This window comes from Periplaneta americana, chromosome 2 (assembly GCF_040183065.1).
Source record: "Periplaneta americana isolate PAMFEO1 chromosome 2, P.americana_PAMFEO1_priV1, whole genome shotgun sequence".
NCBI classification, from domain to species: Eukaryota; Metazoa; Arthropoda; class Insecta; order Blattodea; family Blattidae; genus Periplaneta; species Periplaneta americana.
In genome coordinates, this window is record NC_091118.1 from 59,583,300 (window position 1) to 59,655,388 (window position 72,089).

The 72,089-nt window shown below is 35.3% G+C and overlaps 1 protein-coding gene across 1 annotated transcript; it reads left to right on the top strand.

Annotated features, from left to right (window-relative positions):
• Positions 1 to 42,364: 42,364 nt before the first annotated feature.
• Positions 42,365 to 57,063, top strand: LOC138694083 (lysozyme c-1-like). The gene is made up of 5 exons (XM_069817730.1): positions 42,365 to 42,508; positions 45,112 to 45,261; positions 51,223 to 51,314; positions 56,077 to 56,140; positions 56,741 to 57,063. The coding sequence occupies exons 2-5, from the start codon at positions 45,126 to 45,128 to the stop codon at positions 56,872 to 56,874; spliced, it is 426 nt and encodes a 141-aa protein (XP_069673831.1). The 5' UTR covers positions 42,365 to 42,508; positions 45,112 to 45,125; the 3' UTR covers positions 56,875 to 57,063.
• The last annotated feature ends 15,026 nt before the right edge of the window (positions 57,064 to 72,089 follow it).

The following is a 72,089-nucleotide window of genomic DNA, read 5'->3' on the forward strand; positions in this document are numbered from 1 at the left end:
ATATTTGAGACTGTTTTAAATGATCTAGACATATAATCAAGTGTGGCCAAACATACGGTGCGTGAGTTGAAAGAAATGTTTTTCTTCTTTTAATGATGTTTTCACCACTTTAAAATTTTAAACAGTTTACTGCATAAAAAAGTCTCCTTGAACAATTATCATATTGGTCTAAAACTTCCCACAGAGGTCAATTAAATGTTAATAAAATTTAATTATCACTTGTATGAAATAATATTCAGTTTCTTTGGGGAATATTCGTATTGCACTTAGATTAAATTTAATATATTGTAATGGTAAATTCATAAAGTTTGAACATTTGTTGTGACTCTCTACGAGTATTTATACTGAGCTCAAAACGTAACTAATTTTTATTAGCTAAAATTTTGACGCAAGGAGCCTTTTTAGTGACGTCAATTTAAGATATATTAAAAAATATATAGAATTTTAAAACTATTACACCTAAGACCACAAAATTTTGTACAGATGATAGTAATGTAGATTTGTTTATGTAGTTTAAATTTCACAAATATTGGATAAAAATTGTGGAAGTTTTAAAAGTCATAGTTTTCTCTTAAATGGTTGACTCCAAAAATTACGATGGCTCTTCAATAGCATAAGTTAATGACATAATTTAGCATCTCACAAACCACTCTAAGAAAGCTCATTATATAATCATGACTGGAGAGTATGGACTACATTTTCAAATCAGGATCAATATACTTTATTTCAAACAATATTGTCATTACTTTTTAAACAAATGCTCAAAAGTAACTTACAGATCACACACGTGAAGCAGGTATTTACAGAATAAACAGCTGATTTTCACATGAAAACTGTTTACAAACAGTTAGGAGTGGAATGTAATTTAACTGAGGGGGGGGGCACGGATCGCCCAGCACTGCGACCTCGCTAACCCTCGATATGGAATGAGTTGCATGCCACAGATCCCCTACGCGCACCGCACTGACAGAATCCATATACCATTCCTGAATCGGCAAATTCCTCCAAGGCCCCCCTGTCGGTCCGAGGCGAAACTCCTCTTCCGTGTAGGTCCGTCTCGGGTGCCATCCAACTACATTCCACGGAGGCAGGACGAGAGAGTCAGCAGCTTCGGGAGGCCGCCGGTAGAGTGATCTGAAAAACCAGAAATGGGATGATGAGGAAAGGATGATGGAGGAGGAAAGGAAGTGGAGAAGATGAGTGGAGTTTCAATCCCCTAATAAAGTTACCTGATATTCATCCATAGTATGTGAGGGAAAACCCCGATAAAACCTCGCCCACTCTATTCATCCTGATCGGGAATCGAACCCGGGACCGCTGGGTTCGGAGTTAGACTCGCTAACCCCTCAGCCACAACGGTGGACTTACGTACAAGCAATTAACTTTTTCTCTTTCTCTTTTTGTTCTCCCTCGCCTTTGAGATTTGTTCATATTTACATATATATTAATAATTATTACAAGCTAGAAATTTAGTAATGCACGTTATTGTAATGATTACTTCTTTATTCGATGTATGTGCATGTACATATCTGATGTCTTCGTTGAGACGCTATGTAGTGCATGTGCTATGCGCTCGTGATCAATGTCGAGCTCTTCTACAGTGTTGGCGAGCTAATATCTTCTCATCCCTGTCATACACAATGGTGTTAAGCATTAATCAGCTGCTCGCCTTTAGGACATTGTCCAAGCACGTGTCAAAGTGTTTCAAGCTCACTACAATCTGGATGACGGAAGCGGGTTGTGCCCGGTAATGCGCGAACCGCCGAAATTTTGCTGGACATTTTTAAGGCGTTGATCCATTCTGAATAAAATAGGCCCCTTCGTTCGATTACTCGTGAGTTAGCCTTGGGAAGATCACTATAAATAATGGACCCCTTTACCACGCAAGGTATGGTGTGTCCAAGTTTGAAATGCTTCATTTCTTAAGAGTTTACGGATTTTTTACGACCTGGCCAGTTGATAGCAGCAATAGTGGTGGTATTTAATTTTGACAGAGTAGATACTTTTTCGCTTGCAAAGTCCCTAACAATATGGAGGTGGCAGTCATCAGCACGAAGAAGAGTATTACATATATTTATGTGTTACACGCAAGCTCCCCAAGGTACTTTCATTAACGAAAGACCGTAGGCCAGACCTGCAGAACTGTAGCTCCTCGCATCCCTTCTACCAATGTGGTCATAGCGTTCTAGTTGTGCTCGACTATATCAACATTCATCCTCGTGGCATCAAGTACACAATATGCATACTGCAGTTTGAAGAAAACTGGAACATGGCAAAATCTAAACCCGTGAATAAATATTACTTCCAAAGGAAAAGGGGATGATTATTTTGTTGTTGAAGAAGGCGAAAGAATTCTTATTTACTGTGTCCCATCCAATTTATTTCTACTCGTCATTTCAATATTAAACGACATTTCAACAAAGCCTATATTAAGGTTTATGGAATAGACAAACTTTCGGGTAAGTTTGTTATTACGAATTAATTACCGTAATTATTTATATACTGTTAACTTAAGGACATCACTCGTTTTGTTCATTTTGCATTACAATTCAAGGTTAATTACTTAAATGCTACAAAATTTATGATGATAATAATAATAATAATAATAATAATAATAATAATAATAAAAATAATAATAATAATAATGGTTTATTTTAACTGGCAGATTTAAGGCCATTCGGCCTTCTCTTCCACTCAACCAGAGCGATACAAAAATTCAAAATTACTATATTGCTAAGGAGCAAAACATAATTAATACAATACAATACAATGCAATACAATACATAACAATTCTTTTACCTTCCCAACACTCCAATGAAATAATTATGTAGGCCTACTAATAATAACATTAATAATAATAGTCATACCTAAATATAATTAAATCATTATACTCGATTATGATTATAATTACAACTTCAATTTGTCTGCGTCAGTAAGAAATTGTTTAGCTTTGTCTTGAAAGTAGTTATTGTCTGGCAGCCCCTAATCTTCTGAGGTAGAGAATTCCATTCACGAGGGACGGAGACAGTGAAAGAGGATGAATAGTGGGATGTTCTATGGGGAGGAATTGCTAGGATTTGGCTCTCTTGTGACCTGGTGTTTAGATTGTGAATGCAGGATAAGTAGTTAAACCGGGAACGAAGATAATTTGGAGTAGAAGTGTGGAGAACTCGAAACAGAAGAGAGAGCGAATGAAGTGATCTACGGTTATTGAGTCGCAGCCAGGATAAATATCTGAACGAAGGTGTAATATGGTCAAATTTGCGAGCATTGCTGATGAATCTGACACACATATTGTGCACACGCTGTAGCTTGTTCGAAAGTTCAGTTGTCAAAACTGTAAGTATTATGTCGCAATAGTCAAACAGTGGTAATACGAGGGTTTGCACTAAAGTTTGTTTTAATTTTGGCGGGAGGAAGTTTCTGAAAGGGTTAAGAGAAGGATATGTTTCCGTAGGTGATGATAGGACGATAGTTTTGCAAAATTTAAAGCAGGCTAGGTGCAAAGAAGTCTCAAAGAAACTACAGACAGAAAGTCTAGCATAATCGTAAACCTTGAAACGACATAACGAATTATAAACACAATAAAATTACTTTAATACAATCCTTTTTGAAAATTACAGTGCCGCCATTGATAACCCCTCCACACGCTAAGAATGTCAATAACTCTACACAGCAGTCTATCATCCCAATATAATTGAGTGAGACTGACGTCGTATTTTCCTTATTTATGGATTCTGCAGGCGTGCCGTAGGTGTAGAGCATACCGTCAGGGCAGTCATGAGAAAGATCAATAAGCTCTTTACATGCTCCTCTGGTAACTTTATCTAAATCATTAAAAAATTCGGTTTCGATTTGGTTGAGTGGAAAGGGAAGGATGCAGAACTGGGGAAGAGAGGGGTAGAAGCATGGGGAAAGAGTTTGTTTCCCGTCCACGATCCCCTGGCCTTGAATTACGTATCTGTGACGTCCACAAGCACACTGAATAGATATTTACTCTCCCCCCCTATCATATCCAATGACGTATGGAGGTGAAAGGAAGGCATTAGTCACGTGTTCCGGCTTGTGACATGTGCCACGATTGGAGCACAATTTTTGATTCCTGCTGTAAGGGATAAGTAAGAATCGGCCAGAGATACTGATTCATAATCGTTACCTTTTGACCAGGTTTCAACAAAGATTTTTACTGAATGTGGAAAAAACTGGACATTTATCAAAGACGATTTCATCATTAGCTATCAAGGTATTTAATGCGATCATTAGGAATGGAAATGGATTGAATGAGCGCGCTATTAGCGGAAGTGACAAACTGGGATAAAATACTATTTTTAATCGCTATTAAATTGCATTCTGAATTTAATGTATTTAATATTGAACAAATTTATAAGTATACGCTGTTAAAATTTTATCATAAAAATCGTAATAAGTTTGTATTACAGACACACAATTATGACACAACACGAAATATTAATTCAACATTAGTAGAACCTAAATGTCTCACATCTGCTGGTCTAAAGCATAGCATAAATTTTGGCCCTCGGTTGTACAATGCTTTAACTAAATTACACCCAGAACTTCTAACATGTAACCCACTAACATACAACAAGAAAATTAGAAACGTGTTAATATATTAAATTTGATTAAATAAATTTATAGCCTATGTGTATGAATTAATCAACCTATATTATATTTGTATTATATAATTTTGAAATATATATTAATCCTACTTTTCAAGTGCGATATTATTCTTCTCTAGTGTTAATATTATATTATATAATTCCATTGCCGCTGTAATTATATTTTAGTTCCTATTTTATTTTACTTATTTATTTATATTATTATTTTTTTTATTTTAATATTATATCTGAACTGCGACCGAGCACGAGCGCTGCTCATTCGATCTCAAATTTTGTTAATACTACTGTATCTTCTTTTTATATTGCTTGTATTATTTTATTTGTATTTCTCTTTGTTTGTTTTTGTAATTATATTTCTTTATTCTGTATATTTGAATTTAAATAAATAAATAAATAAATTTACGTAAATTATTTTCACTACTTGTTCAATCAAAGCAATGTCATCAGCAACAGCATCGGCAGAGAGATTGTCTAGAGTAGGATCTAATGAAAAATTTCATTATCAGTAATCATGCCGTCGATTGCTAAGTTAAATACAGTAGGAGAATGCGGACTGCTCTGAGAAACACGTTTTTTTACTTCAATGGGCTTAGTTTTTCCCGTTAGCAATTGAACCGGGTTCTTTATTAATAATTCAACTATTAAATTTTGTAAGTTATAGGTCATACAAGGGCGGCCGGGTAGCTCAGTTGGTACAGCAGCTGGCTACGGACTGGAAGATCCGGGGTTCTATTTCAGCGGGTGACAGGATTTTTTTCTCGTTCCCAAACTTTCAGAACGGCCCCGAGGTTCACTCAGCCTCCTATAAAATTGAGTACCGGGTCTTTCCCGGGGGTAAAGGCGGTCAGAGCGTGGTGCCGACCACACCACCTCATTCTAGTGCCGAGGTTATGGAAAGCATGGGACTCTACCTCCATGCCCCCTCAAGTGCCTTCGTGGCATGTTATGGGGATACCACAGTCTAGTATATACAGTCGCAAAGCTCAATACGTAGTAAATGTGCAAACATTAGATAGTTGCTCACCACTAGGATCGCTAATATCGCCTCATTACAGGCAATGCAAAATAGTACCGTCACAGTCTATTGTTTCTAGCACCCTCAAAACTCAAGCTTCGTGACTGTACAGTATATAGTAGACTGTGGGGATACCTTTACCTTTTTTTATGGGTCATACAAGTCATAGCTAGTGATCTTTTAACATGCTCGTGTCCTATGCAGTCGAACGCTTTGCTTATATCAAGAAAAGTAACAAAACAATAATACTTATTTTTCGTGTGTTTTAGACAACCATTAATTAATGAGGTTCCTGGTATCGAAAATAAACCCCTTTGGTGAATGGAAGTGGAAGTATAATGGTTAATTTAAAATACAGCATATTACTATGATGTATCGATGTATATAAATTGAGTTTCAGTGCAGTAATTTTGCGTTTCCATGTGGTGTAGAATTAGTAGAATGGAGAAAAATTCTCTCCGGCACCGAGACTCGAACTCGGGTTTCCAGTTTTACGTGGTGGCGCTTTATCCACTAAGCCACACCAGATTCAAGTTCCGATGCCGGATTGAATCCCTCTCATTTTTAAGTTCTACCAACTGTGTTCCCTTTTGTTGGCCTACCCTCATGTATCGTGACACACTATGTGTTACATAATGTCCAACCACAAGTACAGAGATGCACTCATTACGAGTGACTAAGTGGCCGGGGTCCGACTTTCTCAATAAGGCGTCGAAGATCGTAATAGGACGCCAGTTCTTCAAATCGCTATGGTCACCTCCTTTGTAGACCAGGTTAGTTCTTGGCTTCCTAAGGGGAGCAGGTACAACTCCGAAGCAAAGCATGGATGATCCTTGCAGTAACAGAAATTTTGCTGATTTGAGGTGTTTAAAAACTCGGCCAGTAATGCATCGCTTAGAATGACGCGACACGACGTTACATAAATTATGATCCAATAGGAAATCAGAATTCCAAGACGTCACGACGCAGATCGCGATGCGACGAAAGTTGAAATTGAACTTTTACCGCGCGTATGTGTTTTGTTTATGGTGACATCGTCTGCAACAAAATTTAATTAATTTCAAGGGTTTATTCTTTGAGACAGCTATTTTAAACAAAAAGTTTAATACAATTTTGCTCGTTTTTTGCTTCATTTTCGAGAAAAAAAAATATTTTATGTGAAACATTTCACAGCATATTTTGGGAAAGCCATGAATTAACTTAATTCCCAATATACTTAGTCAATTTAAGAGAGCAGTGTATGATGATATAAAAAATAGTTTTTGTCGTAAATGTAAAATTTTCGTTCTGAAAAGGAATTTCAAAACGTTACATTTGTTAGATCAAATAGTTGCGTATTTATTATCATATAGCATTGCTCTCTTAAATTGACTGAACATACTGGAAATTAAATCAATGGCTTTTCCAAAGTACGGTAAGAAATGTTTTATATTAAACAGGTTTTATCTCGAAAAGGAAGCAAAAAGGAAACAATAATTGTATTATTTTTGTTTGTCTGAAATGTCTCGGAGAATAACTCTCTGAAATTAATGACATTATTAATGGTTCACTCTTTATATTGCGGTTTGTTTACCTAATATACATAATGCTTTCCATCTTGGCTCCCATGAAGTTCGGAAAATTATTTTTTTTTGCAATATCCTTCTTCTATCTTCGTGAAATTGTCCTCTGAGAGTTTCCACTTAATGAGGTGCTTTTCAATTTATCCCAGATTACAGGACTTGTTTCTAAAACTACAATGGACATTGTGGAAATTACAATAGGAAAATCGTAAGAGAGAGAACGGTGGGAATTCCCTACAACCATGCTCTTAAAGAGAGATACCAACTATTAGGGGAAACCTAACCTCAAAGCTAATACAAGAGGGTGGAAGTGCATTATATAGCGAAATTTATAAACTTATACTTGCTATTTGGGAAAAGGAAATTGTACCAGAACAATGGAAGGAGTCCATAATTGTACCTATTTTTAAAAAGGGGGACAAAACCAACTGTGGTAACTTTCGAGGAATATCACTTTTGTTGACGTCGTACAAAATTTTGTCCAATATTCTTTTGAGAAGATTAACTCCGTACGTAGATGAAATTATTGGGGATCATCAGTGCGGTTTTCGGCGTAATAGATCGACAATTGATCAGATTTTTTGTATTCGACAGATAATGAGAAAAATGGGAGTATAAGGGTACAATACATCAGTTATTCATAGATTTCAAAAAGGCATATGACTCGGTTAAGAGGGAAGTATTATATGATATTCTTATTGAATTTGGTATTCCCAAGAAACTAGTTCGATTAATTAAAATGTGTCTCAGTGAAACATACAGCAGAGTCCGTATAGGTCAGTTTCTATCTGATGCTTTTCCAATTCAGTGCGGGCTAAAGCAGGGAGATGCACTATCACTTTTACTTTTTAACTTCGCTCTAGAATATGCCATTAGGAAAGTTCAGGATAAGAGGCATGGTTTGGAATTGAACGGGTTACATCAGCTTCTTGTCTATGCAGATGATGTGAATATGTTAGGAGAAAATCCACAAACGATTAGGGAAAACACGGAAATTTTACTTGAAGCAAGTAAAGCGATCGGTTTGGAAGTAAATCCCGAAAATACTAAGTATATGATTATGTCTCGTGACCAGAATATTGTACGAAATGGAAATATAAAAATTGGAGATTTATCCTTCGAAGAAGTGGAAAAATTCAAATACATTGGAGCAACAGTAACAAATATAAATGACACTCGGGAGGAAATTAAACGCAGAATAAATATGGGAAATGCGTGTTATTATTCGGTTGAGAAGCTCTTATCATCCAGTCTGCTGTTCAAAAATTTGAAAGTTAGAATTTATAAAACAGTTATATTACCTGTTCTTCTGTATGGTTGTGAAACTTGGACTCTCACTCTGAGAGAGGAACATAGGTTAAGGATGTTTGAGAATAAGGTGCTTAGGAAAATATTTGGGGCTAAGCGGGATGAAGCTACAGGAGAATGGAGAAAGTTACACAACACAGAACTGCACGCATTGTATTCTTCACCTAACATAATTAGGAACTTAAAATCCAGACGTTTGAGATGGGCAGGGCATGTAGCACGAATGGGCGAATCCAGAAATGCATATAGAGTGTTAGTTGGGAGACCGGAGGGAAAAAGACCTTTAGGGAGGCCGAGACGTAGATGGGAGGATAATATTAAAATGGATTTGAGGGAGGTGGGGTGTGATGATAGAGACTGGATTAATCTTGTACAGGATAGGGACCGATGGCGGGCTTATGTGAGGGCGGCAATGAACCTTCGGGTGCCTTAAAAGCCATTTGTAAGTAAGTAAGTAACCTCAAAGTTACGCTTATACGCTCTGCTGAAGTGCGGTATTCATTTCTTCTTCAGTAATTGGATACTTTAAAGTAGAAAGGTGCAAAGTGCCAAAATCATAGAAAACGAAATTATTATGCAGAAAAGTGCAATGTGCCTAGGAGGATGATGTATGAAAGAGGCTACATCCACTTGTGTTTCTTAAGCGAGATATTTAGATGTTACGTTGCCAGCACCACGCAGTTTCAGACGGTAAGCGCCCTATTGAGCTGCATCATAGAATGCAATGGATCTTCAACAGGTCATGTTTGTGCCCAAACTTACAGACGTCAGCTTTCACGTTATAATTTTGGAGTTTGTGTATGGAATACAATGCAGTCTTACATGTGTATGTGGGATGAAAGCATCGCGAGTAGAGGTGCCAATGAGATTGCCTCGTGTGTACTAAAACTGATGAATATGGACATAACAAACAAGAAGAATCTGATAACTGTGCAGCTGAAAACAAAAATCGTGTAATGGTTTTTATGTGTCGCATTTTAGTTGCCATTGGTTTATTTGAGCACATAGAACAAGCGGCCACAGTTTCTTGCAATGCGATTCTGATTTCGCTTTGATTGAAAAACGACAGAAAGTGACAAAAGCCTTCATTCCTAGCGACCTGCTTAAAATCGTACAAGACTCTAAAGCTTTAAAACCATTTCAAACCGTTTCAATGCTGGAGTCATATTTCCTTAATATGCAAGATGTTGCTGATCAACAAATTTCCATCAAGAACTTGAATATTTCTAAGGCATGTTGCATTCAGTATGATGTTAGTAAAGCAGGTAGTGTTTCTGTGATAATGGAGCAATGCATACCATTAAAGTGCTTAAAAAGGGGGGAAAAAACATGAAAGATGTGCAGTCAGCATTGTTTCAAGTTAAAGCATAAAATAGGGAAATTACTGAAGAAAAGAAGGGGTATCTACTAGCAATGACTCCCTATCTTCCAAATGAGGAGCATAGGCAGTTCTACAGGGAGATCTGTGAGTAAAAATTGCTCCAGAATAGGAAAAAATAGGTATTGGACTTTGCACCATTCTTCTGCAACTATACCCATTATTTAACCCTTTTCACAATCTGTGTTATATAATTAAATATGGAGAAATAATGTCTTTACATACCAATATTATTAATGAGTAAACACTGTACTATTGCTGTTTTCTATCAGTGAAAAAAACATGACGCAAATATGTGTACAATTATTCCTATAGCTACATTTTTTTTATCTTATCTCCAATGTTTCATTTTGGCACTTCGCACCCTTCTACTTTAAAGTATCCAATTATTATAGAATCAGAATCTTCGGATATATCACAAGAAGGGAGGAGGTTAATAGAAGTCATATTATTAGAATTGTCAAATAAAACAGCTATAACCGAAAGCGTTCAATTGCTTTCAAATATCTTAAATGCTATCTTTCGGATAGGCTATTTTCCTAACATCTGGAAACACTCGCACATTATTCAAATTCCTAAGCCAGGAAAGAATAAATCTGATCCACGCATTTATCGCCCTATCAGTTTACTAAACGTTTTAGGTAAAGTTGTGGAAAAGATCATACAAAAAAGATTGAAATCCGAACTCGGAAACAATGATCTAATCCGACACGAACATTTTGGATTCCGTGCAGGTCATTCGTGCACACAGCAATTGCTTCGCACGACGGAATTCATTACTACTGCCTTTAATATAGAACGGACAGTAGCGGCCATATTCCTAGATTATACACAAGCCTTTGACAGAGTTTGGCATGCGGGCTTGATATATAAATTAATCAACAATAATTTAAATAACCGACTAGTAAAATTGTTGGACAATTACATTCGGGGCAGAACGTTTCAGGTTAAACTGAATGACTTGCACTCCAAGTCGCGATGTATCAACGCTGGGGTGCCTTAGGACAGCATTCTGGGATCGATACTATTTTAAATCTATATTAATGACCTTCCCTTTAATCCAAATTTCAATAATAGTATTTAGCGTTATACGATGACGATTCGGCATTTCTCACGTCTTCATGGAAGCCAACTGTTGCAATTAACAGACTTCAAGGTCACCTGGGTGACATTGAACGTTGGTTGTTCAGGTGGAGAATTAAATTAAACATATCGAAAACACAAGCCATTTTATTTAGCAGGAGAAATAAATTTAATAGACCGGGAATAAATCACACAAAATTAGCTATCAATGGATCACAGATCGAGTGGAAGACTTCAGTTAACCCTGCGCTGTTGACCTGAAAGAAAATTACATCAGTAGTGACGTGGGGTTTGAGATACCCCATTTCATTTTTTTGCTTTTTACTGAATATGACATGGAACATACTGAAGGAAGTATTGCAAGCAGCTAGACGAATCCCCACCTAACAAACCGGAGTGATCTAGTAGCAAAGAAAAAAAAAGCAAGGTGGGGTGTGTCAAACCCCACGTCACCAACGCAGGGTTAAGTATCTCGGAGTAACACTAGACAGACGGCTCACTTTTTCAGAACACGTACTACAGAAACTCAGACTTGCCAATTCTAGAATGGTTTCGCTATACCCAGTTTTAAATAAAAGCAGACATTTAAACACCCATGATTTTGTATAAAGCATTAATTAGGTCAGTAATACTGTATGCTTGTCCTACTTGGGGACATGCATCTATTACAGTTCTTAAAAGATTACAGGTTTTCCAAAACAAACTTTTACGATTCATTACAGGACATCCCAGAGTAACACCTGTTACATTAATTCATTAAGAACTCAAAATTTGGACAAATAAAGAATACATCTCTAATCAAGCCTTCTGCACGTACACCAAGTCGTACAGCAACAACAACAACAACAACAACCTACTAATTTCTTCTCTGGGTAGCTACAATCCTGCTTTAGATAAACACAGAAGACCTAAAAGCGTACTCCACATTCTAGCTTGGAACGACAACGTACAAGACGCAAACCAAATTGAACACTAAACAACAAGTTGACTTGACAGGCAGACATAAGTAAATGTATTGTAAATGACTTCATTTATGTTTTTATGGATTTTTATGTATTTGAATTTTTAATTATGATTAAAAGCCAACCTTCCTCCCTAATATATACCTATCCTAATGAAGCCAATTGGCTTGTCGTCAGTACGACACCTCATCCTGCTCAAGGTTTCTCCGTGGTTTCCCTTGAGTAATAAAACAAATGTCGGGATGAGACCTAAAAGAAATGGGCCACAGACCTCTTCCCTTCCCCCACACTTTCTCTTCTACTATCACAAAGAATTTGCTAATTTCTTAGATAATCCTGTAATATGATAATATGGGAAAATAAATACATTGAATAATTTCGAGGGAAAAATTGTTCCGGGGCCGGGCATCGAACCCGGGACCTTTAATTTAACGTACCAACGCTCTACCAACTGAGCTACCCGGGAACTCTACCAGACACATCCAATTTTTCCCTCTATATCCACTGACCTCAAAGTGGGCTGACAACCGTCAAGCAACCAACACTGAGTCCACACTAACTCTGTGTGACTTAAATTGTGGTTTTCTGTTAACGAACAGTGACGTGTATTATGCAAATCAAGCTTTCAGGTATAACTCCCTGTAAAGTTGATTTGAATAATTTCGAGGGAAAAATTGTTCCGAGGCCGGGCATCGAACCCGAGACCTTTGGTTTAACGCACCAACGCTCTACCAATGAGCTACCCGGGAACTCTACCAGACACTTATCCAATTTTTCCCCTCTATATCCACAGCCCTCAAAGTGGGCTGACAACCGTCAAGCAACCAACATTGAGTGCACATTAACTCTGCGTGACTTAAATTGTGGTTTTCTGTTAACGAACAGTGACGTGTATTATGCAAATCAAGCTTTTAGGTATAACTCCCTGTAAAGTTGATTTGAATAATTTCGAGGGAAAAATTGTTCCGGGGCCGGGCATCGAACCGGGGACCTTTGATTTAACGTACCAACGCTCTACCAACTGAGCTACCCGGGAACTCTACCAGACACTTATCCAATTTTTCCCTCTATATCCACTGACCTCAAAGTGGGCTGACAACCGTCAAGCAACCAACATTGAGTGCACACTAACTCTGTGTGACTTAAATTGTGGTTTTCTGTTAACGAACAGTGACGTGTATTATGCAAATCAAGCTTTCAGGTATAACTCCCTGTAAAGTTGATTTGAATTTAAAATATTTGCTGAATAAATACAATGTAAGTTCGCAGGGCTAACGGCTTCGAAGCTGGGTACCTGGTTCTAATGAAGTGCACTGGTAGGAAACATAAAACATGGGGGCATGAGGTAGTTACTCTGCCTGCCACTATAAATTAACTTCAATCAAAGTCCCCAATTAAAAAAAAAAACAGCAAAACGGTTTTCAATTATTTTTAGAAAGGGAACAAAACCGTTGTCTTTCAGTGTTCAATATTTGTCGTACTACCTTCTTTCGGTTATTGTCGAAATTATATTGGGCTAAATCATAAGAGAATTTTTCTCTGTTTGTCTTTCATTCCGCTTTTGTTAGTTGGAAGTTTCAGTATAGGTGTAGCGTTTTTTTAAGTTTCTCATTACGACGAAGATTAAAATATTTGACAGCTGGGCGATGAGGTCTAGGAAGGGAAGAAATTGATTCAACAATAAATTGGAAGGCTTCAGAAGCAACTCTATCAAGATCTTGCGAGATATTAGTTATAATGTGCTGAAATTTATCTTTCCATTCTTGAAAAGGAGATAAGGATAATGAGTTTGCAGGCGTAACAGTATTAATAATTATTAGAAGAACATGTAACTGGATTTAGAATACCAATGGTAGATAAATTAGTAATACTACAATCTGAATATTTGGAAGTTATAGATTGTGTTCAGAAGGATGTGCTTTGCTTATGTGACTATTAACAGATTTATAATATTTACCTAATAATGTACACTGATGTTTTGACGCGTCTTGAAGCACCTGAGAATAGCAGAATCAGTCATTATACAGGAAAATAAATCCCTTGGATTTCCTGTTAATAACTACGTAGTGAAGTAAACAAACTCTTCATCAGATCAGAACATAATTATTCAGATTGCGATAATGCAAATCACACATATAATCTTGCCTAACTAACATTTCTACAGACGTATTAGTCACCAATTCACGTTAAAACAACATAAAAATAACTAACAATGTAATAATACCGTTAAAAATCAATAAATATGTCAGAATAACACAGATTGAGATCCAACATCAGACATGGCCGACTCTAGTCTAAAATTAATTGTCTAGATTTTGGCCTTCATGATGTTATTTAATTTCGTGTTTTTTTTTTTTTTTTTTTTTTTATGGCCTCGTGAAAATCGATGTTGAATAGAACAGAAAATAATACACAATATCTGACCGTAGAAGATTGGATTTTAATATTATATGTACAATGAAAGTTTGATCGTACTTATTTATTTTCCATTTTTTTTTTGTTTGCTATTACTTATACTCGCTTTAACATCTCTGGTCATATTAATCTTTTTGGTGAAATCCGAAGACTTGTGTACTTTTATCGATACTGGTTCTATTATTGTGAACTAGATGGCGTCTATAGATGTACCTATTACTAATTTGTTATGAATATGACTTTAGTGATGAATGAAGCCGGTGATATTCAGGGATGTCGTGGCCCGAATTTCCTGGTATTTATTGTTTATTGTTAGTAAAATAAAATATACAAAAATAAAGTCTTAATTCTTCCCTGAAGGAATAAAAACTCATGCTCAGGGAGTTATCTAAACACATACTTAACACAAACAAAGAAAATTATTAGACACAAAGTGGGTCAAGGAAAAAAATTACAGGAATAAATTAACGTTAAAAAATACAATTCAATTTTAACAATTTAAGTAATATCTATACATATTAAATCAATATATATTCTTTAAAAACTAAATTCCTAAAGATATTTTTGAAATTTCTGATACTAAAATTTTCCAAATTTGGGTATTTTTCAATTATTTTATTATATAACCTTAGACCAAAGTACGTACTATGACTAAGAACTGTGCTTGTGAAACACTTTGGTTCCTCTAGTCGTATATAATCGGATCTCTTAGTTTCATGTTTATGATGATATAATTTGAATTTATTGCGTTTTTTATGTATGAAGTTTAATAAGGCAATTAAATAAATTTATTATATTTTCAAAACATTGAAATCAGGGAACAAAAGCTCGGATGAGTGATCAATTGGCTTATTAAGAAATATTTTAATTATTCTTTTCTGAGCAAGTATTAGTGGAGTCAGATTAGAATTACAAGCATTTGCCCATTCTAAAATTCCATACTGGAGAATGGATTGAAATAAAGCTAAATAAATGAGACGTAAAATATTAACTGATAAATATAACAGAAATATAAGAAAGATATAAATTATTTTACGTAATCTATTGCATAAATATGTAATATGTTTATTTATTTGCCTTACGGTTGAGGGAAAACCCTGAAAAATTTCAAACAGAAAATTCAATCCGACCGGGAGTCGAATCGCGGCCCTCTGCAGGGTGTCCCCTACACCACAGAGGTGGTCGTATTTATTTTCATTTTTTAAATTAATTTAGCATCCATCTGTCCAATGTTAATGTAGCCTAAGTTTTTTTCCTGGTTATGAAGGTTAATTGTGCAAACTTGGGCAAATATTCGTCAAAGAGTGTAGATTTGCATTGGGTACAGACAGACAGACAGACAGACAGACAGACAGACAGACATATATACACACATATACATATCCGCATTCACTTTCACATACAGGGTTTCTACAAAAGAACTCCGGGGTTTCAGACAAAGTTTATTACACTAAGACCAAGAAAGTCAACTTACACGTAAAGATGACATGAAAGAATACACACAGAAGTTTTTTTGGTATATGGTAGATTTCAGTATGCAATCCGTTTGTAGTTCTGCATACATGCATACGATATTCAACCGCTTCCCATGTGCGCGCCATCATGTTGGGAGTTATGTTCGATATGGCTGTAGTATCCTTTCACGTAGATCGCAGATGATGGTCACGAATCTTTCAAGAAAACACAAAGTTCTTGACATACCCCCCCACATAAAAAAGTCAAGGAATGTGATGTCTGGACTTCGTGGCGATCATGGGATCGGTCCTCCTCTTCCAACCCATCTGTTGTGCTAGTGACAGACTACAGTCACTAACCGCGATTATCGACCTAATCGGGATCAGAAGCTAATCCTGTTTCCAGAGCTAGATAATCGCGCTGAGGTACGGCCCAGTGCACAAAGTAACATTTTAGTAATCTTTGGTTTCGAATCACATCGATAGTTTGAAGTTTTCTATTATTTATGAAGCTGCTGCTGTGGAATTTTGTTATCCGTTTCGTTGTATTATGTGGACTAGAAAAGAAAACGAAGTTAATGCCTAGAAAATGCCTATTACGATGCATCTACATGGTTCAATTTTCCATGCTCGTACGCTTGAAATCTGGGAAAAATATTGAAAGCATCAAGTTTCAAACGCGCGTTCAATTATGATGCATGAAGATTTTGTGTTTTGAAAGTCATCTTCACTACGTATATACGTATTCTATATTAATTAATACTAATACCAATCTTGCCTGGATTCCTTGAATGTGTCAAGTTGAAAGAGAAGTTGAACTGTGTATATGCATCTCTAGACGTATTGGAGAAATTTAATGCAGATGTGACAAAAGTAAAAAGAAATATATTCACAAATGACAGACGAATTATTCACATATGGAGGTCAAAAGAAGGCTGCTGAAAGATGTTTCGTTTCATTAAATCTTGACTTACAAACTATAATTGATTTCTTTTGAAATTTTTAATTTCAGCCTCCATTACGACGATATTGTTGAAGTTAGATTTCATTTTAAAAATATGTTTTATTACAAAAAATATATAAATCGTAGGCCTAATATAAATTATATAAGTTATAAAATCTGTTCCCAAAATAATATAAATAGTAATGGTATAAATTGTATCCGTAATGCGTGGCGCTACAGCCCGTGAAGGGCCCAGACCTCACGCCCACATGCCGGTGCAGAGGTGGACGATCATCCAACCAGAATGAAGGTATCGTGTGGTTAGCACGATGCCCCCCCCAGCTGTTATAACTAGCTTTCGCAACCGGATTTCGCTTTCTATCATAGCTCCCCAAGTGCATCACGATGCTGGGTGGACAACGGTCCCATACACTGGCTGAAATTTCATAAAAAAAATTATTTCCCCATGTGGACTCGAACAGCACGCATTACATAACGCGAGTGCTAGGCAGGATGACTTAGACTACGACGCCACGGAATAAATTGTATCAGTTTAGGTTATAAAATATTTAAACATTATTTCAACAAATCAATTTCCATATCACGCCGCAAGAAACAATAAAAAAGGCAAAACAATGAACAGACATTTTCATCTCCTCACATCGGTACTCTAATAGATAACAATAATAATGATAATAATAATCCGTGGCGCTACAGCCCGTGAACGGCCTAGACCGATCAGCCGGCTGCTGGCTTCACGCCCACATGACGAAGCAGAGGTGGACGATTACCCAACCAGAATGGAGGTATCGTGTGGTTAGTACGATGATCCCCCCAGCCGTTATAGCTGGCATTCGTAACCGGATTTCGCTACCTATCGTAGCTCCCCAAGTGCATCACGATGCTGGGTGGGCACCGGTCCCATACACTGGCCGAAATTTCAGAGAAAATTTCTTCTCCCATGAGGACTCGAACCAGCGCGCTTCCCGTAACGCGAGTCCTAGGCACGATGCCTTAGACCGCGACGCCACGAAGCAGGACTCTAATAGATAGTATGTTCTTCAAAATCGCTATGGCTCCACGCCTTGGTTGTAAACTCTGTCAGCCACACCAATGTATTTGCGGAGGAATCGCTAATATTTATGGCCACCATGCTTCAGCTGTGTGAGGAGAAAGGGTCGCATTCCCAGACATACATCACTCAAAGATATCTTCAAAAGATCTCTGACTTCTTGTGGCATCCTGTCTCGTGCGGATGGTAAACGACCAGATGGTCTCACCTTAATTCCATGGTCCAGAGGAAAATCTTTAATTTGCGACCCCACTTGTGTTGAAACTCAATCTCTATCTCGCTTGCCGAATACCTCCGTCTGCTGCTGAATTATTCGTGAAGAAAAAAGTCAAGAAATATGCACATATTTTAAACAATTGAATCGGTGAGTTGGAAAAGGGGTCAAGTCCATCATTTTTCATACTGGCATTTATTGGTGATACCTGACTGCTATGTCTGTACGCATCGTTTGGTATAACTAGGAGTCATGTCCCGTCCACAGAAGTGTGCATTAGATTAGTATTGAGTTGGAGAAGGGGTCATGTCCAGAGTTTTTTGTCTCTCCTGAACAATTTACTTTTCAGGACATGGCCCCTTTTCCAACTCAACGATTCAATTATACCTTTATCTCCTTTGCTGTGGAGACCTTCGGTCCTTGGAGTCATAACGCTAAAGATTTGGTATCTCAAATCGGCCAAATTTTGATCTCCATTACTGGTGATCGCCGTTATACTAATTGAATCGGGGATTGCAGAAACAGCACATGTCATGAAAACTAAATTTTTCAGTAGACACAAAAAACGGTATTACTGGTGGTAGACCATATCATTGGTTATAGTAGTGGCTTCTTTAGACAGAAGCCTAATAGATATGTTGTTTTATACCAAATTTATTGGAATCTAATGAATTGTTAATGAAATAAGTCAATATATTATCATGACATGTGCTGTTTCTGCAAGGAATCAAAATTGAAGGGTTTAGAACCATAGTGGGCCAAGCGCCATATATTAAAAACGGAGAAAGCAAGGTTTAAATTTAAGTGAATACCATAGTTTAATGAAGATTGACATATCATTTGGTTTTAATGTGTATACTTTATATTACTTGCTTTATACAGGCACATCATTTTATTTTTACTTCAATTTTTATTGTACCTGAGTTTTTGAATGTACTTCACTCCCACCCCTTCTACTAATGAAGTTCAACCGTCCTCCACACAGATCCAAAACCGCATGTTCAGTCATAGTAGCCTTACGGTCATAGTAAACAGTACGTTCCAAATATATGTTCGCGTTTTGCAGTGACGAAAGCGCTTTCAATATTGCATCATTTTCTATTTGCCTACGTCGCATTCCGGCTCCCCCTCCTGCTTCTATTCGCCTCTCTGTAAATGCTAGTGGCTGGACTGTCTTAGCTCTTTTCTGAGAAAATTAATTTCTGTTAGGAATTGGACGTCTACATAATATTATACCCATACAATTGTTTAAAATAACTTAAATAAAAGGGCCTCGTTAAGTAATTAACTGTCACGTGAGTTCCTCCCTTTCTACGACGCTGCGACGTAACCACTTCGATGGACAGTACATAGCATGTCTGGGTAATTTTCTTTTCGGATCGGGCTGAAGTGAAGATTGAATTTACAGTACGTAAAGTCTCTTTTATAGAGTAGGTACAGAATTATTTCAACCTGGTAATTGGAATTACGTACAAAGTCTATAGTGCGATAATATGCACATTAGAACTGAAGCCTGTATCGAAATGAACGGCCACCATTTTCAAAAATATGTATAAATAACCATATTATGATTATTTTTCAATTTAACTTCATTCTCTATAGTGTACGCTAATGTGCTGTAGACAGTATACAGTGCATAATGAATATGTCCGCATGGACAGCTCAGTTCGTGAGTAAAAACACTCATTGTTAATATTGTACTGTATTTTGATTAAACAAAAACCTAATGAAAATTATCAAACTCAAAATCGCGATATTTCCTAGTTTACGTAAATGGATGAAGTACTTTCCCCCCCCCTATACCTAGTAAGGTGATTTGTTTGCATATTACGCCAATATCATCGAACTCCAGTCGTGGAAGGGGGTTTTCGGTTGTTAATCGTTGATCCAAAGGTATAGACAGGTTAGTATTAGAAATGTTAGTAAAACTAAAATGATGTCCCTGTATTTCCATTGCATTATGGTAATAACTAGGCTTCGTAATTCAGCTACCTATAAGCTGGAATGAAGTTGCCTGATTCGAAGTATATGTGACGTCACAGCGCAGATACAGGTACATTCGTATAAAAAAATAGTTTTGCACGCTCTGCCTTCTCGCTCTAATAAGTCGAAGCCGTGGCGCAGTCATAGTGAGTAGTCTTATCGATCACTGCTCTTACTAGTCGTGTTATTTAAATAATTACACCTTTGTGGCTGACTGAAGGTTGAGTGCAGTGGTAAAATGTCTTAGGTAAGACGCTCAAGCGTGTAATATTGTAGGGCATAGTTGAGGATATTTGAACTAATATTTTCACTGTCAATATAGACAACATTACATAATACATTGTTTAAAATTAACTTAAGAGTGACAAAAACAGTGCACTGAAGGACACTGCAATACAAAAAGGCACAGAAAGTGTGTTGAACGTAATTCAAAAGAACCAGTAGTCTACCATATAAATCTGAAAATTATGAAGATATTAACTCCACGTTTAGCATGTATTTGTGTAGTCTACCATAAAGTTCAGTGCCAATATTCCAATTAATAAATTACATAGTTTGAGGAATTTTTAGAAACTTCATAGAAAATTTGTGGGTTTTCAGTAATGAGCGACATATGCAATGTCCTAATGAAACACGAAAAAATATCAGACAATAGGAATATCTTGCACTGTACATCATGCACCAATAACTTCATGTGTTATTGAAATAATTTCTTGCAATATAAAATCATTTTAAGTTACATCCGCATATGTTCTAGTTCCGTAACTTACGAATGCACGTTTATTAACTTCAAAGATCACGACGAAAATGAACATCACGGCTCAAGTATGTCTTTAGTAAAGCTTCAGAATGTCTGCAGTTGCCTGTACTCCACGAACACGCAGCGACGACCCGTTTGTTTATATCCTTATCCGTTGCATTACCTGTGTTCGGCGTACTATATACCCAATGTGTCTTTAACTTCAGTCTTTTGGTAGCTGGAATACGAAGCCTAGTAATAAGTTCATTTTAACCCTTGTTTTCTACGGTTTTAGTAAATGGCGCTTGCCCACTATGATTCTGAACCCTTCAATTGTAGTATAATAATTTCAGTTCAAGTAAAGTTTATTTGTCAAATTAGGGATATAATATATGTATAGGTTTACTGTGTACTTAATAGGTAAGTTCAACATGTAAATGAACTTATTTTTCAACAATAGGCCACTGGACAATATTATTGTAAAATTCATGTGGTATTAACTCATTAATTTGCATATATCGTCAAGTTTCTCTCTTTGAATTGGCACGATTTTGTCTGGATATGCCAATGGAGAAGGTAAATATGGTATTCTCCTTTGTACTTACAAGCAAATATTCTCATGGGGGCAGATAAAAAAAATAATATTTTTTCTTCCATCATTTTAATAATGTCGAAAGAAGTGCTTACACAAATTTTGGCCACTCGAGTGCAATTACGAGGGCGTAAAAAATAAGTTTCCCTGAGGCCATTTACAGAAAGAGAACAAAATTTCATGGAACGTTTCATTGGAACAGATATAGTAATTGTTGAGTTATTTTTCAACGTATTCACCACCAGAACTGAGACATTTGTCATTCAGTGGGATCAATTTTTGTATCCCTGTTTCGTAGATGTCTGCCATCTGAAATCGGAATCAATGTGTCGGCACATGTCTGTAACATGAGTTCTGTCTGGCGCTTCCAGGATTTCACAGGTCCTCAAATGTGAGACAGCTATTCTACATACGTGGTTTCTGCATGGAATGATAGCCCTATATCAACAGTCCATGAAACTCGAATAAACTCATTTCGCCATAAACAGTAACATGTGCTGTTTCTGTAATCCCTGATTCAATTACTTGCGTCAACGCTTAAGTGTAGCTATTCAACCCGGAAATGCAATGAGCGTTTTAGGTACTGTTCCCGAATCCAGCCATTTAGACGAACTTTTCCTTCTTTAAAATTTATTAAATACTTTTGTAAATCTTTACATTGTAATATGAACAAACATTAAACTTCAGATGTTACCCAGTAGTAGAGCATCTTCAGTTACAAGCCGGAGCATGGGTAGGTTTGGCATCGCTGAGTGCAGGCGGGCGGAGGCGAAATAAGGCATGACGTTTGACCTTTTAGTGCTTTGATTTCGTTATCAAGTGTACATTTTCGACATTAATTTATACAAAAGTAAGTGCATATGATCAAGATTCAATGTATTCATGAACGTAATTTATTACGGAATCCGAAATGGTATTTTGAGTTTCAGAATTCTGCATAAGTACTTGTATACAGCCACTTATAACTTAAACAAAGTTAAAAGCATACGTGTTTTTAATTGATGGTACAAGGGAAAATAAATAAATACTTAAAGAAGTGTTACTTGTACAAAAAATAGATAAAATAATGACGTACTTTCGCAATATCCTATTCCAATCAATTAACCATTATGTGGATAGTAATTTGACAATGTTTTGCCACTTTATGTTGTTTCACCTCTGACGTGAAAGGTCTAGGATATCATACACATTTTAATTTCTTGCGATTATCTGTCTTGCTTTTCTATAAATAGCCTATTTCAGATGCTCAGGAAGCCAGTTTTTGTTTGAACCTCGCCAGTCACCATAACAATGCTATTATCCTAAATTATTTGTTATAAACTTTGTAATTTTTTTTTGGTCCAGGGAAAATATACATCTTTTATGATTATACAACACTGGCTGACTTAACAGCTTATGTAACGAGTACCGGGTACTAGGAAACTTCCCATAATTTTAAATAAATATAACTACAAAACAAGTTTAGAATGTAAATTATGCAAATAAATAAAAATGTAAACAGAGGAAACTATTAACATATTATAATAAGGTATGAGGATGTAAATATAGTTAGGCCAAGTATAAAGATCTATGAAAAGTGTAGAAACATACGTTTAATGTAATACGTAACAAAACACATCATTATCTATTAAGTATGTGCCAAATAGCGTAAACTCAGTGAACTTTAAATCCTGTAAATATTAAATGAAAAGAAATGTGTTTATAACTAATTTATTATAAAAATAATATTAACAAACAAACCTTGGAAACCAACAAAGTGAGTGTATGCATCTACAAATTATAGGTAGTTCTGATGTAGGCTATAGCAAGCATTCCGAATCTTCAACAAAACTGCAACATTTATGGGATCACAAAACAGCTGTTTACAATGAACTTGAAAATCAACGACGTAACTTTATTGATATAGCAGGCGAGACCCAACAATTTGGCTAGAATTCTGATACACCACAAACCACAAGTAAGACTATAAAAATGTAGCCTAGTTTACACAATATTTAATATTCAGAAGAATATCGTCAATCACTTCGTCATTATTAATAACCGTAAACATTGCCAAAAACTGCAGCCATATTTTCCATTGATTGTCTTGTTTTTATCGCCAACACGCACTTAGTTCATAATACATAAACAATAAACGTTTGGTACGACCGCGAAAATAATTCTATCGACACACACTTATATTGTAACATTAATTGACATTGAAAATCGGCATTAGCACAAACACATGTTCTGTATCGTAGGCCTTAGTTTGACAGTTATTTACATTGTTGCCGACGTATGGCTCTGGCTTGTATATAGATTATAGATGGCTCTGCCAGTAGGCTCTTTCACGGCCGACTTGATGCTCCCTTGAAGCGAAGCGAGTATCAAGGCGGCCGTGCCTCATTCATAAAACATTACCGTGGTAAATATCGCTGTAGGCACAGTAAATACTACTCTGTCAAAGATTTATTCCGGTAAACTTATTTTTCTTGCAGAAATTTAGCGCGGTAAACTGATTATTGTTTCATAATAGTACCACAGTCTAGTATATACAGTCACGAAGCTTGAGTTGATGAGGGTACTAGGAACAATAGACTGTGGCGGTACTGTTTCAAGTTGTATGTGATGAGGCGATAGTAGCGATCCTAGTGGTTAGAAACTGTCTATGGATGCATATTCCCTAAGTATTGAGCTTCCTGACTGTACATACTAGACTGTGATAATACTGTCCTAAGATTTACCGCGGTAATTAAACAGATATTTATACCCACGTTCTTAACTCGGTAAAATGTTTCAATTATGTATAATTTGAGTAGGGTAAATCAAAAGTATACTGCATTGTGTTTTTGAGTGAATCCAGTGATGAAGATGAAGAATGCTACCTGTGCAATACAGAAAACCAAGAATTTTCAGACCAAGATCAGAATTTGTTTATATGAAAAATACTTATGAATATAATGAACGATTTCAATTAAACTTTCAACAATTTCATACAGTAATCCAAAGTATTGAGGAACCCTTCTTACTTCACAACAGTAAAAGGAACTGTTCATTATCAGTATCACCAGCGTATAGGTAATTAAAGTATAAGTATGGACACTTCGCGTCGGTACCTTTGATGTAGCAGGACTGATTTCAATGGCCTTCAAAGCAGCTTGAGCGTGAGATCCTGCTTTTTCCCCTAGAGTTGGCGTTGATATCACACCAGCTAGCAGTGGACACAGCGGAAATATTACAGACATAAATTTATTAATACATCTAGGTACATTATGTACTCCAAATAAAATAAATTGAACTCCTGAAATAATAAATCCGTCATTATCTGTAATGTCTAGACTCAACAGTTCCTTAATAATAAGAGTTAGGTCGTTGACCCCATCAACAATTAAAATATGTAATGATCTGATGGCACTGACAATGGAAAAACAAAACTCGTATTAGAATAAAACCACAGTCTAGTATATATAGTCACGAAGCTTGAGTTTATGAGGTTACTAGGAACAATAGACTGTGCAGGTACTATTTTGCATTGTCTGTAATAAGGCGATAGTAGCGATCCTAGTGGTTAGCAACTATCTATGGATGCATATTTACTACGTATTGAGCTTCGTGACTGTGGTAAAACTATACGCCTATATATTGTATATAAATATTAAATGAATTTTATACATAATTTTATAATGTATTACATAATTTTATAGTACAATTTATTATATATGAAACGTAAAATTATTTACAGTTTATCACTGAGAAATAAGGAAAAACTGTTAAGTTGATTTATTGGAAGCAAAGCCATTACTAGATTATGCAACAAGGTAGGCAATGTTTGGACCCTGTGTCTCAACTCAATTTTATTGTATTTACAACAAACCTCATTATACTATTCTGTATGGGATATTCCATAATTTAACAGTGGTCTGTGTAGCAAGTTTGCTGGTCGACCAATAAATAAATAAAAAAATATATATATTATCGAGGAACTCTTGCGTGTCCTCGATTACACTAACCTCTAGAGCAGTGGTCGTCAGCACTCGCTGAAATGTGCAATGGGTACGCGGTTCTGTCCGATGTGCACCGTCGTGCAACATGGAGAGATAGAGAGCATACCCGCTAGCAGCTACGGAGTGCACCCTAGTGCATTGCGTTTTCCGCGGGTAAGAGACTCTAGCCCCAGCGTGCTCTGTGCTGACGACCCCTGCTCTAGAGCTTGAAAGTGAAACTAAACGCGTATGAACACTGAAAAATCGCTCGGTGTACATTCTATATAATCCCTAATCGCTGGTATCACCAAAGGAGCAACTCTGTCTTGACATTCGAATGATTGTTGATGGAATAAATAACACCCATTTTCGTCAGCTTGTCAAATGGCGTAATAATTTAAATTGCATAGTTAATGAGATTTATACCACTAGTGTGGGATTAATAATAATTGATGGAACATTAATAAAAATTGATGTTCGGAGTGAACGTGAAGCAATGTATGTTGGTCATCATAGGGGAAACATTCGATAAATTTGTTAGTCTGTAGGCCTTATTACGTATTTTGTTTTTGCGATGCAAATTGGCCTGGCAGAGTTATACCAGAGTTCTTAGAAATAACAGTTGGTACGGTAGAATAAAACAAGGAAGACTGCCAAATTCTTTGTAATTAAGTTATGTTATTACATTTTCTCTTCAAGTGCTTTGCGCAGAAATGAGATCTGTTTCACGGTTTTTGTGCTTGTAATGCGAAGTAATTTTTGTTATTATGTATAAAAATTGAAACAAAACACTATTACGAGTACAATACTGTATAATCGATAGAAATCGTAAATGTTACAGAGCAGCCATTATACACACACACACAGTCTCTCTCTCTCCTCCCTCTCTCTCTCTCTCTCTCTCTCTCTCTCTCGTGTCGACCTGGTTGGCGAGTTGGTATAGCGCTGGCCTTCTATGCTCAAGGTTACAGGTTCGATCCCTGGCCAGGTCGATGGCATTTAAGTGTGCTTAAATGTGTTAGGCTCATGTCAGTAGATTTACTGGCATGTAAAAGAAGTCCTGCTGGACAAAATTCCGGCACGTTCGGCGACGCTGATATAACCTCTGCAGTTGCGAGCGTCGCTAAATAAATCATAACATTTATTTTACACTCCCTCAAGAAGATAACTAGTGACTATTACAATTTACCGCTGTAGACTTTTACTGCAGTAACAAGAATTTTATAAAACAAGAAATTTTATCCTGGTATAAATCTAATATTTACCGGTGTAAGCTACTGTGGTAATTACTGACCTTTTATGAAACGAGCTACTGGAGGGGTGAGAGGAAAGAGAGTAGGACTCCAGTTATTATATCAGATCTCATAACCAAAACGAATTTACCGTATTTAAAATTTATTTTTCTTCTTTCTTTATTTGTCAATACATAATGAAAGTTAGAAAAAAATAGTAGAAATTATTTCTCTTTAAAAGTTCTATTCAAAGATACCATAAGGTGACCTGAGTTCTACTACTTTGAAAATTCAAAGTTCTCCTCGGTTACCCCTGCTTCCGGCAGTCCCGGAAAATGAAGTAGTATCAATCTATTCTTTCTGTAGCTTTTAGCTCCGGATCTCTTTATTCTAGAATACCCAATATTATGTTTTGGAGAAAAGGAGGAGAGATAAAGGCGCTTTCAAGGTTCCGGTTTATTCTCGGTAAAAGCAAGAATAAAATGGCCTCCAATTAAAGTGAAATAAATCTGAAGTGAGAAATTATCTTTTTTAAAGAAAGGATGAAGGCTGAAAACTTAGCTTATTTATGGGAAATCCAATTTCATCTCATTCCGTCTGGGCAAATCTTAGTGGTTTTCCTGGTTCCTCAGTAAACCGACATTAAGAAGCAGAACACGAGAAGCATTGTGCAAGAAGTAACACTTGAAAGTGGTCTTGGATTCATTTCACATGATCATGCAGGCTTCTTCAAAACTTTGAGGCCCTACCATTTTTCTATGGTTTTTATCTGAATTGTCCTCCTGAAATACATCCGGTCACATTTCACACAAGAAGTTGCCTGTGAGTTTCAATCGGGAACTTTCTCTGAGACACGGGTACCGGTACCTTAGTACGCCGTGTCTGAGACTATCCATCTGCAGAGAAATGTGTCCACGAAGTAGTGATGAAGTGGGGAAATGCTGGCCGATAAAATTTTTCCTGATTCCCCCTTATTCAGGAACAGTTTTCAGGCAAATTTAAATTTACAAAACGATACATCTAAGTTACCTTTTTTTTTTTTAAAAGAAATGTAGGCTACTGGTAATTTTTATGCAACATGAAATTCATTTATTTGCACCGACTTTAAACCAGTGGACTTCAGACTCAGTGGAAAATACGGTAATTGCTAGATATCCGACAAGGAAAACCTATTATCACTGGCTTACCAAGACGTTTTCCCCGAAATCCTGCTGTTACTTCCTTCCCAAGATGTTTTCCCCGAGTGTATTTTAATAATAACTAATTTCATTCTTGTGAGGGATTAACAAATATTTCCTTCCTCTTGTCTCTTCCACTTTAAGGTATAGAAGTATGTACAGGGACATCATTTTATTTTTACTTCAATTTTTATTGTACCTGAGTTTTTGAATGTACTTCACTCCCACCCCTTCTACTAAGGAAGTTCCAACTCCACACAGAACCAAGACCGCAGATAGTAAGCAGTACTGAGTTACTTAGTATAGTACGTTCCAGAAATATGTTCGCGTTTTCCAGTGACGAAAGAGCTTTCAATATTGAATCATATTTTCGCACAGGTACTGTCCGTTTGCCTACGTCGCATCCCGATTTCCCCCACCTGCTTCTGCTCGCCCCTCTGTAATAGCTGGGCTGTCTTAGCTCTTTTCTGAAAACATTAATTTCTCTTGGGAATTGGAAGTTTACGTAATATTATACAGCTGTTTAATTTAACTTAAATAAAAGGGCCTCGTTAAGTAATTAAATGTCACGTGATTTCCTCCCTTTTACAATCCTGCGGCATAACCACTTGGACGGACAGTAGATAGCATGTCTGAGTAATTTTATATTTTCGGGTCGGGCAGAAGTGAAGATTGAATTCACAGTACGTAGAGTAGGTACAGAATTATTTCAACATGAGTTACTAGTACGAAGGACGAAACTGGCAATTGGAATTAGATGCAATAGTCTATAGTGCGATAATATGCACAAAAGAACTGAAGCCTGTATCGAAATGAACGGCCACCGTTTTCAAAATTGTGTTTAAATATTCATATAATGATTATTTTTCAATTTAACTTCTTTCTCTATATTGTACGCTAATGTGCTGTAGACAGTATAATATACACTGCATAACGAATACGTTCGCATGGATAACTCACTTCGTGAGTAAAAACACTTATTCTTAATACAGTACTGTACTTTGATTGAAGAAAAATCTAATGAAAATTATCAAACTCAAAATCGCGATATTTCCTAGTTTACGTAAATGGATCAACTACTACTCTTCCTTCCTATACCTAGTAGAGTGATGTGTGTTTTACGCCAGTGTCATAGAACTCCAGTCTTGGAGGGGGGAGCAAGCGGTGTTTCCGGTTCTCTAAAGGTATAGACAGGTTAATATTAAAAATGTTAGTAAAAATAAAATGATGTCCCTGTGCAAACAATTTTACAATACGTGTAGAGTTGGACAAATATTAATAATAATAATAATAATAATAATAATAATAATAATAATAATAATGTTTTATTTTCGCTGGCAGGGTTAATATTTACAAAGATTCCCTGTGGAATAATTCTAAGCTTCAGTTACAGCTCTTCGTTGTCTCTTTGTGATGCAATTTTTTATTTTCTACCTTAGCTCTTCTTTGATAGTTTGGTTGCAACTTTAGAAATCATTAAGAAAAGAGACTTCAATTATACCCGTTCTAGTGTATGCTTGTGGCACATGGACACTCCCAAAACAGATGAGAGTAAGTAGAAAAAAGGTTGAAAGAAAATTTTAAAGAGAAATATTGCGAGCCTTTCGAGATGCAGATACATTGGAATGGAGGAAACTAAATAGTATAGAAATTTATTATTGTTATAATGAACTGATATTGTGGCCAGAATTAAAGCAAGAAGACTGAGATGGATTGGAATAGACAGTGTTAACAAGCAAAAATTCTGATGGGGTAGATAAAAAAAGTTATCTTTTTTTTCCACCATGTTAATAATGTCAAAAGAAGTGCTCATACAAATTTTGGCCACTCGACCGCAATTACGAGGTCGTCCAGAAAGTGATTTTCCCTGAAGCCGTTTACAGAAAAAAAACCACAATCGTATGAAAAGGTTTATTGTAACAAATACAGCAATTGTTGCGCTATTTGTAAACATATCTCCCACTGGAATTGAGACTTAGTCATACCATAGGATCAATTTTTGTATCCTTGTGTCGTAGAAGTCAGCCGCCTGAGATCGGAACCAGTGTTTGACAGCCGTCTGCACCTCTCTGTCGATCCCATGATATGACAAAATGTCTCAATTTCGGTGAGGAATCTGTTGAAAAATATCTCAACAATAATTGTTGAGCAATTATTGCTGTGTCTGTTCCAATAAATTTTCCAATGAAATTGTGTTTTCTTTCTGTTAACGGCCCCTTGCGAACTTATTTTTACGGCTCGTAATTACGGTCGAATGACCATAATTTGTAGCAGCACTCCTTTTGACATTTTTAACACGATGAAAGAAAAAAATACCTTTTTTATCTGCTATCATCAGAATGTTTGCTTGTAAGAGCTTCAGGAAGAAGCAGACAGAAACTCCTTTGGGGAAGAGACCTGTGAGAAGATAAAGTCTTAGATATTTGAACAATCTGAAGAAGGACTTAAAATTTAGAAATTTATGATAACCAGAAAATTGTAATTTATATTTTAAAATACAACTATATTATCGCGAGTACATTTTCAAAACGCATTCAAAAAGTATTTACATTTTCATATTACAAAATAACAGAATAGTATTTGTTTAAGCCCATGTGAAATCCTTAAATTTTATGTGTCTCCTCTTGCTCTAATAGCATCCTCAACTCTGCGTGGCATACTCTTTATCCTTGGTTGTAATGAACTGTTTAGGCACTTCCTTTTCTACTATAACCAACAAAATATAGATTGGTTCAAATCCGGAGAATTTCCGGGACAAGACAAAGGAGGGATATTTTTGTGACGTGTTTTCACTCTTAACAGTGTGACAAGGTGCATAGCTGTCATTTTGTAATCTAGACTGTAGTACATAATATATATAATGTAGTAGTTAAATATAATGTATTTCAAGATTTGTTCTAAAATGCAGTGGAGGTAATATAATTATATTTTCTTACTAGCCGTACCCGTGCGCTCCGCTGCACCTGTTAGAAATAAATATAAAGTAATTACATAATTAAAATAGGACGTTTGATCCAGGGAACATTCGTGTTTGATAGAAGGATAAATCATTTAATATGTTACTTAATTTAAATTGTATTTATATAATTAAAATGCGGTCATTTTGGTCCATAGAGTAATCATTTGGTGCAATGACAATTCCTTTAACATGTTTCTTAATTGTTATTACATGCAACCATAGTTTAATGAAGATTGACATATCATTTAGTTTTAATGTGTATACCTTATATTACTTGCTATATGTTTCAGTCCACTCCTGTGGAGTAACGGTCAGCGCGTCTGGCTGCGAAACCAGGTGGCCCGGGTTCGAATCCCGCTCGGGGCAAGTTACCTGGTTAAGGTTTTTTCGGGGTTTTCCCTCAACCCAATACGAGCAAATGCTAGGTAACTTTCGGTGCTGGACCCCGGACTAATTTCACGGGCATTATCACCTTCATATCATTCAGACGCTAAATAACCTAGATGTTGATACAGCGTCGTAAAAAACCCAATAATAATAAAAATAAAATAAGCTATATGTTTCAGAAGTTACTGTAATAACATTGTAGAATTATGTCCATCTATAGAAACTACACTTTCCAATGGTGAAATAATAAAATTAAACAAATAATTAGCTTTCGATATTACTTCATACAAACACAGAAACAGTCTCTTAGGCTATGTTTAATAGCTTTCGATTGTTGTTGTCCAAGGCCCCTTATAGACGAAGTTATTTGTTTTTATTTCAGTACAGCTCCTTAGATGGCGTTGTTATTGCAATTTTGAAACTCATTTATCTCATTAAATATCTGTCCTATCAAAATTTTGTATAGAATAAAACTTATCGGAAATTATGTTTAAAGAAACCTTTGTTATGTAATATTTTTCATGAAAATCAATAATAAGCGAGATATGTCGATTTATTTAATTCAGGCCCCCTTACAACCCAACTTTTAAATAAAGTATTTTGAATGCCATATAGCCTAAATCTAAGTTACAACGAACTTAATTTATATTCCAATTTTCATATAAATCGGTTCAGCCATTATCGCGTAAAAATGGCAACAAACATCCACACAGACAGACAGACATACAAATAAAAATTTCGAAAAAGCGATTTTCGGTTTCAGGATGGTTAATTATAAATGTTAACACCACTTATTTTTGGAAAATCGAAAATTACCAGAACAAATTTGGCTACAGATTTATTATTAGTATAGATATAAAATTGTAGTAAATGAAATTTAGAATTTATATTATATATACAGTAGCGTGCAAATTAATCCGAACAACGTAATTACTTATGCAAAAACACTCAAACGGGATAAAAAAAAGGATCTAAGATATTCCTCAGTAATCTGTGTGGCCTCCCTTGTTCCTAATAACAGCTCTGAGACGATTTGGCATGGATTCCACTAATTTCCCACAAATATTCTTCATTTCTTCATCGCGAAACCATACACCAATGAGGGCAGAAAACATCTTCTCCTTTGTAGAACAATCCATTTTTTGCATTCTTCTTTTGCAATTTGACCATAAGTTCTCAATGGGGTTGATGTCGGGTGAGTTGCCTGGCCAGGGGAGTACCTGAATATTCTTCTTGTTGAAGAATTCTGTAGTTTTTAAAGACGTATGGCATGGTGCCAGGTCTTGTTGGAACACACCTCTGCCATCCGGAAATGATTTTTGCAGCTGGGGTACGATTCGGGTTTCCAACAAGTGAATATATTTGTCAGAATTCACCATTCCCTTGATAAGTATTAATGCTCCAGGCCCTTCATGTGTAAAACAACCCCAAAACATTACTTTAGGGGGGTATTTGGGTGCTTGTTGGAGATGAGCTGCTGTTCCTTTTTCGGATCCTTTCCGTACGTAAGAAACACGGTGGCCGTGGACCTCGAAATGAGACTCATCGGTACTTCTTCCAGTCATTCACTGTCGAGTGTTGATGTAATTTTGCCCACATTAAGAGTTTTTTTTACACATAACAGGGGTTAGCAGTTGCTTCTTAATAGGCTTACGAGCCCTTCGTCCAGCTTCCAAAAGCCTACGCCGCACTGTTGTGACGTGAATATTCGCCCCAGTGTTAGCCATTAACTCGCGGGTTAAGTCGACAGCAGTTAGTCTAGGATTTAATTTACTTTTCCTGACAATTAAACGAACATCTGCAGGTGAAGTCTTCCTTTTCCGGCCACAGTTTCCTTTTTTCTGGGGTGTGATGGATCCAGTCTCCCTGTATCGTTTTATGATCGAATTAACAGTGGCCGAACCGATGTGACATTCTGCAGCAATTTGCCTCTGTGTCATAGAAGAATGCTCTGCTAATGTTATAATTTTAGACCGTTTTCGTGGAGTTGTATCCATTTGTGAAGACGACAGAATGCACACAGGATTGCAGTATTAAGTCTTCAACACAACTGAAATGCTTATAAGTACAAAACAACAGGCAAAATGTCACATATTATAAAAAAAATAATAACGACAGACCTTCAACAATGGAATTACACGTACTACAGATGTCAATTAAAGCGGTATGAGCAGCTGTGAGGCCAACAATGACAGAAAATGTAAAAATATGTCGTGTTCGGATTAATTAAATATAAAAGAGACTAAAGAATATAATTACAACAATAGAAATAGAAGTAAAATAATACATACATATAAAAAGAAGATACAATAATATTATTAAAATTTGAGGACCGAATGAGCAGCGCTCGTTTTCGGTCGCAGTTCAGATATATTATTAATATAAGAGGAATAGGCTATAGGCTATAAATAAAGTAAAATAGGAACTAAAAGTAAAATTACAGCTACAATGAAATTACATAATATAATATTAACATAGAGAAGAATAACATCGTAGGCCTACGTGAATCAAGTAAGACAATTCATGAAAAATATATATTCCGCAATTATAAAATAAAAAATATAATATATGCTGATTAATTCATACACATAGACTATATATTTATTTAATCAAATTGAAGAAATTAACACGTTTCTAATTTTATTGTTATATGTTATGGAGTTACAAGTTAGAAGCTCTGGGTGTAATTTAGCTAAAGAATTATACAATCGAGGGCCAAAATTAATGCTACGCTTTAGACCAGCAGATGTGAAACATTTAGGTTCTACTAATGTTGAATTATTACTTAATCTTGTATCACGATTATGTGCCTGTAATATAAACTACAGTAATTACAATATTTATGATAAACTTTTATTTTCATTATTCGTTTTTGTGGTAAATTTAACGGACTAATATTAATTTTTGTACTTTCACCATTGAATAAATAGACTGAAAACGGCCAAATAAACATGTAAGACGAAGTACTGAAAAATTGTAGGTCATTGTATTAATGTGGCCAAGTACTGTACAGGATCACCGCTCCGTCACTCTTGCACCAATGTATGTGTAAATGTGAGAAGTTTTAACTCAATAGTTTTGTAACATTTTGCACAGAACTCTAATAAAAGACATACTCTTTCCTGCGAGAGATAACGAAGCGATATCCATCGTCATCCTAATTTTCCTCAGTAAAGACTGTACGCCTCCTCTTGTGTCATCTATAACACTTCCTGTCGCCCGGAAATAATTCACGTCCTCTTGCATAGATCGTTGGACGATTTGCAACATTAACAGCAAGGAATGTTTCCTGTTATTATTTTTTAAATTCACGTGACTAATTTGTTGACACATAATTGTCATAATACGCCTATGTAATGCTACGAGTGTTTCCGAATTAATCTACAGAATATTATTGCGATGTACCGAAGTAGGCCAACATATGATATTTCCGTGCAGGAATTCTGCGTCATTATACGATGAAGGAGCGGTGGAGCGGATAAAAATTCTCTCAGACACCGGGATTCGAACTCGGGTTTTCAGCTCCACGTGCTGACTTATAACCAGTCTAGTCCAGGCCATACAACTAACAAGAACAGCACGACAAACAGCAAAATCACACGCACGGCTTTGCTAGATTCACGGAGCTCGACATTAAACCGCTTCTAACTACACACGTCTAATCATCGATACTTGCATATTAGTAAACATCAATGAATTTTAAATAGTTAAGTTAGAGTGAAACTGGTTATAAGTGAAAAGCCCATTATGGTCTTAATAACAACATACAGCATAGACAACTACAGAAATTCAGTGACCTCAAAAAGTGCCCCATTTTCCAGACAGTGATTTTGAATTAGAACCAGCAGAAACCGCCCTATTTAACGGCATAAACGAATTACCAACACAGCCATTCCAACAAGCGCACATAGAACTTTACAGAGGTGTGAAAATTATTAGAATAATCTTAATTTTTAAAGGTTTTTTTAATAGTTACTTCACAAATATTAATTGAATTGATGAATATTGGTATATATTACTATACTGATGTAGGATATATTTACTACTAACAATGCCGGAAAGCATTGTTGTATATTGGTATTTTTCTTATTTTACAATTGTTATGGGAATTCAGAAATTATTATATTATGTTGGCGGAATTGGAAATATAAAAAATTATATGCACAAAACAGATGTATACGTTCATTTGAACCTTCACAACAATGTAAACGCAAAGAACAATTTGTTTAAAGCATTTCTTAATTAATTTTTTACGTTTCCAATTCCGCCAACATAATATAATAATTACTGAATTCCCATAACAATAGTAAAATAAGAAAAATACCAATGTACAACAATGCTTTCCGGCATTGTTAGTAGTAAATATATCCTACATCAGTATAGTAATATTATATACCAATAGTCATCAATTCAATTAATATTTGTGAAGGAACTATTAAAAAACCTTTAAAATTAAGATTATTCTAATAATTTTCACACCTCTGTATATGTTATATTTTATATAGTGTTTTAAATTGTTTAAAACTGTATCTTATTGTATTTTATATTGCATTTTAATTGTCTTTATTGTGAACTAGAGACACTGACCTAGGATAAGAAATCATAACGGACTTTCACTATGTTAACTCTAACAAGGCTTAGACATTACGATAAGTAATATGAAACCAAATAGTAAATTCATAAAACACCATGAGGCTAGGTTTTCATTACATATTGTCAACACAATGCTCTAACATCTGATGATGATACATTAGTAGTATCGAAAACGTTAATGTTATGAAAAACTATTTAAGAAGATAAGCACAGGTGGCCCAACAAAAATTGTTATAGTTCATAATAGCAGCTTATCGGCACACAACAAAATGAAAGTGTTAGCAAAATGAGACTAAAAAACTGCTTAAAAAGGGGACATTTTCGGGAAAATGCATAGGCCTAATTTATACCAGAACAATTATAAAACTTAGAAAATGCAGTACACTAAAAATGCTTAATAAGAGGTAAATATTGAGGAAAACTTTACGATATTAAATTTTCACCACTACAAAATGTATATGCCTAATTAATCAGAAAAATGAGAGAATTTAGACAAGTCAGTACGGTACGCTAATAATAAGTACTTAATAAGAGAAAAATATTGAGGAGAATCTTTTGATATTACAATGTCATCACATTATGTATAGGCCTAATTATATCAGAACAATTACAAAACCCAGAGAAAAAAAGGCTAAAAAGTGCTTAATAAAAGGTAAATATTGAGGAGAACTTTCAAATTTTCATACGATATAATGTATAGGCCTAATTATATCAGAACAGTTGCAAAACTCAGAGAAAACAGTAGGGTAAAAAAATGCTTAATACGAGGAAAATATTGAGGAAAACCTTCCCATAGTAAATTTTCATCACGACATAATGTATACGTCTAATTATATCAGAACAATTACAAAACTCAGAGGAAACAATAGGGCCTACGCTAAAAAAATGCTTAATAAGAGGAAAATACTGAGAAGAACCTTCCGTTATTAAATTTTTATCACTACATCTAAGTAAAGAATGTACATTCTTATAAAACAAAACTATTTCCAATAAAGATTCCTTTACTTTTGATGTAAATTCAAAATAACATTATTACGAATAAGTATACACATTCTGTAACTCAATCTCCATTTAAGTTATCATTGAAGAACTTAAAAATAAATTAATTTAGAAAAGAAATTAAGTTTACAGTAATGTGTTAAGTGTTACGTATGTACAATAATTTGATCGAAACTTATCTTATGAGACTTTTCTTTACATTCTCCTCTCTCAAATCTTGCGGAGTGGGTGATTGCAGTTACACTCACCTCCACTGCGGGGCAATGACCTCAAGGATTGCAGCGTTGCAACACGTTACATTTCATATTGTCAAAACTATTGGACGTATCAAAAAACTTATTTGACAAAACTTGTTCGCATTGACTTGATCTATAGGGACATCACTTTATTTTTACCAACATTTTTAACATTAACCTGGCTATACTCGGAAACACTGTTGCCCCATTCCATTACAGGAGTTTGATGTTACTAGTGCAATATGTAAACAAATCATTTTACTAGGTATAGGAGGAGAGAAAAGTAGTGTATCCATTTATGTTGTAGGGAAATAAGTTATTACGATTTTCAGTTTGATCATCACTTTTACGGAATTTATCAAAATACAGTAGAGTAGTAACATTTTTTTTCAAAATCTCAACTTTTCTGGCGGCTATGTTCGTTATGTAATGTCTACTTTATTTAGCATATTAATTATTGATGTTAACATACAATATAGAGATGCATTTAAATTGAGGGGGTCATAAGTAAAGGGCTGTAAGTGCACTTAAGTTACTTTTGAGAAAATGGGGTTTACATATTTAAGCTTTCGTAAAACCGGTGAAATTTTTATTTAAATTTTAATGCGTGATGCGATTAAAATATCCCTTTGCCACTAAAATTTTAGATACTTTAGCTTACACTGGATGCACTTAACTCATGTTATTACAAATGTCACTAGCATTCCTTTGCTTCTAGCCACCTCAATTCAAAATAAGCTAATCTGAATTTTTGAACAAGTTGCTGAAAATGTTTGCCGTTCATTACAATGCATGCTTCAATTCTTTACGCATATTATTAAAAACATTTTAAAGCATATTCTCTGAAATTTAATTTATCGTTTATTCAATATAATTTTTTAGTACGATATTATTAATATAGATTCTTTCTTCTATAGAAAACGCAACCATATTTATGAAACACACTATACACTGCAGTATTTACTTCACTGCTTGAAGACTTCGAATGCAACAGCGGCCGTAAGTTTGTGTGTCTGACGGGAGCAAGGACATTAGTGAAGGGGCGGGAGTGAAGTATATTCAGAAATGCAGGTACAATAAAAATGCAAGTAAAAATAAATTGATGTCCCTGTATTACCTCTGTGAATTAATGTAGTAGGCTCCCTTCCATCCTGTATGTGTGTATATATAGGCCTAATTATATGTATTGTATCAATGTTAGCTACGTTTATGTGAAGCTCGCTTCTGTTGGTGATGAGGTTTAAATAAATTAAATAAATAAATAAATATCAAGAGAACTGCCATCGTCATGTCTAGCGTGTAACTAAAACAAGGATCTGTTGAGAAGTCTGGAATTACAGAACACCAGAATAAACGTCATTGGAACGCAGTATGGAAAAATGACAGCTTGCTTCTGTTGGTGATGAGGTTTAAATAAATTAAACCAGGTCACCTTATGGTATCTTTCCATTGAACTTTTAAAGATAGATAATTTCTACTAATTTTTTTCTAACATCCATTCTGTATTCACAATCAAAGAAAGAAGAAAAATAAATTGTAAATACGGTAAATTCGTTGTGGTTATGAGATTTGCTATAACATAGCCCTCTCCGATCCCATTAATACTGTATAGGAGCGGGCTATGGCTATAATAACTGGAGTCCTACTCTCTTTCCTCTCACCCCTCCAGTAGCCTGTTTCATAAAAGGCTAGTAATTGCCACAGTAGCTTACACCGGTAAATATGAGATTTCATAAAACTCTTCTTACTGCAGTAAAGGTCTACAGCGGTAAATTGTAATAGTCACTTGTTATCTTCTTGATAGAGTGTAAAATGGCTGTTCTGTAGCGTTTACGATTACTATCGATTATATTGTAGTAGTTTTTTGTTTCAATTTTTTTACATAAAATAAGAAGAATTACTTCGCAGTACATGCAAATACCTTATAATAATACCGGATAGCTGTATACTAGCAGCATTGACGTGAGTGCGAAATATCGCGGACTTGACATCTAGCTGAGCGGAGTGGAATTACGTCCACAAATACAAATATTATCATAGCGAGATTCGGACGATGCCAGTTCTCTTGATATTTATTTAATTTATTTAAACCTCATCACCAACAGAAGCGAACTTCACATAAACGTTGCTAACATTGATACAATGCATATACACGTAATTAGGCCTATATATACACACATACAGGGTGAAAGGGAGCCTACTACATTAATTCACAGAGGTAAAAATCAAGTCAATGCGAACATGTCTAGCATGTAACTAAAACAAGGATCTGTTGAGAAGTCTGGACTATTGTTTAAAATGTGAGTTACTAATGTGGGATAATATATCAAACACTTAATAAATGTTGAATAGTGTTTAATGTAAAATTATTCTTATATCAAACCCGCATGTTATGAGAAATATTGCACACTTCATATTACTTTCCGTAATTAATTGTTACATATTTTTTCTTTAGTTTAGTGCGACAAAATCAATTCTGACATTAAGCATGAATTTACAATAATGCCTTATATACGCACTGCTGACAGCTGCAAAGATAAAACTGATATTACAGACCACCAGAATAAACGTCATTGGAACGCAGTATGGAAAAATGACAGCTTGCTTCTGTTGGTGATGAGGTTTAAATAAATTAAATAAACAAGTATAAAAAACTGGCTTTAATAGCTTAAAAATAACAAATTCATTTTTCCCCACAGAGATGTACACAAATACACTTGGAGTGCAAGAGGCTACAGGAGTATAATAGATTATACCCTAGTAAATACAAAATGCTCAAAATTAGTTCTAGACACAAGAGTTTTTAGAGGCTGTGACATAAACTCAGACCATTACTTACTAATTTCAAAATTAGCTATTCCATCTAGATGGAAAAGAAATATAAGTAGCACCAAAACATACAAAGAGATTCCGGAAATGTTTAAAATTCATTTATTACAAGAAGAATCAATTAGACAGTTATATCAAAATCGACTAAATTTATATTTAACAAAGTCGCCCATAAACAATAATATAAATCAGGAATGGACAGAAATAAAAGAAATAATAATACGAGCAGCAACAGAAGCGCTAGGAACAAGGAAGAAAAATTACAAACGAAGAGGACTAAAAATATGGAATGAGGATATGGCAAACCTGACCAAAATGAAGAAAGATGCATACATAAAATATCTTAATCAAAAAACCTTCGACAATTTAATTGACTATAAACATAAATGTGCAATTGTCCGTAGAGAAGTTAGGAAAATAAAAAGAAACTCCTGGGATAAATATATAAATGATATAGAATATGATATTCATGGCAGACAGGATAAAGCTTATAAAATTTTAACACATCTATGTAAGAAAGAAAGAGATAATCTACAACTAAATCTGATACCAGAAGAAACATGGCTACAATATTATCAGGATCTTTGGACAGAAAAGGAAGAAACAGAAGAAGAAATTTTAACACAAATAGATGAAAACGTAGATCCTATTACTTTTGATGAATTATTATTAGCCCTTAACAATTTTAAAAATAAAAAATCCCCAGGAACAGATAATATCAATAGTGAGTTAATAAAATATGCTTCATTACCACTGAAATACAGAGTATTAGATTTGATGAACATATGTTGGAAATACGGACACATACCAGAAGAATGGAGAGTAGGGAAAATATGTCCAATATATAAGAAAGGAGATAAGAAAAATTGCTCTAATTATAGAGGAATAAGCATTTTGAATACATGCTATAAAATATATGCGTCAATATTAAAAGCTCGACTTAATATCATAAGAGAAAACATGCTTTCAGAAAGTCAAAATGGATTTAGGAAAGGAAGATCTTGTGCCGATTGTATATTCTCCATAAATCAAATAATAGAGAAACATAGAGAACATAATCTACCAACATACATGATTTTTGTGGATTAAGAAAAAGCATTTGACAATGTTTGCAGAAACAAACTATGGATCATAATGAAAGAGAAAGGTATTCCACAACATTTAATATCAGCAATTAAAAGTTTATACGTTGAAAATAAAATTGTAATTGGAACATCAATGGAAAGAAAGAATATAGCAGCAACAATAAATAAAGGAGTAAGACGAGGGTGTCCACTTTCACCGTCACTTTTTAATATTTATATTGACAAAATCGTAATGGATTGGCAGATGGATTTAAATTAACATTTTAAAATTAAAAAAAATATATTCGTAGATACATTGCTCTTTGCGGACGACCAAGTTTTAATATCCAGTTCTGAAAATGGGGCACAGAGGGCTCTATTCCAATTAAATAATATAAGTAAAAGTTTTAGCTTAAACATTTCAATTAATAAAACAAAAGTTTTAGCATTTAGAGGAGCAGATATATTAAGAGCCAAAATTGTCTTGGAAGGAAAAATTATTGAACAGATAAATTGTTTCAATTATCTTGGGTGCAACATTTCTTATATGAAGAATGAAGATATTCAAAACAAGATTAATAAATTCAGCTATGTATGCGGTGTCATTAATAGATCCCTAAAAAGTACTAGGAAAGAAACAAAAATTAAATTTTATAAGGTAATGGCAGTGCCAATGTTGCTTTATGGGTCTGAATTTTGGATCCTGACTAAAAAAGAAGAAAGAAGAATAGAAGCAGCAGAGATGAAATTTCTAAGATCTGTAGCAGGTTACACCTTATTGGATAGGAAAAGAAGTGATGATATAAGGAGGGAACTAAGCATTTTTAAATTAATAGACAGAATAAAACAATATAGAAACGATTGGAAACAACATATACAAGGAATGGAAGTAGACCGCATACCAAAACTGATGATGAACTATAACCAAATAGGCAGAAGAAATGTTGGTAGACCGAAAACAAGATGGGCTCAACAGTGTTAAAAAAAATGAGACCGGAACGAGCCTTATAAGGCTTAATCCATGATGCTGATGATGATGATGATGATGATGATGATGATGAAAAAAACTGGCATGGCCATGTCTAGCGTATAACTAAAACAAGGATCTGTCGGAAAATCTTGAATTACAGACCATCCGGGAAAGGGTCACTGGAACGCACTATGAAAAGATTCCAGGAGAAAGTTTTGTAGACCGAAACAGTTTTTGTAGGATTATTACTTGTTAGAATGAAGATGATGATGAACTCTTTCTATTAAGTGCTTTAATTATATTTTAAGGCACATGATTACTGACTAAGAAGTCCCGTGATAGTCATAACCTTTAAATCTGCACTTGTGTTATCTACATAACATTGAGTCTATTTCGAAATTGAACATCTGATGACTCATCAAAAGAAGATAAAAATAGCGTCAGTCCTTCCTGCAAATGAATGTATTAGTATCCTAGCAACAGTAGATAAGAGAGACTGAAGGAAAGCTGGATTCTCTTATCTATTTCGCGTATTATAATAAGCAACGACATGTGATGCGAAACAGGAAGGGGAGTTCCAGCAGTCTATCAATTTTATCTCATGTCTGGGGAATTATATAGGTGCGGTCAGAATTTCCTCCTCTCTCGTATTTGGGTATGCCTGTCTTATATATACCGCTGCACACATAACCATCATGTAGACGAGTAGCTAATTCAACATTTCTTCTTCAGCTGCTGAGAGGTGAGTAAAGTATATTTAATTTTAAGGATGCAGTAGAATTTTCTCAATGCAAATTTTACGTAATTACTAAGATCACAGTGTTTTCAGGTGTAATATATAGCAGAATCTGGTTCAATAAAATGTTTGGGGGTAAATATAGATTAATAAGCTTATGTTTCTTACATTATGTTTTGTCCTTTATATTCTTAAGTGTTGGCTTAGGATTCGGATTTAGTAAATACATGCATATAATAATAATAATAATAATAATAATAATAATAATAATAATAATAATATCTGTAATAGTAATGGGCTGGAGTGATGTCTGGGGGAGGTAGTACGGGTTTCCAATGTTAATGTAGCTTCTAAGGGGCTCTGGGTTCGAGCTCATCAATAAATGAGGACCTTACCAGCAGGGACCAGGAAGGATGGCCCGTTTGTCAGCGTCGGATTCATAAATGCCATCAGGGGCATCCATCGGACTTAATCATCGCAAATAGGGCGAAAAAAGGTCCTCAACGACCTAAGTGCAAGGATCCACCACGGATCCAGTTCTCGTGAAATCAATCAGTAAACACTCTCCGCTATCTCCCTTCAGTATCATATTCTTTGTGTGTTGCCTGGTGTTAGTTCTTAGCCTGTTGCGTCAGGGTAACCTCGAGGTGTATCCTAATGCAGGTAGATTGTAGTGGTGAAGGTTCTAGACGATCATGCCCTAACAATCTTGACAACGCGAGGTACGATAGGCCATTTACTATGGGTATAGAAAACTGGAGAGAAAAGTATGATGCAGCAGATGGACAAACAATTTCCTTAAGTTGGCGTTCTTCACACATATCCTGTATAAAGAGCGAACCTCAAGTAATGTCATCAATTTCAGGGGATTATTCTACGAGATACTTTAAACAAAAAAGTTTAACACAATTATGTTCGTTTTTTCCTATCCTTTTAAGATAAAAATGATTTTATACGAAACATCTGATAGCATGTTTTGGGATAGTCATTGGCTTAATTTCCAATGTGCTCAGTCAATTTAAAAGAGCTGTGTATTATGATAATAAATGATTCAAAGAATATTAATTTTTTTTTCCTTGAATTGTGGAGAAATTTCATCCGAAAAAATTTGACTTCATTCTGCAAAGGAATTTTATAATGTAATGCATTCTGACAACGCTGTAAAGGTTATTGCCTCGAGAGAAGCAGATACATAGGCCTAGGTACCCTGAAGCTCTCGTATGCGTTTGTGAGAGGAATGGAGGAGACAACGACAAATTCAATACAATCGGTAGATGTAAACGTGACACAATTATTGTCTTTAAAGATATTTGATTTATTGTATGTAAGATTATCGATTACTTCCTTAATTAAAGTGGGAGGGAACTATTTCTAATTGAGTGAAGAAAGTAATTGCAGTACGAGAAACGAAGCTTTTTAAATCATTAATTTGATTTATAGGCTATAAGGAATTGCTTATGTGCAGTGAATAATTAATTAAAATTAAATAGAGGAGTTTAAAAATAAAATTATTCATTTCGTTTAACATAAAATGAGCATTTCCTATTTTCTGTTTTCTCCTATGGAGTTTTAAATGTTTTAAATTTTTTTATAACACGGAATAAGAATCATTATTCTGTATGTTCTGTAGAACATTAAATTGAAATATGAGTGTAGAAATATTTCTTAAGTTGTGACGTTTATTTTAAAATTTCCAAATTTGTCTGTCACATGATATGAACTTCTTCAGTCTCGTTTCTCTAATAAACACAAAAATTAAACGGTCTAATAAATTATTATATTCTATATTTTTCTTACGATTTTAGAAATAATGTAGTACATGACAGTCAACTCCGACTTTCCCATACTAAATAAGTCAGGTGAAAGGTTTGTTCAGGGCGACACAACAGCCTACTGGCATTCCCTACTGATTACAGCGTTGCACGATCGCACAATTCATTCACGTTTTTCTGGGAAACTATTCACAATACAGCAAAATGGTGATTTACTCTTTTGCTGCTCTTTACTAAAGAAATCATCCATCAGAATAAATGACATTTCTTACTGTTCACTATATATATATATATATATATATATATATATATATATATATATATATATATTTATTTATTTATTTATAACTTTTTACTCAAATTGTTATCCTAATGAATAGAATTTCATATGCACACTCGATAGGATTACATACTTAGGACTTAATAAGAAAGAAACCGTTTCAAGGTGGGAAAACTGGTAGATATAATATCACTTCGAACACATAAGTGATCATTATAACTGAGTTTGCTTCTCTCTTCTCCTTACAATTGAGTGGGGCTTAGAACAAAAAGCAGGTAAGTGACGGAAACCTAGTTTTGAGGAAATTACAATTAAAGTTCTACATGCAATGAAATATTATACACTAGTTTGGCGAAATGATGCCCATATAGCAGCACTGCACAGTGTGATCACTTACCTGATTTTATCCCAAAGAAACATCCTTTTGGGCTATCACAACACGCATTTACCTCATTTTTAATAATGTCACTTACCTGCTTTTTGTTCTAAGCCCCTCAATTGTGCCTGAACATGCCACTTAAGTGAAAACAGATTTAATGGAATGTTACTTGTTTCAGAGCTCTGCTTCAAGATGCGTACCGTGTGTATTTTCATGCTGATAACGGCTGTGATTGCACTGAAAACAGCGGAGGCCAAAATTTTTAAGAAATGCGACCTGGTACATCAGCTCAAGAAGCATGGAGTTCCCAAAGACGAGTGGAGCGACTGTAAGACTGTATTTAATTCCTGTTCTTTTCCCCAAAATTAATATTTTTATTACCGATGGTCAACAGTTCGGATACTATCACTATCACTCATATGGATCGGTGCTAGTTCACACAAAGAATATTCACCCAAATTAAATTTGATCCACGGACGATTGATGGACTGGAGAATGCACCCAAATAAATTGACCCAATTAGAACAAAGAAAATTAACATATATTATTTTTTAGTTGATAATGCAATAATTTCATTACATATCTCCTGAAAAACTTTAGATCTATTTTATTGCAGAAACCAAGCCTTGGATGGATTTCTTCAGATTTGAATGTTATAATCACAGGCACGCAAATATTCAACGACACAACCGTCGTCTTTGAATTAATCTTACTTTTATGGAATATTTTGCAGTCTTATATCTAAGATTTTATATTTTCGTGAAATCTGTGAGAAATTTTAAGTATTTGGGATCTATTATCCACGAGTCTGGGAGTTGTGAAGCAGCAGTAGCGGCTGGTGGTCAAAATAATGTTTGTGCTACAATATCTATATCTGCCTACTATATACACTTATATGTATTTATCTTAATTTGAGTCTCTCCTAGCGACGAAATATGAAGTCCATACGACGTTCCTTCCTACTGCAGAACTTGTCAATTACTCTGGAGTTAAACCCCTCCATCTTGGACATCATACTCTTTTCTATTGACAGTATTGCAAGAGCAGTGAGGCGATCCTGGGACATAGTGTTCCTTAAAAACGTTTTTATGCGTTTAAAGAAAGAAAAACATATTTTTGGCTCAGCAGTGTCATTGGTGTTGTAACTAAAATATTTAACAACTTCGTTACTTCACAGAATGGATCCTGTGAACTGTTGGAGGCTATGTTATGTATTGTAACAATTGAACAGCTCCATCTATATTTCGGAAATCGGGTCTTCCATATAGAACTCCAAGTTTTTGTCTTTAACACTCTTTTGTTCAGTACAGTATAGCTGTTGACAGCAACTTCAAGTTCGCATTCAGGAAAATTATGCGAAAAATTGTCAAAAAATTTGCTGTTTAACAATTTTGTTGCGTCTAGGTAGGTTAAAGATTGAAACGATAAGTAGTTTCCTGAATTATACTGTCACATAATTCCTTGGCTTCAATTTTCTGGACTGACTGATTCAGGAGGAACCTCAAAAATCAGGTAGATGGCAGCAGCGGTCAGACACTTGAATTACCAAACACATTGTACAAAGTTCCGAGTTCTTCCACAAACAAGCATTCTTTCGTTACGCTTTAATTTTGTAATCTCCAAGCTGTGTTGTGCTGAAGCTGACTACAGCACTTCCCCGCGTAAAAATAGCCAATCAGAGCAGTGATTTCAGCTTCGCACATGCTCTTTAGTTGTCTACATTCTCATGTAGAGTTTTGAGTAGCACAACGTACTGCCTGAGGCACCAAAGAGCGAAGAGCGAAGACTAAACACTCTATAACGCGTCGTGAACATAACCACGGGAAATTGTCAAATGACAGATCAAATACTATGGTGGTATTACAAATACATTATTTGAGAAAAATTATCATTATGCTGTAGCACTGTAGCACATAAGGACGGGCCGCCCCCGTGAAGCAGATGTAGATTACAGAGTGCAACAGGCAAGAAGGGCAATAAAGATGCTGAATGGGGTACTGTGGAGTAGGTCCATTTCCAAACAAATGAAGAAAAGAATTCTACAAACTATAGTTGAATCTATACTAACATACGAGGCAGAGGGATGGGCACTTGTTGAACGTCAGAAATGTAAGATACAAGCGACGGAGATGGAGGGAATAAGAAGAGCTGCTAGAGTATCCAGATTGGAAAGGAGAAGGAATGAGGATGTGAGAAAAATGGTGGAGATGGAAGAGTCTGTAATTGAAAGAATCGAGAGGCGAACCCTTCAATGGTATGGGCGCGTAAAAAGGATGAAAGAAGAAAGATGGCCAAAGATTATTCTGGAATGGTCACCTCGGGGAAGGAGGTAGCGTGCGAGACCAAGAAAAATATGGAAAGCTGGTGTCATGCAAATGATGAAGGACCGACATATGCAGGAGGAGGATTGGCGAGAGATCGAGAAGGATGGCGGAAGGGAATTCAGGGCAACCGCTGAAGAGTGGAGAAGCCCACAAAAGTAAAGAAAAAAGGAAGATATTTTCGTGACTGTTTGGCCAAGCATCTGCATAGAATTGCAATACACCAGTCTCCTAACTGTCCATTGTGCAACTCAAATCAAGAAATGGATTCAGAACATCTCAAAATCTGTGCGTCAGTGGCTAACCATGAAAATATCTTTGAAAAATATTGGAGTGCAAGAGGTCAAATGACTTTATTGTCAAATGCCTGGCATTAAAAAAACAACAATATTTTCGTTTTTGTGACTCATTTACTCTTCGTCCTAGATCCAACTCCTGGATCATTGTGTCAACATTGGATTGCTCTTTCTTTAAATAATGTATGAGTTTGTATATAGTGGAATGTTTCTTGCAAACGGCGTTCTGGAAGCGATTATGCCATGCTTCCGTGTTGTTATTCGTGCGTGGTTCATTCCAGCTAGCTGCTTAGAACTGATTCCATAAGTGAAAATTTATACCTTCAAAATATTCATCAAAACTTAAGAATTTTGTAATAAAAATATCATCACGGAAACGAATTTTGAATTTTTGAGAAACACTTCAAAATATTCATACTGTATATACTTTAACATTTGCTAAAAATGTATTTATTATGAAATGAACTAAACTTTATCGCAGTGGGTCAATTTTTCGTGAGTGAGAGTGAGAATGAAAATTTATGGATGTAATCACTTTGGGTGAATATTCCTGGATCAATTTTCTGGGGGAATTACTTTGGGTGAATTTTCTTTTTGGTCAACTTCCATTGTGAGGAGTAGCCTGGTTCACATTCATTTTAAACATAATCACCATTTAAGCCTATGTAAATGCATGTTATAAAGGAAATGGGAGAATCCAACTGCTTGTTGAAACTTGTTTTATCCTATATACCTAATAATTATTTGGTTACTTGAAATGAAATATACACTGGCGTGGCAACACTGTTGATATTCTAGGAAGTCGTAGCGTTACTGTACAGGTTGATATTAGTGTACTGTCATGTTAGTGTGCGTGTCATTCAGTGTCCCTGACATGTATGATAAGAACAGAAGCACGGAAAGTGAAATTAATATGCTTGAACATGGATACATTCAAGTATCGGTATGCACAAAGTGGCTGTGAATCAGTTCCTATACAGGTGTTTGACTCAAACCGTTTATATAAATTGTTTTAAGTATCATACACAACATGACTACGGGTGGATATTTTCGCCGTTTAAATTCTCTAATTAACAGCGCTTGTATTTTAGTTTTAACAAGAATTGAAAACAGCTAAAATAATAAATAAACACAGACGGGTGGACTGATTAATATATTGATTCACACGATGCGTTTGAGGAAAAACATTCATTTCTAACACGCGTATCTCTCGAGGAAGTTCATGGCTGTCAGGTAGAGTAGTGGGTTCTATGAATATTTCGACTGCATGTGAGGGTTCGATTCCCGATTCTTCTTTTCATACTCTGTAACTTCTAACTCCGATTCCAGGTGATGCTAGAACTTTCTAATGTAATCAATCGAAACAACACATGAATCAGAATGTTCCACAGAAGTGTCTATAAAAGCTCGAATCATGTCACTTTTGTAAATTCTTTAAGACTGTACACTAGGATGCAGATTTAAACTGTAAGGAATCAAGTTCCTAAAGTCGTACGATTTGTAACAATTTCGTCATAAGTGCGTAAGAGATGTCATTTCGGTTAAAAACTGAAAAACAAAATCCGTACAAAGAAATTAACAACACATTTTTAATTTCAGAACACTAGCCAATTAAAGAAATGACACTTCTGAATAGTTTATTCTCTATTCGGAATGTACTTTTAGCCTTAAAACTAAAGAAAAAAGGCATTTCACTAACAACTTGAAATTAGTGTAACTCTGAAAATATTGCGATTAATACCCATGTTTATATGACATCTTTTGCTCAGAATGACTTCGAAAATAAGCTTCGTAAGTGACGGTAAATCCTCGTGAATCACCCTGTGTATTATTTCATTGTCAATAATTATTTTACATCTCACGTGATTTTTCCCATCAAATGTAATCACTTTATTTTTTGTTACTCAAGTTTGCATACTGAATTTATTTGCTATTTCACTGAGTTTATAAAAAATAATTGTAGATTTGCTGAAATACCCAAAATGACTTATTTGTATGCAAATAAAACAGTGTTCGAAATCTTATCTGTAATTCTTAAAATTATTTATTAAATTCTCTCGCAATTACTTAATGGCACAGTCAATATAAACACCAGAACTTAAGAATGGCGGAAATGACGGAAGTGGTAACCTTCTTTGTGAGTAACAGATGCATGTATAATGACACAGAGGTGGCGGCCTCACCATTATACTTTTCCTACACAACACTCGTAACGTGACTAGGAGACATTTAGCATCAAAAGAATAACCGGACTAACCATAAACAACATAAAGCAAAATAAAATACTAAAATATGTCAAAAGAGGAACGTACCTGCTCTATGACATCAATATGCAATGTTCCCTATTGGCATAGGTAAAAATTCTTCGGTGTTGTAGTTCATTTTTCCTCCCTTCTAATAAATATAAGACTCTGATTTTGGGCAACAACTATTGACCAACGGCAAAGTTCACTGACAATAATACAGTTTGATCCGTTTGGGTATGGATAATATTAATTTATTATTATAAAGTTATTACGATAGTAGGAAAAATTTTTTGCTGGTTATATTATTATTAAAAGATTGGAGTTTCCATATATGACAATCAACAATGCATAATCTGAAAGGACAAATGAAAATCGTAGATGATTAAAATAGGCTACTACAAATCAACAGCGAGCACAATGTGTTCTTTGGTATGCTAAATTTGAGAGTTAAAATAGTTCAAGGGGAATTTTGACGTAAGTAAGATGTGCGTAATGTACAGTAGTGGCAAAAAAACCGAACCGACCCTTGTAGCTGATTTCAGAGCCTTGTTCACTCCAGAGCACGATAGACTGGTAACTAAGACTTTCGTGGTTCGAATCCTGCCTGGAAAGGAAACTTTCTTGTTCCTTATTCTAATTTATTCCCAATACTATTCGATTGCAGCGATATTTTACTACTTAATTAACTAATTATTCCCAGAACATGAATTTTACCAGCTATCGAAAAGTATTGGGAATAAATTTGAATAAGGAATAAAATAAGTTTCCTTCCCAGGCAGAAATCGAACCACGAAAGTCTTAGTTACCAGTCTATCGTGCTCTGGAGAGAACAAGGTTCTGAAATCAGCTACAAGGGTCGGTCCGGTTGTTTTTTTTTTTGCCATTACTGTACCTAAACACGATTCCATAATGTTGTGGTATCGAAAATTTGTACAAACAGGTTGTGTTAAAAAACATGCAGGAGGCCGCAGACGAAATCCAATACGAGAAGCAGCTATCTCTTGGCTTGGTTTCCTAATCTCCCCAGATCTAACCTCTCCGGACTTCTTCGTGTGGGGTTTTGTTGAAGACATTATCTATTCAGAGAAACCCAGGAAAATTATTAGTGATCTGAGAGTAAAAATTACTCAAACTTTTCAACAAATCACCCCTCTTATGTTACAACGGACATGGGCTGAATTGCATCACCGTTATGAGTTGTGTAGGGTGTGCAATAGGGGTCATGTTGAGGTCTGTAGAATCTCTCATCTTTCAGATTTCTATGCACAAAGTTTCAACACATAAAGTTCAGTAGTAAAGATTTTACAGTGTTTTTATTTTACCCATACCCAAACGGATCACCCTGTATGTTTGTGTTGTTGGTTTATGGAGTGGATGAAAACATAAATAGAGTGACAAAGTTAATGTTGTGTTCATTTTGTTTCAGGGGTGTGTATTGCTAAGGGTGAGAGCAGCTATAATACGAAGGCAATCAACACTCACAACCCGGATGGCAGTTACGACTACGGTATATTCCAGGTAATGTGATAATATGAACGATATTATTTGCTTTGCACTGTAATCTTAGTCAAATATCACTCTTCAGAAGGGGCTAAGTAGTGGCTTCTAACTTTCTATCCAAATTTTCGATTCTGTACCTGTAAGTTCACGATCGATATTCCATACTTTTGCTTCATCATATATTCCATTTGTTTGGATCTGATGTCAGTAGAGTTCACCATAGTGTTGTAGTTTACATTACAAGAATCACTTCAAAAGAAATGCATAACATTTTTTTAATTTAATTTTTATCTCACAGTTTTGTTATTTTTACGGAATATAAATACATCCTTTAAAACAAAATGTGGATGATAATATGATATGTGAGAATTATAAGGCAATAACTCTACTGTGTACAGCTTATAAAATTATGACTAATATTATATGGAAGGAATAGTAGGGGCTACCAGTGCGGATTCAGACCGTGAAGATCGACGGTGGATCAGCTATTCATAATGAGACAAGAGACAGAAAAATGTTGTGAACAGAACATCGATTTACACTGCCTCTTTTTATATTTTGAATCTGTATATGGTAATCTAATACGACAATATGGGGACACATGCATCAACTCGGTTTTCCAAGGAAACTGATAAATATATGCAGAATTGTGTCATCTGAACCAAAGACAACAGTGAAATTAGGAAAGATTACAACTGAAAATTTCAAATTGAAGAAAGGATCTAGGCAACAGACGGGCTGGCCCCTCTCTTGTTTAATATAGCCCTACACATTGCAATAATAAAATCAGAAGTGCAAATTAATGGAACCGTTTTTAATAAGACACAACAGATTTTACGCTATGCGGATGATGTGGTCATTACCGGAAGGAGGATACAAGATGTTGAAGAATCCTTGTTAGCGTTGGATTACGAAACTCAGAAGTTGGGATTTAAAATAAATACAAAAGAAATCCAAATTTATGTCAATCGCCATAAGACGAAACGATAAAGTGAAGGGAGTTAAAATTGGAACATACAAGTTTGAAAAGGTGAAATAATTTACATATCTCGGGTCAATATTGACAGCAAATAATGACCTAAGGAATGAGGTACAAAGAAGAATAAATCTGGCTAACAGGGCATATTATTCACTTTTACCAATTGTTTTTTTTATTATCCAATTTAATAAACCCTATTTCACCCTGAGGTATATTAGGGTTACAGTTGGCATCAAAATATATATTTTATAAACAACAAACAATAGTAAAGTGATAACATAAAATAGTGGTCACAGTTACAATTCACATGAATTATGCAGAAGCATGCACATTAGTGAAAGAATGGCTCCTGTTAAAGATTAATGAGATGTTTGAGGAATAATCAATATAAAAAGTATACAAGAATGTCTAACCGTTTCAGAGTAAATCACGATCTTAAAAAATAATCAATAGTAGATTAATATAACAAAGTTTCACTTTCACTTTCACTTTCAAATTAATACTTAATTCATGAACAATGAAACATTTAAGAGTAATAAAAGAGATATTACAAGCAATGATTTACGGCTACAAGTTACATACATGATTCAGGAACAATTACGATAATTAAAATATAACACAAGTAATGACTTACAACTAACGAATACCGAAATTCTTGAAAGGCAATATACAATGGTAGGGTAATACAAAAGATTTAAAAACAAATGTAAACAGTACAGTAAAGGAATATTAGAAAAAATGACTTAAGATTACAAATTAAACACATTCTTTTTAAAGCAATAGGTAACAACAAAGAGATACTAATAACAATACACTGACTGTAAGTTACAGATTAAACACATTATTTTAAAAAACAAACACGCGAAGGATTAATAGCTATTTTCAGGCATCATTCAAAGGGACCATGACTGTAATTCACATCTTCTTGACGTTATTTCGTATATTATTTTGTGTTTCAATCTATTTCAATTTGTTATTTTTCACTGTAACAACAAAACATGTTTCATAAAGCCTCAAGACATTTCTCTATACTTATTGTATCACGGTTCTCTTTGTTAATGGCAACCTGTAATGGTTATAGGAAGAAATATATATATATATATATATATATATATATATATATATATATAAATGAAAATAAAATAGTTATTAAACAGATTAAACCAATTGTTAAAAATAAAATAATATCTAGAGAAATCAAAATTAAGATTTACAAAATCCATTAAAACCCATTATAACATATAGTACAGAAACAGGTCCTAAATAAAAATACATCCAAACAACTTGCAGTATTTGAGAGGAAAATCTTAACAACGATTTTCGGAGCAAATGAAACAGTGGATGGATAGAGAGCCAGATATAATAACGAGATATATGAACTGTATAAGGAGTCGGATTTGGAGACTCACGTAAGACGTCAAAGATTGAGATGGTTGGGACACGTCACAAGGATGGAAACTACAGGGACATCATTTTATTTTTATTTGCATTTTTATTGTACCTGCATTTCTGAATGTACTTCACTCCCACCCCTTCACTAATGTCCTTGCTCCCGTCAGACACACAAACTTACGGCCGCTGTTGCATTCGAAGTCTTCAAGCAGTGAAGTAAACACTGCAGTGTATAGTGTGTTTCAGAAATATGGTTGCGTTTTCTATAGAAGAAAGAACCCATATTAATAATATCGTACTAAAAATTATATTCAAGAAACGATAAATTAAATTTCAGAGAATATGCTTCAAAATGTTTTTAATAATATGCGTAAACAATTGAAGCCTGCATTGTAATGAACGGCAACCATTTTCAGCAGCTTGTTTAAAAATTCAGATTAGCTTATTTTGAACTGAGGTGGCTAGAAGCAAAGGAATGCTAGTGACATTTGTAATAACATGAGTTAAGTGCATCCAGTGTAAGCTAAAGTATCTAAAATTTTAGTGGCAAAGGGATATTTTAATCGCATCACACATTAAAATTTAAATAAAAATTTCACCGATTTTACGAAAGCTTAAATATTTAAACCCCATTTTCTCAAAAGTAACTTAAGTGCACTTACAGCCCTTTACTTATGACCCCCTCAATTTAAGTGCACTCTCTATATTGTATGTTAGCACCAATAATTAATATGCTAAATAAAGTAGACATTACATAACGAACATAGCCGCCTGAAAAGTTGAGTTTTTGAAAAAAAAAATGCTACTACTCTATTGTATTTTGATAAATTCCGTAAAAGTAATCATCAAACAGAAAATCGTAATATCGTATTTCCCTACAACATAAATGGATACACTACTTTTCTCTCCTCCTATACCTAGTAAAATGATTTGTTTACATAATGCACTAGTAACATCAAACACCTGTAATGGAAGGGGGCAACAGTGTTTCCGAGTATAGCCAGGTTAATGTTAAAAATGTTGGTAAAAATAAAGTGATATCCCTGTACAAGGATAGTGAAGATTGTCTTCAATAACAACCCAGATGGAACCAGATTAAGAGGAAGACCGAGAACAAGATGGTGGAATTGTGTACGAGTGGATGTGAATAGATTAGGAATAAGGAATTGGAGGGAGATTGCGATAGATAGAGAAGTATGGAAGAGAGCCATAGAGGAGGTTAAGGCCCACTTGGGCTGTAATACCAAATAAGAAGGAGAAGAAGAACAAAATTACAATTTTCCAAATAACCCCATCCTTTTCAATTGTCTTACTCCATCTTGGAATTAGGACCTGCATACTCATACGGTAGAAAGTCTGGACCAGCACGTTTGAGCCGCTGTTTAGCAGCGTTCACGAGGGAGTCATCATCTTCAAATCCCGTTTCGCGAAGAAATTCCTTCACTGTGCCAAAGAGATTATACTCCCACGGTGCCAGATCAAGGCTGTAAGGCGATTTTCAATGTTGTCGAAGTTTTCGGATTTCGTCCGTGGTTTTGTGACTGACATGTAGCCGGACATTGTCGTGCAACAGTAAAATCATTCTGCTTTTGCTGATGTAGTTGAAAGATGAAAAGTAGCTTTGTCAGAAAACACCACGGAACGAATAAATTCATCATCGTTTTCAATTACATGCATATTTATGCAGAAATTTATTCGTAGCACTTTGCCCTCTGGGTTTAGAGCTTGCAGCAATGTAGTCAGTAAGGATTAAATCGCAAGCGCTTGCGAAGAATCTTGCCTTAAAATCAGTGTACCATTTATGGATTGTAGGCCCACTGGGTGGATCTGCATCAAAATTTGTTCGGTAATGCCGTTGCATATTAATAACAGACTGGTTCACATGAAAACCTAGCTTTTCTGTCCTCTAAAGCAGCAATTTCGTCCAAAACAATGAACAAATTTGTTTATATACGCTATTATGAGGCAGTGTTACCAACTGGGAAAACAATGTTCGTCACAACAAGACTTTTTGAGTTTCTCTTTACATTGGTGCTATTTTCATGCACCTCAGATTCATAGAACGTAAATTACATGTGTTCGAAACCGAAGGAGCCCTGTATTATCGAGTACATTTCTAAGCAGTTGATCACCAAGCACCCTTTAAAAGTTATGTAATTCCGAATTTGAAACATGACTATACTTATAACAATTAAAGTATTAAATTTAATTAATACAGTATTTAGTTAATTTAATTCACAATATCTTACAATTAAGTTTAAAATTCCTGCATTTTTTTATGTTTTTACTGTTAAGTAATACTTTGCCTTCTATCTTCCATCTGACGTCACGGAGTACAGAGAATGGCTGAAGTGTTAGTCACGTGATATATTATATGACCTGATTTTATTAATTTACTTTGTTTTTCAGATCAACAACAGATACTGGTGCAAAACCGGTTCGAAGGGCCATGAATGCAACATCAAATGCGAAGGTAGGCATGGGATTTTAATTTTCGCATTAAAAAGTATTTTAGTAGTCCTCGATGATCTTGTAACTACTGTATTGTAATCTACAACGAGAGGCAGCGAAAAGTTACCGCACTAAGCAGCGGGCGTCGTGGAACAGAGTGCCCGCAATCCATTGCTCAACTCGCCGGTAAGCTGTAGCATCATGGGCGGGCTTTCAGTTTCAATACGATAGTCCTAAAATTCCCGAGTGTTGGGGATGAAGTGCGCGGACAACGGGAAGCGTACGGAGTGTTTACTTGACGAATGAAGAGACAAATAACACAAATAATGTTCAATAATAAGTGTAGTACGTGCGCTCAACGAACACGTCAATCTTTTTACTGATAACATGCCCATTCCTGTCTCTCCATCATACAGTATACGTATATCTTGCATAGTGCGGTAACTTTTCGCTTCCTCCATCTGTAGTACTACTAATACATACTGGTTAAATTTGTTACATTTTACGTTTTCATTAAATGTAACATTCATGATATTAAGTGTTTCGTTTAAATTGTACTGTTTCTTGTGTCTTCAACACTAGAAGACATGGAATATTAAAGCAGCAAATTTTGTATTTACAGATCTTCTGAACGATGACATATCTGAAGACATTCGTTGTGCCCAACTTATCAAGAAGATGCAAGGCTTCAAAGCTTGGGTTGCTTGGAACAAGAAGTGTAATGGAAAACCAAAGCCTGATATTTCCAAATGCTAAATGAACTTCTGCATCATTTACATGATAAACACCGGAAAATACTCTTCGTTTTTAATTACGGAGAACATATTCTTGCTTTAAATTTGTTTTGTTATGATTATTGCATAAAATGTAAAATTGCTGTATTGATATTAACTTATGTTGTAATTAAGTTCTCAAATTGTGTTACAATAAATTATTAGTTTTATATTTTTACCGTTACCTCTATTTTGATCACAAATAACCTCTCCTAGTCTAATACTTACTTACTTATGGCTTTTAAGGAACCCGCAGATTCATTGCCGCCCTCACATAAGCCCGCTCTCGGTCCCTATCCTGAGCAAGATTAATCCAGTTTCTATCATCATATTTCACCTCCCTCAAATACATTTTAATGTTATCCTCCCATCTAAGTCTCTTTCCCTCCGGTCTCCCAACTAACACTCTATAAGCATTTCTGGATTCTGTCAGGTGAAGAATACATTGCGTGCAGTTCTACGCTGTGTAACTTTCTCCAGTCTTCTGTAACTTCAGCCCTCTTAGCCCCAAATATTTTCCTAAGAACCTTATTCTCAAACACCCTTAATCTCTGTTCCTCTCTCAAAGTCCAAGTTTCACAACCATACAGAACAACTGGTAATATAACTGTTTCATAAATTCTAACGTTCAGATTTTTTGACAGCAGACTAGATGACAAAATTTTTTCAACCGAATAATAACACGCATTCCCCATATTTATTCCGAGTTTAATTTCCTCCCGAATGTCATTTATATCTGTTACTGTCGCTTTAAGACATTTAAAATTTTCCACTTCTTCGAAGGATAAATCTCCAATTCTTATGTTTCCATTTCGTACAATATTCTGGTCACGAAACATAATCATATACTTTGTCTTTTCGGGATTTACTTCCAAACCTATCGCTTTACTTGCTTCAAGTAAAATTTCCGTGTTTTCCCTAATCGTTTGTGGATTCTCTCTTCTAGTCTAATAAATACCAAATTGTGTGTATATATATTTTGCGTACATTCATGTATTTTCTATCAAATAAATATTTAATTCATCATGAGACATTATAGTGCAGCAAAAGGGCAGTATTGATCCAGGAGTTAAGCATTAGGACGTATATTTTTTCGAAATAGATGATATTTTGAAACGAGATATAGTTTTCCGGAAAATATTTCTCCATTCCTTTGATATGACGGCATGATAAAGTGGAATTCACAGCATTCAAGGTATAAAGCACATTGATTTTGGACACATGAGTTTAAGAAACCAGTTTCATCTAAACAGTTCAACATTTGATCTGACACTTGAAATTGCTCTCGTAGAATATGACTATTACGATGACGATGAAACATGTTTCATTTAACTAGAGTTCAGCTTTTGGTTACATAAAATCTCCAAGCGACCCTCATTTAGGTATGTAGGGTAGAGTAGCATAAATCGCACCGCTTCCTAAATGGCACCACTGCTAGTTTAAAACAAGTTACTGTAGTAGTGTAGCATCTGGTGGTATTTTTACAATCTACCATATGAACTTCCACCATGACACTTGATTTCTGCCACTTCTTTGTGCTAGCAACGTGGTGATAGAGTATTTAATATAATCGCTCAGGTGGATGTATATTTAGCTAACATTTTGTAACTAAATAACGGATTTGTATGCAAAGGAATCCATAATCTTAAGATGTTATTGGTGAAAATAAATATTAAAGAACATTTAACTTAGTACGATTTTCGAACATGTGGTGATTATTGGCTAGAATGAAGGAAATAATAACTTATGACGTAGTTTAATTCGCACCACTTTGTTGGTGCCTAATTCGCACCGGTGCGATATGAGCAACTGTAGCAATTCTAGCCTTACAAAAGAAGGCCAAAAATTTTTAACTGAACGAGAAATGCATCAGGTGGGTGCAATAATCAAGTGGTGAAAAGGGCGTTAATACAACAAGTGTGTGTTGTACAAGCGCACCAGATATTTTGTGCCACCTACGAAAATTTTCAAACATCAAACAGTGCATCCTACATTATCAGCTGGTGTTCTTCCAGGATCGTTATTTGTTTACTCTGATTCAGGTTACATCAACAGTGAACTATTTGTCGAATAGCTCAAACATTTTATTTGCCACTCAAACCTGCCTTAGAAAAAAAAGTGCTGCTTCTGTATGTCCACCTATAAGAACCATTCCAAAAATTTAGAAGCTAGATTATCTCGGGAAAATGATGTGCTCCTATTTCAGCTTCCTCGTCATAATACTCAGAGGCCCAGCCTTTAGATGTTTCTATCTTCAAATTATTTCAGACAGCTAAATCATAAAGCAGTTCTTAGGTGGCTTCGAGATAATCGTGGAGGAAAGGTGACGCAGTTTACAGTTTGAACTGCCTGGTGAAGCACATGGCAAATGTGTAACAATAAAAAACGCATTCAGGAAGTTTAAATGTTAGGTAATTTATGCTCTATTTCTTCAATTTCACTTGAAGATGCGTTACTCTCTTTCATTAATTTCAATAAACTTGTAATTTGCATTTATTACATTATTCATATTAAATACTGTTCAATATGTTCAATATTAAAAGCTTTCCTTCATCTTGTTCCTTGCAGTTAAGAAACCGCAGGTGATATTTAGGAAACTAGTTGCCTAAATGGCACCACTAACAAGTGTTTCGAAAATGTCATTCTACTCCAAAAATAATAAATCAAATTCTAGGATTCTTTTTTACATGAAAGGTAAATGTTCTGGGAATGTATTTCTGTAAAGGAATGCAGAAAATAAAAACTGTATTGTTCAATAAAAATTATAAATGCTAAAGTGGTGCGATATACGCAACCTTAACCCTATGGAATATAATTCGGCTGCACCCAACCCTACTACCCAGTTCAGGTCTGCTGTTGAGTGGACATGCAGAAACAAAACAACTCTGGGCGCTTGGAGATCAGTGCTCTAATAGAAGAATTTGGAGGTCAGCACTTCATTAGGAAAGAACATGTATTTTATCAGAAAGAAGGAAAAAATTTTCATTTGAAGGACTTAAAATATTTACAGTCATTCATCGTAATTTGTAGACACTCGCAAAACACAACTCATAAGTTGTTTTATTTTAAGTATTTGCTGACATTTATGTTTTTTTCTATTTGTTAATTCGGAGCTTTAATTAAATTTGAAGTATCTTCATGCGTTTTATTTACTTTAAAAATCAGTGGAAGACAAATTCTGCGCAGCATGTAACCATGGGGACTAAAATGTTTATGTGGTGCCTGAATTGTTTATTGAGGTCAAATTGAGGGGCGTCTTCACAAAACTCGTTATCTACAAAATCTTCTTTTTTCAAGACAACTCTTTTCTAAAATACACAACTGTAGATACCGAGTTTTGAAAAATCTCTTTTATTTCAAGATCAATTTACTGATATACTTACCAACTTTAGCTTAATTCTGATAGCACCATTGGATTCTCCCAACCCAAAAACATAAGGATGCGCTAAAACCTCAAAATCGAAAAAAAATGTAGATAACGAGTTTTGTGAAAACGCCCCTCAATTACACTGGTCAACAATGATTTTGTTAAATAAATAATTTCGGTTGTTTATTATGTATTGCCATCTGCTGATTCCAAAAATTAAGTCAGAAATTTTCCATCACCCACCATTTTTTTATTTTGAAAATAAATTTGTTCCTGTTTATTAACATTTGTGGTACATAACATGCTGATTAGAAGACGTATTTTACATTTATTTTTCATTACATTGTGTCAAAAATTGACTTGTAACGTTTGGTATTGTTGCCTGTAAATTCACGAACAACAACAATGATATCTCCCTCAGAAAACTGTGATTGTAAGGTAAATTTCCCAGATGAATAGAAGCTTTCTTTAAAGAAATAAGCTAATTCTGTGCTCTTTCCGTTGTCAATTGAATTGTGATAGAAGTGTATAATACCGTACCTAATAGTGCATTGTAAGGAGTAGTGTATAAGTGCTTAATGTATAAGAAACATGTCTTGTTAGTGTCTTATTGATAGAAACAACTTCTGTTAAGTGTGTGGTAAGCTCACTTCAAAAGCGCAGAGGCAAAATTTTACTCCTCTAGTTAGAAGAGCTTATGACTTATTTTAACAACAAAATAGACCAGAACAAGACATGGGCCCTGGAAATCTCGATTTCTTCCCTGAAAACGTAGGGTTGTGGGCGACGAACACGGGGAGCATTTCCATCAGAACATCAAAACTTCGAATGTTCTTCTTAGATTAATATTGTTACATTTGTTGCGCATCTCAAGATAGTACAAAGCACAGAGCGTCTTTGAGAGCGTGTGTTTGCATTGAATAGATATTAATACTGTTTAATATGTTTCAATAAATGTAGGGTATCATCTTAGCTTGAATAGTTTTCTCATTGCATGTGTGGACAAAATGTGACAGCTCCCAAACATTAAGGGGCTGACTAGTGTAGTCAGTACCTGTGGAGTAACAGCGCGTCTGGCCGCGAAACCAGGTGGCCCGGTTTCGATCCCCGGTCGGGGCAAGTTACCTGGTTGAGGTTTTATCCGGGGTTTTCCCTCAACCCATTTTGAGCAAATGCTGGGTAACTTTCGGTGTACTCATATCACCGGCATTATCACTTTCATCTCATTCAGACGCTAAATAAGACAAGATGTTGATAAAGCGTCATAAAATAACATACTGACTACTGAAAACTATTGGTTTTGTCTAACTGTGGTAAAAATTCTTTTATGGAATATAAGCTGCCTTTAAATAAATACTTCGTTATTATTGTTATTAAATTCAAGTGGTATTTTCTACATGTTTTTCACCGACTTATAGATACAGGAACACGAATAGAAGCAAACACACAGTACCGGAGCGTGTAGGGGGGAGAAGGCAGCGTGAACTGTTGGTTCGCATCTTGTTCACCGTACCAAACGAAGCTAGTATGATAGAAAATCAGGAAAGATTATTTCATATTGAAAGAAACTTCTGTCTATGCAAATCTAGTTTTCAGGTAAAATTCCCTGTGAAGCAGAGTTTGTGTGCACTCGGTGTGAGTTTCTGGCGTCTCATCAGCCCACTAGAAGTATGTGGATATAAGTGGAAAAATTGAGACGGTGTCGAGTGGAGTTCCTGGGTAGCTCAGTCGGTAGAGCGCTGATGCGTTTAGCCAGAGGTCCGGGAATCGATACCTGGCCCAGGAACAAATTTTCTCTTAATTATTCAAACTTCTGTTTAAGGTGTGTCGTTATAAAAAAATGAAATAAACAGCAATTGGCTCTTTTTGTCATTTTTTTTGCAAATTCACAGCAGAAAATTATGTTTTGTCGCTACGAATTCGAATTTACTTTATTGTCCCAGATACGAGAATAATATTCATACTTTTATAGGATAGGTGGATAAGTGGATGAAAAAGTGGACATTCTTAACGGACTTATTGTGTCACTGTACAACAAACACGCTCCACGGAAAACGTGTTAAAAGGTGCCCGGCACCATGGATGATAACTAAGATAAAAGACCTGATGACCGACAGGGATGCCGCTTACAGAAAATACAGACGGGATAAAACTGATGGCAACCTAAGAAATTACAAAGGTAAAGGTAAAAGGTATCCCTTGGGGGGCATGGAGGTAGAGCCCCATGCTTTCCATGACCTCGGCACTAGAATGAGTTGGTGTGGTCGGCACCACGCTCTGACCGTCTTTTACCCAATTTTATAGGAGGCTGAGTGAACCTCGGGGCCGTTCTGAAAGTTTGGCAACGAGAAAAAAATCCTGTCACCACCTGGGATCGAACCCCGGACCTTCCAGTCCGTAGCCAGCTGCTCTACCAACTGAGCCACCCGGCCGCCAAAGAAATTACAAACGACTAAGAAATATGACGAATCAAGAAATACGAAATACCAAACTGAAATATATGCACGGACTAATTGAGTCAAATGTAAACACTAGATATATGTGGAAAAATTTTAACTCAATGGGATTTGGAAATACAAAAGGACAGACACAACAAATCAGCATCTCATTAGAACGCCTCAATGAACACTTCACTACTCCGCCAACTAAAGGTTGACGCTCACTGGCACGAATCGACCGGAACGGAACGAACCGGAAATATTCTGCGAGAGACGTATGCATGTATTTTAAACGGCAAACGCTCACTTGTCCGAACGGAAACAACCGGCTGCCGGTCCTGACGGATAGAGTTCTCGCGACACTACCCTAGCGGAATTTCCGATGACGATCGTCAGCATTCGTATGTCTTCGCTGGTCTTCGGAGAAAAGTGTGTTGGCTGTTCTCAGTACTTTCCCACTCAACATGTGCTGGTGCGTTGTCCAGACAGATTGTTCTTAAAATGGGTGATGAAAAGTTAATTTTAACAGTGCTAATCGCGCTTCTGTGCTGATTGGCCTTCGAAATGTGATGTTTCCCTTCATTATTTCAGGTGCTAATAACAGATGAAGTTTTAAACATTTTTCTTCGCTCATACGAAAGTACACAAATGTGGGCAAAGATGGTTAAATTAATCAAAACATTTTTTTATATTGTTATGACTAGAGCCCGGATTGTATGTAATTACATATTCCGTTCCTACATATGTAGCTATAAGGAAAGCTAAAAATCCGCGAATCGTATTAAATTTAAATTTAAATATACAGAATAAAGAATATAATTACAACAAACAAGACAAATAGAAATAAAATAATACAATCAATATAAAAAAGGAGATACAGTAGTATTAACAAAATTTGAGACCGAATGAGCAGCGCTCGTGTTCGGTCGCAGTTCAGATGTAATATTAATAGGCCTATAAGAGAATATAAAATAAAATAAAATAGGAAATAAAATTAAAATTACAGTTACAGAAATTATATAATACAATATTAATATAAGAGAAATATAGAAAAAAATCATAAAAATAAATAAGTAAAATAAAATAGGAACTAAAATTTAAATTACGGCGACAATGGAATTATATAATATAATATTAACACTAGAGAAGAATAATATCGCACGTGAAAAGTAGGACAATATATATAATTTCAAAATTATAGAATACAAATATACATATAATACAAATGATTAATACATACACATAGGCTATAAATTTATTTAATCAAATTGAAGATATTAACACGTTTCTAATTTTCTTGTTATATGTTAGTGGATTACATGTTAGAAGTTCTGGGTGTAATTTAGTTAAAGCATTGTACAACCTAGGGCCAAAATTAATGCTATGCTTTAGATCAGCAGATGTGAGACATTTAGTTTCTATTAATGTTGAATTAATATTTCGTCTTGTGTCATAATTATGTCTGTAATACAAACTTATTACGATTTTTATGATAAAATTTTAACAGCGTATACTTATAAATTTGTTCAATATTAAATACATTAAATTCAGAATAAATGAATTTAGTTGGATAATCGAAACGTTTCTTCAAACAAATTTTAATTATTCGTTTTTTGTAGTAAATTTAACGAACGAAATGTTTGTACTTCCACCCCAAACAATTATACCATATTGAATGGTAGACTGAATAATGGCCAAATAAACATTTCGTAGAACTCTAATGGGTAAGTAGCATCGAAGATTAACGAAAGGGATCATTATTCCGAAGTTTTAAATGTTTTTACATATTTTGGTGCATAACAAATATTTTGACATATATTATATATTTTTTTAATATTTTGAAGGATATTGTATATTTTGAAAGAATATATACATTTTTTCACTAATTTTCTCTCTACGTAATGCTTAAGTGATTTTTTTAAATTGTTTATAAAGCTTAGCCCTTCGTCTCTAGAGCATAAATATAATTTGATAATTGAAAATAATAACGTATTCTGTCAAAAAATGGACATCTCTTTGCAATGATAATAGTTTGTAGGCTATATCCCTTGAGAAGTAACGGTAAAGTAGGTACAAATACCAATGCGAATGGTAGTAGTGAAGGAAAGGATGAAAATTACCCTGTGGGTATGACCGTTTCGCACAAACACCCCCAATCAGTTGCTCTAAAAGAAAACAATAGTTTTTTCTGTTTTTTTTTTTAAGAAACTTATTTTGACATCAGGTAATACAAGTAGCAAGCCTACTGCCATTCGCATCCAAGTTAAAAGACTGGATTTCAATTGACGATTCCTTTACTAAAATGGTAAAATCGTGCAGGCCTAAGTGTGTGACAAACGCATTGGGTGCTCCATGAAGTCACAATTAGAATAGCATTTAAAAATTGGACTTCATGTGAGAAATAAAAAAACGTGCTCCGTCGAAAAGAAAAAGTTCTTCTTACACAAGTGATGCTGAAACATTCGTCTTCTACAAGTGAATTTAATAAAAATTTGTGCATGGCAATGGTTGCTGCAAACATATACAGTGGTATAAACTTGGAGTTCCAAAGTTCCAAGCATTTCTACGCAAATACTGCAACTTCAATATTTCGCATGAATCAACACTCCGGAAAAAATATTTGAACTCCTGCTACACTGACACAATGGAAACGATTAGAGATGGACTTGATGATTCCTACGTATGGGTTGCCGTTGACGAGACGATCAATAACCGCAGAAAATATGTAAAATATTTAATTATTAATTGCGCCTCCAAACAATGAGGTTCAATCACATGTGCATCTGTAATGTTTTATTAGTGTGCAAAAATACATCTAATAAAGCTTAGATTTTAAATTACCAAAGTTTTTTTTTATTTATTACATATTTATCTACATACTTCGTCATTTTTAGCTTCATATTTATGTAGTCTACATAGTTCTCATTTTCACATTACATAAAATCCGGGCTCTAGTTATGGACCCATATTTTCTTTTTTCTTTTCTTTTTTTCTTCCTCATCAGCTAAAGACTCAGTAAAATAAAATAATCTTCGGAACTACTATCCCACTCCATGTTTAAACCAGACTGCCTGACGACTGTACCGGAATATTCCGAGCAATGAGCGTCAGAGCTTCCGCGGAAGACGGACGGCTGTAGATTTCCGTTCCGGTCGGTTCGTGCCAGTGAGCGTCAACCTTAAGAGTACTGATCGTAACACACAGCGACAGACAATGGAAGAACCTCAGGTAGTTGATCCATTCAGAGACAGATTTTACTTTTCATGCGTTACACCTACTGACGTGAAGAAAGCTCAAGGCGACGGAGCACTGAAATTTGTATTTTCCATAGTTTTTAACCAAATGATTTGAAATTTTTACTTCATAATTCATTTTGTAAGTGAAACACCTGTACCAAGTTTCATTAGATTATCTCGATTAGGTTTTGAGATATTAATTATTACATTAATTTATTCATTAAGGTATAAAAATTGCTATTTAAAAAAAGTTTTTGGAGAAAATCAATAAAATTATTTTTGTATACTCCTAAGAGTTGCACTAACAAAGTGACATATGCTTTTTGTTTTATCATGTTTCTTTCTTCTAAAAAAAAAATATTATTTTTCATATTTAAGAAAAATAATGAATTTTATTATAATTATTATTTTCTTTTAATGATAGCACAGCTCCTGCATGCAGATTGGAAAAAAGCATATGTCACTATTTTTATTACACTTTCGTTTATATGTGTGGCAAATTTCAACTCTATTGAGTCACAACTTCTTTTGTAATAGGCATTTGAAGTTGTCAGTATATTAAAAATTTTAAATGGGAGAAAAATAACGTTGAAATAAAACATGCTTCTAACATGATATGTTACCTTAGAATTGCCCAGCTCCATATGTGGTTCCCTCTGCTCTCTTTTTCTGGTGTTGAGAAGCCATTTTAGAGAACTTCAATCTTTTCCTGATTGAACGGTGTCCAGTATTGTGTGTTACTTCACTCTGATTAATTCTTCGCTTGTCGCGTTGCACACTTAGTTTCACTCCACTCTCACTCATGTCCAAGCCAGTTGCAGATTCTTTTAGTTTTTCACTAACCTCACAACCCATGTTAAAAACACTAACAGCTGAAGTAACAGCAATGTCCACTTTCTTTTTTGCCACAAAAACAGTCTTAGGGCAATAGTTCCATATGACACTATGTAGACATTCATTGGTGTTTTGTCTCTTGCCTTGCTTGCACCTTTCAAGAAGTTCATTACTGGCAAGCTTTTGGTACATAGATATTATTTTAGCTACTACTGAGGAATCCAGTACTGTTGTCATCGTGGTCTTGTCATGTTTTGGTGGTATTTCACCTCTGGCTGTAGCACGATTGTAGAAGCACCATGATGATGCTCCGCCGGGACACTTTAAGTGTTGAGGCTCTTCATCTGTAGACATTGCATGGTACAGAGTGGCATATATTGCAGTCTTCATGTGTTGCACATTTGGAATATTGTTTTTAATTGCCTGCCGATAATACAGCTGCAGCTTTAGGATTGTTTCCTTTGTCAGTCTGCCTGTTTTAGTACCACCGACTGTCACACGCTTTGCTCTCCACTCACTCACTATATTGTTCAATCCTGTCACCAGTCTTTTAGATACATGATTGATACATTCATCTTTCTGTAACTTTACTTCGTTTCCATACACCTTCAGGGACTGTAGATGGTTGAAGGCTTTAGAGTCACCATCGGAGAGCATAGTAACATATCGCATGCCACATACATTTACTGAACGTTTCCACAGAACTTCAGCTATTGCCACCTCCATCGACCCTGCAGACCCACTATAATTAGCCTCACATTCACCACTTTCTTTATGGTTTTGCATCCATTCTTTATATGCCTCACTGTCTTTATTGAGAATTTTTACCTTGTTACTGCATGTGGCACAATATGTGGAAAGTACCTCAAAATCTATGACAAGACCAGTCAGTACATCAATAACTATGCCTACACCATAGTATGACATATGGCCTCTTTTGTGCCAGCTTCCATCATAAGACACAGTTATGTCTAAAACATTTTCAGGACCCTGATCTTGATTCAGGCCTGTATATGCTTTTCGAACTGCATTATGTGCCATATCTAAAACATTATGACGCAATATTTTGTCATCTTCTGCCCTATCTTGTAAATGTGAATTGTAAGTTGACTTGCTCATGACATGCATCCCCATTGACATGCAAAATTTTTCAATGGCTGCATACCCCCTACAAAAGTCTGAAAAAGCAGACACTACCCTTTTGTTTACCTCAAATGGTGGTCTAGATGATGATTCACAGGAGACACGAGGGCTTGTATATGTCTGTGCACAGCATGTCTGGCAGGCAGGACATTTCACAGTTACATTAGCAGCAAAACCTTGAAAATCTTCTACCACTGTATTCAGACCTGTGGCACCACACTTGACACATATCAAACTTTGAAATAAATTTTCCAACATACTTGTATGGAATAACACATAATTATTTGTCCTTTTACTCTCACTTATAAGAACGCCTAAATTATCTTGCTCTACATTGAATGTTGATAATTTTCTCGAACTTGCTGAAGGACGTGAATCAGCTGTAGCTATAGGAATAACAGTAGGCCTATTTTCTTCAACTAAAGTAGAAGGCTGGGGTTCAATGTCTGGTGTAGGCCTATCATTCTTATTCCACCTCTTGTGCACCAATAATCTTGTTTTTAATTCCTTTTTTGACATTCTACCCATTTTAAATTATAATATATCACTCGAAATAAACCTAAGCTATGTAAAAATCTAATGAACACTATATAGAAAAAATTTCTAACCTACACGTGATTTTGTAAATTATATAACTTTATAACTTCACTATATACACTACTAAAATAACTGTAAAAACGAGTTTATATCAGAAACAAGCAAACAAAAATACTATAAACACTCTACAATCTAATATAACGACCAAATTAACCTGGAACAATGAAGGTACTGTGAAACACGTGTGAAAGTACGATCAACAACAAACAGCGTTTCTTTTTTATACAAAAACAAACTTGGAAGCTCTGGTCTTGCAGTGCTGACTCTTACAGAAATATCCCTCATTCTTGCAGGTTTACCACACACATTGTCACCTGACCTTTTGCGGGAAACATGAATTAATAACAAACAAATTACATTACTTTCATGCTTCTCGCTTGGCAGGTAGCAGGGAGATGACACGCCCACGCCTGTGTTACGCACCAAGGCATTTAAACGGCCATTTAAAGACCTTTAAATGGTCGGAGGGCAGAAGTAAAACCATTTTTAGAAAGCTGAAACATCAAGGTAATTTTATATGCATAAAACAAAAAATGCATTTTTTGGCCATTTTTTCACAAATCTGAGTGCTCCCTCGCCTTAAACGGAACAAATCCAAAGCGACAGGTTCTGATGACATTAGTATCGCAATGATAAACAAACTTATTGACGTAATCTTGCCAACATTTACACACATTTTCAACGCTTCGCTGACGACATACATTTTTCCTAAAGCTTGGAAAAATGCCTTTATGCGCCCTATACCCAAAGATAAAACGCCGACTACCCCCAACGACTATCGACCTATTAGTATTCTACCACAGTCACGCAACTCATAGGCCTACGTATAAAATATGCCAACATTTGACAGCTGGCGCGATAATAGCCCTCTAGCGGCAGGCAAGTTAACAGTGTGCACACGACATATGATAACACATCAGAAAACGGGTTTTGCATAATTTATTTTATATTTTTATGCCATACAGTAAGTTATTAATTTTACTTTAGAATCCTAGAAGAATTTCACACGCAGTCAATCTACAAGTTTCAGAAGCTGGAAATAAACGTAATTCTTTCTGCTCCTTACAACTGAATCCTGGCCCTGATCACGTATCATGGTTTGAAATAATATAATTGTTCGTACGTGGACGGTTAATTCAATTCATTCCTAAATATATTTATGAATCATTGGAACTCTATATTTCCTGTGAGAAGAGTCAAAATTAGTAGCTTCAAAATTGTAGGGGGTACATCGCCTGGTGAACTCCTCTCCATATTTCCTGAGAAATTAACTATTTTCCATACCGCAAATTGGGGTAAACTCGGCCGCTGAGGTAAACTTGAAAATAAAAAAGGGGAAGATTTAAACCTTAATACGACATTGATTTATGAAGTTCATTATTTTTCTATTTCTTAAGAACCGGTATTTCCTTTATTATTTTGAGTCTCAAATAGTGCTGATATTATGGTTTAAATTTATATGGTAAGTTTACCGCATTTTACATTACATTTCCAGTTTTCACACATAAGCTTAATTTTAACTTATCCTACCTATATAATACGTAATTTACAAGCACTTACAGTTAATATGACATAGGTGAGGACAAATAAATGAACATACAATTTTGTTGAAAAAATTGTACCTTCAATATTACCTCCGAAAATGTAGGCCTAATTTTATTTTCAGAGCAGAAGTGGTGTCAGTGAAAATGGGTAATGAGGGTTAAAGTAAACATTCTGTAAAATACAGCGCAATTTAGCAGTTAATATTGAATTTATTTGAACCATTAGTAGTCAGTGGACAGCACGAAGGATATATTAATTGCTACTTTGCGCTGTATTTTACAGAATTTTTACTTTAAACCTCATTACCTAATTTTGACTTACACCGCTTCTGCTCTGAACGGCTCAAATAATCACTGGGAATGTAAAATCAACACCAATAACAGTTAACAGTCATGCAAATTATTACGTAAAAGATTGCTTGTTATATTAAATTTAAAAAGGCTCTTATTTCTTCAGAACTTAATACGTCTGCCACATGAATCTACACCAACACATCAGAAATTTATCGACACAGTCTGGATTTATTCAAGAAGTGAATATTTCGCAAAAGGATTACAATACTCCATGAATTCTTGAAAAATTAACACCATGATCCCTACTTGAATGCAATATAACATTCAATTTCTGAAAAATTGAAAGAAATAAACACGAATACAAAAATTATGGAATTACTTGCATTAAAAACTGTAGATACATTATCCAAAATCGGAATGGTTACACATTTACACATATAACCTCTGCAAAAAAAATAATATATGCCTACTGTAACAGGTATTTACTTTGATTTTATTTAAACTCTCCTTCCTGACATACAAATAGGTAACTGATAACTAATAAATGTTTTATAGAACACAATACGTAGCCTACCTACAACGTGGATTATTGGTTATGACTGAGTTATGATTTTCTCTTGGTCTTTAGGGAATCTGAAGAACAACAAATTCGGAGATTCTAACTTGTTGTTACTGCAATTTTCGTCATTGCACACATTGCCTTTATTCCGACGCATGATTAAAACGTTATTATAACATCTCGCATCCCTTTAAAGCACGTGCTGGCTAAACGAGATTGTATCAACCCTATGACCAGTGCCTTGCCTGCCACTTGGGCGCTAGTGTCGCGAATGATGGCAAAAAAGTGTTGAAGTTGCGGGACTGTATGTATTAGACTGTGATTCTACCTACCTTACCGAAGGCGTTAGAGAGGATAGTACACAGACAACTCACTGACTACCTGAGCAGATATGAACTCTTGGACACACATCAGTCAGGTTTTAGGACTCGACACAGTAAAGAGATTGCACTGTTGGAAGTAACGGAAGACATCCGAAAAGCTATGGACGAACGTAAAATTACAATACTGACACTACTAGATTTCAGTAAAGAGTTTGACACTGTAAATATCGACCTACTGACGAGAAAATTACGATCACTCCAACTATCAGAAAGCACAGTTTCTTGGTTCTCCTCTTATCTCAGCGAACGTCAGGAGTGTGTTTCCATTGGAAGTCGAACTTCCTCATGGCGTATCGTTGATTTTGGAATCCCACAGGGATCTGTTCTATCACTACTACTATTCACTATTTACGTAAATGACATCCCTTCAACTCTACAAAACTGTAAGCATCACCTTTACGCAGACGATTTACAAATCTATATCCATACAACCCCTGGCTCACTCAATGACGCAACACGCAACCTTAATGAGGACCTTGAATCTATATACGCATGGGCCAGAAAGTTTGGTTTGACTCTCAATGCAAGGAAATCACAAGCAATCCTAGTGGGACATCAACGTCTATTATGCCACATTACTCCTGCTCTTCCAGTCAAGTTAAACGACACAATAATGCCTTTTGCTTCCTGTGTTAAAAACCTTGGAGTTTACTTTGATACGCATTTCAACTGGAATAACCCTTATCATCAAAAAAATGCTTTCCATACTATGTACATTCCTTAAACAGCATTCGAAAATTCCTCCCGCTATCACTCAAGAAAATACTAGTGGAAACACTAGTAATGCCCCACTTCGATTACTG

Excerpts from the sequence above, each read along its gene's own strand:
- LOC138694083 (XM_069817730.1), top strand. The coding sequence starts at position 45,126 with ATGCGTACCGTGTGTATTTTCATGCTGATAACGGCTGTGATTGCACTG. Across the intron at positions 51,315-56,076 it reads ACGACTACGGTATATTCCAG|ATCAACAACAGATACTGGTG; the intron begins GTAATGTGATAA and ends TTTGTTTTTCAG. Across the intron at positions 56,141-56,740 it reads ATGCAACATCAAATGCGAAG|ATCTTCTGAACGATGACATA; the intron begins GTAGGCATGGGA and ends TTGTATTTACAG.